Source organism: Physcomitrium patens, chromosome 3 (genome assembly GCF_059467195.1).
Source record: "Physcomitrium patens ecotype Gransden chromosome 3, ASM5946719v1, whole genome shotgun sequence".
Classification (NCBI taxonomy): Eukaryota; Viridiplantae; Streptophyta; class Bryopsida; order Funariales; family Funariaceae; genus Physcomitrium; species Physcomitrium patens.
In genome coordinates this window covers 10,689,197-10,761,285 of record NC_143412.1, presented here as the reverse complement: position 1 = coordinate 10,761,285, position 72,089 = coordinate 10,689,197, and the positions used below count along the sequence as shown (strand labels likewise).

At 33.1% G+C, this 72,089-nt stretch overlaps 3 protein-coding genes across 6 annotated transcripts; 1 reads left to right on the top strand and 2 right to left on the bottom strand.

Annotated features, from left to right (window-relative positions):
* Positions 1-48,962: 48,962 nt before the first annotated feature.
* Positions 48,963-50,443, bottom strand: LOC141045260 (voltage-dependent chloride channel 1, chloroplastic-like). Its single transcript, XM_073533078.2, has one exon. The coding sequence runs from the start codon at positions 49,321-49,323 to the stop codon at positions 48,964-48,966; it is 360 nt and encodes a 119-aa protein (XP_073389179.1). The 5' UTR covers positions 49,324-50,443; the 3' UTR covers position 48,963.
* A 975-nt stretch (positions 50,444-51,418) lies between these two features.
* LOC149989501 (uncharacterized) lies at positions 51,419-52,627 on the top strand. Its single transcript, XM_090248730.1, has 3 exons — positions 51,419-51,621; positions 51,856-51,944; positions 52,132-52,627. The coding sequence occupies exons 1-3, from the start codon at positions 51,577-51,579 to the stop codon at positions 52,280-52,282; spliced, it is 285 nt and encodes a 94-aa protein (XP_090104856.1). The 5' UTR covers positions 51,419-51,576; the 3' UTR covers positions 52,283-52,627.
* Positions 52,628-53,148: 521 nt separating this feature from the next.
* Positions 53,149-59,460, bottom strand: LOC112280139 (uncharacterized). 4 transcript variants are annotated; one of them, XM_024515245.3, is made up of 10 exons: positions 59,320-59,460; positions 58,797-59,197; positions 58,100-58,198; positions 56,534-57,731; positions 55,676-55,752; positions 55,468-55,537; positions 55,270-55,345; positions 55,092-55,161; positions 54,570-54,975; positions 53,149-53,952 (listed from the first exon to the last, which is right to left on the bottom strand). In XM_024515245.3, exons 4-10 carry the CDS (start codon positions 56,718-56,720, stop codon positions 53,531-53,533), a joined length of 1,308 nt encoding a protein of 435 aa, XP_024371013.1. In that variant the 5' UTR covers positions 56,721-57,731; positions 58,100-58,198; positions 58,797-59,197; positions 59,320-59,460; the 3' UTR covers positions 53,149-53,530. The 4 variants fall into 4 exon arrangements, with proteins under 4 accessions (XP_024371013.1, XP_090104854.1, XP_024371011.1 ...); XM_090248728.1 differs by having other exon boundaries at positions 58,100-59,197; XM_024515243.3 differs by lacking the exon at positions 58,100-58,198.
* Positions 59,461-72,089: the final 12,629 nt, after the last annotated feature.

Below are 72,089 nucleotides of genomic sequence, written 5' to 3'. Positions count from 1 at the left end.
TCCTCCTATAAATGCTCATATCCTTTAATTTCCTAATCTACTTTATTTTGCCTTATTTATGGTCCAATAAAGTAAGTATAAGTCACTTTTTTTAAAAAGTAGCATTACTTCTAAAAGTTTTATTACCTTCCTATCTTTTATTCATATTTTTTTCTAATTTATATTTTAATTTGGCTCTTCTATAATAAGATCCATATTATCTTCTTTCACCATATAGTCATATCATAACACAACATCCACCTTCCCCGAACCTATGCATCCTCTTACATGCACCAAGCTTTATATATCATTTTTATTCAGAATAGCCTTCATTTTGGTCAAATTTTTGATCTTCAACTTGTTCTTCTTCTTCCATCTCAATATCTCTTAATAAATTTTTTATTTTATTAAAAAAAAATATATTCACCTCTTTGTTTAAAGAATTTGATTTGCTTACCTGCTATAGGTATCTTCAATTTTATACCATCAAATTCTCATAACAAATATGTTCCATTGTCATACATTTGTTTCACAATATAAGGCCCACATCATCTCTTTACAAAATTTTTAGCCATACTATATTAATTATCTAAGCTACTATCATTAACTAACACCTAATCACCATCTTCAATTGCTTTAGGTCATAGTTGATGTTTTTTATCAAATCTTTCTTTATTTCTTTTCCTTTCTTCTTTCAATCTTATTATTGTTGCTTCAATATTATTAAGTCTTCTTTCTAATTGTTGAATCTATAATGCTAAAAGTTCTTTCATTCTGAGATCATCTTTTTGAGGCAATACACTCTATGTAGGTATTACCTCTTCTATTGGCATTATTGATTTTTGCCCATACATTAATTCAGAAGGCATGTAACTTTTTATTAAACTATGAATTGTACGATCTACCCATAGTACAAATGATAATAGTCTAGGTCATTCATGTATTTTTCTATTGCATACCTTTACTAATGCCTTAACAATAGATGAATGTTCATGTTTATTCTTCTTATTACCTTCTGGATTGTATGCTGTTATTAATGAAAGTTTAATTCCTATTCTACTAAAGATTTTTCGTGCTTCTTTTGCATCCAATTTATTTCTATCCGTTGTAATTCTCCCAATACAACCGTAGTAACAAATAACATCTTCCAATAAAAATTGGCATACATCTTTAATACCCTTTATTCTTAATGCTTGTCCTTCAACCATATTTAATAAATCTTCTCATGCAAGTACCAAATACTTCATTTGTCCAAGTTTTATTGGCATTGCTACCAAATCCACTATCCATTTATAATATAAAGCTAAAAGATATGTTGGATGTAATCCATCTCGATGCCAAATGTTTGAATATATTTGACAAATTTTACAAGATCCTACAAAATTTGCTATATCTTTGTGCATGCTTTTTTACCAATATTTTTCTTTCAACTTAGTAAATATTACACAAATATACCAATGCCCAGCCCATTAACTCTCATGAAATCCCTTAATGATCTTTTATTGCATCTCAATCCCATTTACAACTTGTTGTGATATGCCACCTCTTTTCTTTGGATGCTTCCATTAAAATCTATTTTGAAGAAAATATCCATATGCTTTCCTTCAAATCCTCTTAAATTCTTTGCTTATCCAACCTTGTTGCTGTATTAATGTATTTAAGTATTTTCCTATATAAAATCATTTACCATCATATAATTCTTCTGAGAATAATTTAAATGGTGTAGCCAAAGACAATCCATCCCTTCTTGCATACAAAGTTGAATAAAAGTCAGTGCCGAGATTTTCTTCATCATCAATCATATCATCTTCATCATCATATTGTGCTCGTGACAATATATCTACAATTGCATTGTCTTTTCTTGAAATGTGTTTGAATTCAAGATTCATAGACTTTATATACGCAATCCACCTTAACATTATAATATCCGGTGTTGAACAACTCGTAATCATGCCCAATAAAAGAAAACAATTTGTTTCTATAACTACTGATGCACTAATCAAATACTTCCTTTTATTTTTCATAGTTGTTACTACACCTTATAATTTTCTTTTAATTTGTACATATTCCCTTTGTTTAGTATTCAAAATCCTTGCTCCAAATCTTACTACATATTTATTGCCTTGTTCATCATCTTGTCCAATTTCCTAACCTATTCTAATTGGATTTATATCCATTATTAATACCGCTGATCTTTCGCACTCATAATTTACTTTCTTCAAAGTTGGAGGTGAAAAAAGAAGGTTTTTAAATTTTTCCATAGCTTTTCTTTGCTCTTGTTTCCATTGAAATTTTTTATTCTTTTTTAACAACTCATATAATGGATCTGCTATATGTGTAAAATGTGATATCCATATATAATAGAAAATATATGCTCCTAAAAACCTTCTAACTTCCATTGTATTTGTGCATTTTTTCATCTTTTTTATAACATCAATCCTTTCCATATTTGGCTTGCATCCATATGACCCACATATATGTCCAACCACCAAAACTTTATGAATTCCAAACATTGATTTTGCCCCTGATAAGATTAAATGAACCTCTTCTAATCTTATTAAAATCTTTTCACAATCATTAATTTGATCTATCACAAACTTTTTACATCCTTTTGAATCCAAAGTTTCATCTCTTCTTTCTTTTTTACATCCCTTAATTAGCACATCATCTAAAAAAGATATTGTTATACTTAGAATAAAATTTCTTAATACCTTATGCATTCAATTCATCATATGTGCCATAGAATTTATAGCCCCTTGTGGTAAGGTACATATTCTGACTAATCATAATGGTATCTTCATGGTTATTAAATCTTTGCTTTGTATTGCCAATTAAAATTGATTGTACTCCAAATAAAGATCTCCCATAGAATAAATTACTCTTTCTGCAAATGCTTCTGCAAACTTATCCACAATTGGACTTGAGACCATGTTTCTAATAATTATTTTATTTACTGATTGCATATCTTAAATAAATCTCAATTTCTCATTTTTCTTAGGTACTGTGAACCATCGATTAGAATATGGTGCAATAGATGGTTCTAAAATTTTGATCTTAATCTTTTCATTGAGTAATTCAACTAGCTTTGGTAAATAGGCCTTTGGAAATAGAATTGGCTTCAAATTCCATGATTCATGTGGAATTGTAAAAATAACCATAGGTGCTATAATACTTGGATCAATTCACCCTGTTTCATATGATTCAAATACAAATACCTTATCATGTTGTGAAAGTATTTTTTAAAAAATATTTCTTCTCATCTCTTGTTAAAAATTTATCACATCCAATTTTCAAACCATCTAATATCAAATAATCCTTGAATTCATGACTTATTTTCTTTGGATCTCTTAATTTTGGTTGCATAGAAGCTCCTTTAATCCTTTCTTCAAAATTTGATGGTAGTAGCAATGCAACTAGTTTAATCTTTCTTGCAATAGTCTTGTATTTCGTATTTATATTTACTTCATACTTATCTATATATTATTTTATTTCATCATAAAATTGCTTAGAATGCATATTTATTACCTTATCACCTCCTTCAAAATCTTTATTCAATAATATTTATAAATCATCCATAGTATCACCAAAATAAGATTCTTCAAATATCCTTGATATATATTCATCTTCATCAATGATACCGTATTTTTTTAACTCATGTTCTATATTTTTGATATTTTTCTTATCTATCTTTCTAAAATTATTTATATTTTTGAATATGATATATCTATCTCGTGATAATCCTATAATATCTTCATCTTTTTTACTAGGCGGGAAGCCTTCATTCTTTTTACCATTGCAATTCCACTTTACAATGGCATCTAATAAAAATCTTTTGAATCTTCAAGATCTTTAAATTCTTTGTGTATCTTTGGCAAAGGATGCTTTCTCAAACTATTCCAATTTCTTCCATGATTTGCAAAAACTGTTAAGAATTGCACTGCTTTCTTTCCATCTTGACTTCTTATCATTGCATAAGCCGATCCATCATCCATAACCTTTGTCTCCATTTGTGTGGCAATAATATATGGTTGTCCTAATATAATAGGATATATAGTCATATCTTGCACAAAGAAATTTCGTTCATGAATAACATCTCCTACCATTGTCGGGGGAAAGAGAGCTTGCCTTGAAAAAGCACTAGGCTTTTAGTTGACTGTAAATTCTCAATTAATCATAAGATAAAAAATACTCTAAGATTATTTATATTTTTTTTTATTCCTTTCCATAATATTAAACATAGTAGCAATAAACATCAAAAGCCAAGCTTCTTGTAATAGTAAAAGTTATAGTAATAAATAATAATTATCAAACCTCTAGTAATAGTAAAAGTTACAGCAATAAATAATAATTACCAGACCTCTAATAATAGTAAAAGTTATAATAATAAATAATAATTACTAGACCTCCAATAATAATAAAATTTATAATAGTAAATAATAATTATTAGACCTCTAATAATAGTAAAATTAATCAATAATTTCCAAATCGTTCACAATTTCTAAAACCCTTTTTGTAGTAGTAAAAACCTTGTAATATCAAAATTCCTTCAATACCGAATTCCTATGATACACTGATCTTTAAATTTTGATAATTCTCAATCGAATTGTTAGATTGAGCTCAAATTATCTAAGAAGTAAGGTAGTACCTTTAACTCCTTTATATCCAATTTTCAACTATTGATTCTTTACAAAACTCTAGATAACACAATTTTAATAGCACGGTCTATACATGTTGACTTACAAACACCTATATACTGATTTTGCAATTTCTTACAAACCCAACACTCAAATGACATGAAATTTTTTTTGTGAAGCTTCTCAATATTATAACTACACTTTTGGCAAGTTTGAGCTAAAATTCATTCAAAAATGCTAAAAAGAAAAATGGCTCAAAACATAACCATCAACAATTCGGTTCACTTATTACCTTAATTTGCAAGCTCTGACTTCGACCAGCCATTTCTTCCTCACTTCAGATCTGATTTTATCAAATCTTGCATAATAGTTGAAGCCCTTTAAGGCAACTTTTCAACTCCACCTTACGATTGTTGACAATTTCAATGCCTTTCTACAACTCTTTGTATGCTTGAAAGAGTGACAGTAGGTACAAATTTCACATCTAGACTTTAAACAGCCATAACTCTCTCATTGCAGACTCAAAGTTAACAACCCTTGCTTGAAAATTATATTTCTTCAAACCAGCTTTCGAACGACACCTTTTATTTTCCAGAAAACCTTCTAAAACTTTCTATATGCTTAAAAGAGTGACAGTCAATAAACAATTCATACCCTAACTTCAAACAATCTTAACTTCTTCATACAAAACTCAAATAACAAACTTTATACACCAAAATTATAGCCCAAAATACAAGCTGTCCGAATCTCCCCTCTAAATCCTCAAATGCCCTCAAAGAAGTGGCCTCCCCTTCGGTTTTCTCTCGGACAGCCCCTTGAAGCTCATTGGTCATGACCTATAGCCAATGAGAGTGAAGATCTTCTTATCCTTGCCTTATCTATCCACGTAGATGGCCTAAGGCTACAATACTATAATATCAATATCCATATCTTTCTACATCTTTCATATTAAATAACACTAATACTTCTACTTTTACTTATAAAACTTACACAAGTTATTTAAGATTTCTATAAACCATGAAATTCTATAGAAAATAACTCATTATTTTTTAAAGTCATTATTAAATAACATCAATATAATAACCATTATTTTTACACTATGAATAAATTACAACACGACATCGTCACCTTGATATTTTGACATGCTCTATACAAATCTCCTTTTGAATTATTTGTTGCTCTTATCATCTACCCATGTTCAGTATTAATAGGCCATTTTCTCTTATTAAATAATTCTTTTGATATCAAATTGATTTTAGAACCATGATTAATTAATGCTACAATTGGTTTTTCTAAATTTTCTAATTTTATCAAAGTTTCCATAGTAGTCCTTATCCAATGACTTCTAGAATAATGGTTAAAAGCTTGAATGACATCTTTTTTTTTACAAACCTTACTCGCAAGACATCTCCAAAATTTTGTATTTCATCATCTTCACCTTCATTACTTTCCATTGCTCTTGTTCCTTGTGCATTTGATCTCATAGAGTCTCCTATAGATTGTCATTTTTTCTTTATTGTATCAATAATAACTTCATGAAACTTATGCTTTGTAATTCCTAGAATTTTACCAATTGTGAATTCAAACTTTCTACTTAAAATCTGCTCCTCTAATACCTTCTTCAAATCTGTAGCAACTTCAATATCTAATTATAATTTATAAGCAAAAACATTTACTTTTTCTTTTTTAATTTCGCTTTCTTTTGTGGAAATGTTCTCTATTGTCTCTTCATGTATAGGATTCTTTTGTTGTCCTGATTTTTCTCTCCATGTAGTTCTTTTTGAAGGCTCTTCATTATTTTCATCTCTCCTTCATTTTTCCTCTATTAACACTGTCGTATTACATGCTTTCCTGCTCGAGAATGCGTCAGGCGTCTGGCTGTAGAAGGTAATATGGAGATTCGCTAATATTCAAGCAGTCTATCGGTTTTTGACTGTTGGAATATAAATGACTGTAAGAATATACCGTAAATCTATACGGATATCCTTCGACTGCTCGCCAAAATCTTTTTTGCCCCATTCGGTAGGTCTCTAGACGTTACAGAGAACCCCGAACAATCCGATCTGCTAATCTCTAATACCACTTTATACTCACGACCTTGTATCCACTGACTGTCTTGTTAGATTAATCCAATAAATTTCATTCACTCCGCATACTCAATCCTATAGACACCCTTTTAATTCTTCATGACAAACGTAACTCGATTTCACAAAACAATCAAGAGTAATCATACCCACTTCATTAAAATCCCGATTCACTAGTACAACACTGACTTCAGCAACGATTGCCTTAATCTTCTCAAAATCCTATGAAGAAAAAAAATCCAAATCTCTGTCTTTTTTCCCCGCCCCGAAGCTTGAAGCTCCCTCCTTGATCCTTCTCAAAAAATCCTATTCTCTCCCCTCATTTCTTAACCTATCCTCCCCTTTAACCCTAATTCTCCCCTCTTTCAAATCCTAGCCTCTGAATTTCTTCAATCTTCCGCCTTGGATCCAGAATTGGCTCCGCCGTTAGAGCTTCTCTCCCGTTTTTACCTTTAAGAGATCCTTTTACCGAAAGAACGTTTTCGGAATGGCACAAAGGACGAAACAACCTGAAACAGAATCAGAGCCCCCGTAATCGGGACCACATTAAGTCGCCCGACCAATTCAGGTCTCATATTGGCTAAGAGGCCTGTAATAGGACCTGGATTGGATGTCTTGAAATTGGATCCAATTGGCTCTTTGAACCAGGCTCACCCGTCGTTGAATTGGTCTTTTTCCTTTCTGCTGACTCCCATTATTGGAATCGAACGGAGCATTTCAGTATGCCCTGGCTAACTGTAACAGGGTGACTGAACCTGGCCTCTCAATATTTGTACTGGAATTGGTCGTTGCTCCCAATATTCGAGGTAACTGAATATTAATAAACGTCCCCTGTCTTTATATTTTCACGGTATACTTGTATTATATCACGACATCCACCCCCTCTGAACCTGTGCATCCTCCACTATGCACCAATTTATCCAATTGCTATTCGATTTAGAAAATATTCTCTATGTCTTTGTCCAGTTCATCTTCGTCACCTTCATTATCCAAATCACTTTCATCTTCTTGCTGCGGAATCTCTATACCTTCATGAAGGTCTTTTATATTCATCTCCGCGTATCTTCGTTTAAATATTTTTACTCGCTTCCCTACAATTGATATTTTTAATTTTGTACCATCTAACTCCCGTAATGAATAAGTCGCATTATCATGAATAGTTGTTACTACATATGGTCCAAACCAATATTTTGAAAATTTCTGCAAAGTACTATGTTGATTATCCAGACTATTGTCATAAACAAGTATCCAGTCACCTTCCTCAATTGCTTTAGGTCTCAATCGATGTTGCTTATCAAATCGCGCCTTGTTTTATAACCTTGTTCTTTTTAACCTCTCCAATGCTATCTGCACATCTTCCGATCTTTGCTCCAATTGTCGAATCCTAATAGCCAGAAGTTCTTCTCTTATCAATCTATCTTCCCATGGTAGCATACTCTAAGTAAGTACCTTTTCTTCAATCGGCATAATTGGTTTTCGACCTGTCATAAGTTCTACTAGCATATATCCTGTCACTGAACTATGTGTTGTTCGATCAGCCCATAATGCAAATGACAAAAGCCGTGGCCACTTTTTAACTTTCCCATTACAAGCTTTAGCTAATGCTTTCATAATCGATGGGTGACCACGTTCGCTTTTTGCATTCCCTTCTGGATTATAAGCAGTAGTCAGTGATAGTTTAACTCCACATCTTTCAAAGAACTTACGAGCTTCTTGTGCATTTAATTCTCCACGATCTGCAGTGATTTTTCCTAAGCATCCGTAGCGGCAAATGACATCTTCAAGCAAAAACCTACAAATCCCCTCTGTAGATTTTGTCCTCAATGCTCTTCTTTCTACTTGATTTGATAAATCTTCACGAGCTAAAATAAAATATCTCATCTACCATAATTCAACTAGCATAATAACTAAATCAACAACCCATTTAAAATGAATGGTCAGAGGATATATAGGATGAAGACCATCTCGATGTCAGATATTAGAATACGATTGACAGATTTCACATGACTCTATAAATGAGAGCACATCTCGATACATATTTTTCCACCAATATTGTTCCTTGAGTTTAGCAAAAGTAGCCCAAATTCCTCTATGCCCTGCCCATAAACTATCATGAAACTCTTTTAATAATTTTAGTTTTTCTTCTTTTTTGCCTATCACTCGTTATCGCATCCCAATTCCTTTCTTCGGTCTCTTGCATAAGAATCCATCTCGAAGCAAAAATCCATATGCTTTTTTTTTATTTGTTTGAATTTCTCTGTAGACCAATTTCCCTGATTAATCAAGGTATTCAAGTAATGACCAATATTCAATAATTCTCCTAAATAAGATTCTTCAAGAAATAGCTTGTCTTCTCTGTTGAGATTTGATATTGAATAGAATTTCAATTTGACGTCATCAATGTCTTCAACCATTTCGTCTTCCCTCTCGTAACTTGCTCGAGATAGCATGTCTGCTACTAAATTGTCCTTTCTTGTAACATGCTTAAATTCTAGATTTAGTAACTTAATATAAGCAATCCATCTCAACATTGTAATATCTGGCGTTGAACAATCAGTAATCATTCCAAGCAATGGCAAGCAATTTGTTTCAATTACTACTACTGCCCTAATCAAATAATCCTTTTCAGCTTTCATAGCTGAAACAACTCCCCAAAGTTCTCTTTTGACTTGCGAATATGCACGCTGACGAATACTTAAAACTTTAGCTCCAAATCGAACTGCAAATCTATTCCCACTTGAATCATCTTGACCCACAGCCCATCCAATGGCAATTGGACTAGCGTCTACAGTAAGAATCACTGGTCTATTGTACTTATAATCAACCTTCCTCAATATTGGAGGTGACATCAATAATTTCTTCAATCTTTGCATTGCCTGAATATGCCTTTCTTCCCATTTAAAACAGTAGCCCTTGCATAACAGTTCATATAATGGGTCCGCTATGTGAGCATAATGAGGGATCCAGATTCGATAAAATACACATAAACCTAAAAACCTGCGAACCTCTGTTAAAGAATCACAATCCTCTTTCATCCTTCCAATTATATCAACTTTAGTCGGATCTGGTTTTCTTCCGTAAGATCCACATAAATGTCCAACAATCACAACCTCTCATACTCCAAATACGGATTTTCTACCCGATAATGTAAGATGAACTTCTCCAAGCCGAGTTAAAATCTTTTCACAATCATGTATATGATCAATAACATATTTGCGACACCCCCTCTTATCTAAAGTTTCATCCTTGTCTCCTTCTCTGCACCCTTTTATAGAAACATCATCCAGAAAAAGGCATAGTCTTTTCTGGAATAAAATCTCTCAATACCTTATTCATCCCATTCATCATATGCGCAATTGAGTTGGTCGCACCTTGAGGAAGAGTACACATTCTAACCAATCCAAGTAGTGTCCTCATCGTCGTCATATCTCTACTTCCTTCGGCAAGTTGAAATTGATCATAACCTGAATATAAGTCACCCATTGAATAGATCGTCCTTCCTGTAAACGCCTCAGTAAACTCATCCATAATAGGTCCAATTCTTGCATTCCTGACAGTTACTGCATTCACTGGTTGCATATCTTGAATCAACCGTAATGACCCATTCTTCTTAGGTACCATAAACCATCGACTAGAATACGGTACAAATAAGGGTTCCAATATTTTCATCTTTATCTTTTCTTTTAATAGTTCCACCAATTTAGGTAAATGTGCCCTCGGTACTGGAATCGATCTTAGATTCTAAGGTACATGCGGTACAGTGAAGATAACTATAGGTGTTATAATATTCAGATCCACACACCCAATTTCATGAGATTTGAAGGCAAACGATCTACCTTGTTTAGCCAACATCTTTTTGAAGCAAGTAATTTCTTCTGGCAATAAAGAACCATCAGAACCAATCTTCAATTTAAAAGTCTCTTTAGTAAACTGATGTCCAATACTCATTGGATCTCTTAAACTTGCTTCTTTTGATGCTTCTCCCATTTGTTCTTTAGAATCTTCTGGTAATGGTTCGGCAACACGCTTTACCTTCTTATCTGTCATTTTATATCTCGTCTCTACAGTGACTTCTGGTGCTTGAAAAGGTTAAAGTATGGTATAAATCTTTCTTGAATGAATCTCAACAATCTTATCATTATCCCCTAACCCAATAGATGTAATCAATTCCAATAAATCTTCCAGTCCATTTTCTTCATAAACTCCTAAAATCCTCTCATCATCTTACAATGTACCTAACTTGCGTAATTCTCCTTCAATATTATATAATCTTTTTCTTTCTTTTCTTTTAAAATTATTAACTTTCTTATACATAATATTTCTATTCTCCAAAATACCAATAAAACTTGCATCAAAGGCACCTTCATCTCGCGAGAGTACCTCCTCTTTTGTACCTCTACAATCTCGCTTTATAGTGGTACCTCCCCAAAATCCTTAAATCCTTCAACAATCTTTGGCAATGGTTTCTCCCTCAACCTATCTCGATTCCGTTCATGGTTAGGAGGTACTGTTAGAAATTGTACAGCTTTCCTCCCATCTTCGCTACGTACCCTTGCATAAGCAGAACCATCGTCAAGTACTTTTGTTTCCATCCGTATTGTCATAATATAAGGTTGTCTTAAAATCAATGGATAAGACGTTGTATCTTGAACAAAGAAATGTTTCTCCATCGCAACATCTCCAATCCAAATTTTGACATCTGGACAAGCTCCATATAATTCGCCCCATGTGTTATTAGCTGCTCGTATTGCCCATCCATGTTTCATATCAATTGGCTATTTTTGCTTCTTATAAAGATCTTTAGACATGAGATTTATTTCAAAACCATGGTCGACTAAAGCAACAATTGGTTCTTCTATATCTCATACTTTCACCAATACCTCAGTAGTTGCCCTTGCCCAATGCTTTTGAGAATAATGGCTCAAGGTTTCCATTTCCTTATCACTATAATCTTCGAAACGTATTCGTTGATTATATCCATTCTTTTCATTTGTTGGTTGCTTGTAACCAATATCAACCTCTTCTTCATCTTTATATATTCTTGCATCAATAGCATGAGTCATTCCAGTTTCGCCCATTAATTGCTTCTTTCGCTTAATGCTGTCAATGATAACAACATGAAACTCCTTCTTTGCAATTCCCAAAACTTTTTTCAATGTGAATTCGACCTTAGCGTTTAATATACGTTCTTCTAACACCCCTTTCAAATTTGTTGTCGTTTCAATGTCAGAAAGTAGCTTATAAGCAATTGATTTGCCCTTATCTTTTGTCTCCCTTGTTTTTTCTTCCAATAATGTTGAGGTGTCCTTTACAGGCAATTCTTGTGAAGCTGCCTCCCGAGCCTTGTCTTCTCGAGTTTACTTCTTAAAAGAATTTTCTTCTCTCGTATCATCAAAATTTTCTCGTCTCTTTTCTTTCATCAAAGCTTCATGTTGGCTCTTAGCAATATATGCATGAACTGAAAGAGACTCAACAGGATCCTTTCAACCTGTTGCACCTCGTATTATAGGTGCAGTCCTCAATAACGCTTCTCGAGGTAATTTTCCTTCTTGCATTGTAGAAATGGCAGAAGCCCAAAACTCACTAGTTTCTGTACTTCTACCAAGGTCATCATCTACTCTAGCACCATAACTTACACTTTCTCGTGCTGCTGTTTCATGCTCTTTTAAGTAATCTTGAACCAATGCTCTCATTCTTCCCTTGCCAAAATTGGTTTGAAGAAGATCCTCCCTATCTTTTAATGCTATCTTCTCATCTTTTCAGCAAATAATTCCTTGCCGTATCATATTATTAAATTCATTGCAATCTTTTCTAGTGTGTGAAGTATCATCACACCAAATGCATCTTTGTATATATCCTTGTTTTGAAACATTCTTCAAATTGTTTGTAGAAGTATTCTCTTCAAGTCTTGCCAATTTGATTTGAAGATCTCGCATTCCTTGTATAATTTCTTCCATCCCCATATCTGCTTTCTTTGATAAGGATGTCAAAGGTTGAACTGTAGGCATTGTTGGTGGTGTTGTACGTATTGGAGCATTGGGTGCTTGTACTGTTTTCGGAATATTGCTCCTATCCTTCCTCCTTTTTCTTTTTGTAAGCAACCCCACCGCATCTTCAACGTTCTTCCACTTTGTTGTCAATCCTTCATCTTCTTCTTTGTCTTCAAGAAGGAGTTCCAATTTTTATTAGGTCGTTCAATCCATTCCAAAAACAGCTTCTTAATAATGCGATCAGCATCTTCCAAGAAATATTCGTCTTTCAATGCATGTGAAAAAACCTCCCATGAATTCTCATAACGATCCGTAATCGATGTAATATGGTCTCTTATATCCGGTATCATGGCAAGTCCAAATAATTCAACCATTTTCTTCTCAGAAACCTGATTTAATTCCATTTAACGAACATAACATCTTAAATACCTTGAAATATTCCTTCCATCAAATTGATCAATTTTATTGACCACTGCTTGCAATACTTTGGTTGCCAAAGCTTCCTTTCGATCATTGCTTTGCTGTTGCTGCATTGATAATGAGAAGGCTTGAAACATACTAGCAATAGACGGATCCATGTGCATACCTTGTCCTTTAGAAGAACCCCCATCAGAAACTCCTCCCAAAGATCCTTCAAAATTTTTATTTTTGTTCTCCATAAAAATAAAAATAAAATCAAATGAAATCCAATACCTTCTACCTCAAGCTTTCACGTCGAGTTCACCACTTGTGTCATATTACATGCTTTCTTGCTCGAGAACACGCCGGGTATTTGGTTGTAGAAGGTAATATGGAGATTCGTTAATATTCAAGCAGTCTATCGATTTTTGACTGTTGGAATATAAACGACTGCAAGTTTATACCGTAAATCTATACGGATGTCCTTCGACTGCTCACCAAAATCTTTTTTGCCCCATCCGGTAGGTCTCTAGACGTTACAGAGAACCTCGAACAATCCGATGTGCTAATCTCCGATACCGCTTTATACTCACGACCTTGTATCCACTGACTGTCTTGTTAGATTAATCCAATAAATTTCATTCACTCCGCATACTCAATTCTATAGACGCCCTTTTAATTCTTCAATCACAGACGTAACTTTGATTTCACAAAACAGTCAAGAGCAATCACACTCACTTCATTAAAAATCTCGATTTACCAGTACAACACTGACTTCAGCAACGATTGCCTTAGTCTTCCCAAAACCCTATCAAGAAAAAAACCCCAATTCTCTATCTTTTTTCCCCTCCCGAAGCATGAAGCTACCTCTCTGACCCTTCAAACCCTTCTCTCTCCCTTCATTTCTTAACCTCTGCTCCCCTTTAATCCTAATTCTCTCCTCTTTCAAACCTTAGTCTCTGAATTTCTGCAATCTTTCGTCTTGGATCTAGAGTTGGCTCCGCCATCAGAGCTTTCTCCTCCGTTTTTATCTTTAAGAGATCCTTTTACTGAAAGGACGTTCTCGAAACGGCACAAAGGACGGAACAGCTTGAAACGGAACTGGAGCCCCCATAATCGGGACCACATGGAGTCGCCCGACCAATTCAGGTCTCATATTGGCTAAGAGGCCCGTAGTAAGGCTTGGATGTTCCTGTAATTGGATCGCATTGGATTGCCCGACCAAATCAGGTCTCATATTGGGTAAGAGGCCCGTAATAGGACTTGGATTGGATGACTTGAAATTGGATCCAATTGGCTCTTCGAACTATGCTCACCCGTCATTGAATTGGTCCTTTCCCTTTCTGCTGACTCCCGTTATTGGAATCGAACGGAGCATTTCAGTATGCTCCGGCTGACTGTAACGGGGTGACTGAACCTGGCCTCTCAGTATTTACACTGGAATTGGTCGTTGCTTCCAATATTCGAGATAACTGAATATTAATAAAAGTCCCCTTTCTTTATATTTTCACAGTATACTCGTGTTATAATACGACAACGCTTCATATTGACTCCTTGCAATATGAGCATGCAGAGATAATCTATCTATTGGATCATTCCACCTAGTAATTTGTCAAATGTTATTATCAACACATTTTAAATCATGTCTAATAAATTTTCTCCTTTCAACATAACTCATTGCACTTGTCCACAAAAAATAAGATTTTCCTAAAACTGAAGATTCATACTTAAATATTTACTAGGATTTGCTTCCATTCAATATATTGATGCTTCATTGCTTGAGATTATATGTACTTTAAAAGTATCTCTGACAAACACCTTCATTCTTCCTTTATCAAAATTTGTTTTCAATTTTTCTCTACTTTTTTTTAAATTTATCATACCATCTTTAAAAAAAATAACTCTTTTACGTAGTACCTCTGTAAAATCTTTACATTCCCTCCTTGAATGATCTATGCTATTACACCACATGCATCTATGTACTATACCTTCTATTGGTCTTAGTCTTTATTTTGTTGATACTCTTGATGATTGACCTTTCTCTTCAAGTTTTGTAAATTTTATTTACAAATCTCTCATCCCACATATGATTTTATTGATGTCCATTTCTTCTTTCTTTGATATAGCCATTAAAATTTGAATCAAAGATGTTGAATGGATAGTAGACATTTTTACCTTAGATGTTTGTAATAGTCTTTGAATATCCATCCTATCTTTTCTTCTTTCTCTTTTTGCCAACAATCCTATTGCCTCCTCCACTTCTTTCCAATATATTGTCAATCCTTCATCTTCTTCTTCTTCATCTTTAAGTAAGATTTCCAACTTCTCTTGCAACTCACCATGAAGTGCTTGAAGAAAGAGCTCCACCTTACTCGGATCGAATAATTGCCTTTCTTTCTTTGATAAAAAAGAATGTTTCTTTTCAAACTTCTTTAATAATTTTGTTGCTAGAAAATCCTTCTTTGGCCTTTCAATCCATTCAAAAAAAGAATTTTTTGTAATCCTATCATTATCTTCCAAGTAAAATTCATCCTTCAATGCTTGAGAAAATTTCTCTCATGAACCTCCAAATTGTCCTATAAGAGACTTTACTTGATTTCTTATCTCTAGTGCAGAGGCTAATTCAAATAATTGAATCATCTCTTTTTTTGAAATATGCTTCAATTCCATTTCTTTTATAAAAAATCTTAAATATTTTGTAACATCTTTTCCTTCAAATTGATTGATCTTGTCCATAGCTACTTGTAATGCTTTGTTTGCCATATCTTCTTTGCAATCTTTAATTTGTTGTTCTTACATAAATAAGGCAAAAGCTTCAAACATGCTTACAAAGTTATGATCAAAATACATACCTTGTCCTCCACTAGTTCCACCACTATTAGCTCCAATTAATGCACCATCTATAGCTCCTCTTTTAATTCTCTTGCCTTTCTTTTCTATAATTCAAATAATCCAAGAAAACCAAATATCTTCCATCTTAAGCATTTTATGTTGAATTCACCAAATATGTCATTATATGTGAAGTCTTGCTTGAGAATGCTCTAGACACTTGGCTGTGGAAGGTAGAATAGAAAGTGTAGCAACAAAATCCTAGGTCTATAGAATACTAATTAAATTCTAATAGAATATTAATTAAATTCTAATTAGACCATAATAATATTAAGCAAGATTTAATCAAATTCAAAGAAACCTCAAAGGAATTACAAAGAAATAATAAAAAATATTAAAAAAATATTAAAATGATCACAAATATATCTCAAATACATCTCAATTCAATCTTAATTTAATCCTAGTTAAAATCCTATTAGACTTCATTCAAACTTTAGGCCAAAAATTAATTAAATCTTAAATCCTAAATAAATCTTAATAAAATTCTAAACCCTAAATCAAATCCTAATCAAACCTTAAATACTTATTCTAAATCAAACCCTAATCAAATCCTAAATCAAATCCTAACCAAATCTTAATCCAAACCAAAATCTAACCCTAAACCAAAATCCTAACCAAATCCTAAATCCTATACCAAATCCTATACCAAATCCTAACCAAATCCTAAATCCTAACCCTAAATCAAACCCTAACAATTCCTACAACAAATTTAAACCTCAATTACTAATGAATGAACTATTGAATTTAATTCAAAATTTTCATACTTCTTAATAATTAAGTTGAAAACAAGTGCAAAAAATTTGAAAATGATCGAAATTACCAAATAGACAATAGCCTCAAAAATGTGCTTGGATGTTGGCTGGCATCCTTCTCCGACCTTGATGCCAATCTCCCAAAGTCAATATCTCTCATTTTCACTGTTTAATTGATCTCAAAATTCTTATATACATAGGAAAACAAGTCTAATATCCTCACACATAAATTTCACTCCAATCCAACTAGTAGATTGCATGAAATCTTAAAAACCTTCATTAGATCTAAAATTCTACTTTCTGAGACCTTGACCTACTTAAACTTCAATAATCTTTAATTCAACCATTAGATTGAGCTAAGATTTACAATACATATTAAGCACAACTATGACCATTAACCTACAAAATTTCACTTATAGATATATTACAAAACTCTTGAAATCATCCAAAATGTCAATGCTATTTTATTTTATAAAATCTAAGTCATCTAAAAACAAACTTGACTTTGTAAAGTTCCTACAAAGTCATTACAAATCCAAATTATCCAAAACCAATGCTTATAGAAATCTTATCTATTTTTCTATCAAATCCCACCCTCCGATGTGCAAAAGAACCCTTAAGTTACTGTAGGTGCTCGGTTTGGTACCTTGGGATCTGATTTTGACCTAGGTTGATAATTGGTCCTCTTCAAGTACCAAATTTTTGTCTTTTTGAGTTAATTTTTGTTAAAATCAACTTCTAACTTCCTCCTATAAATGCTCATATCCTTTAATTTCCTAATCTACTTTATTTTGCCTTATTTATGGTCCAATAAAGTAAGTATAAGTCACTTTTTTTAAAAAGTAGCATTACTTCTAAAAGTTTTATTACCTTCCTATCTTTTATTCATATTTTTTTCTAATTTATATTTTAATTTGGCTCTTCTATAATAAGATCCATATTATCTTCTTTCACCATATAGTTGTGTTACAACACAATAACGTGGCAATACTCTATAGGACCTCGAACATGTATTGACTTTTCTAGCCACATGTCTTAACTTATAAGGCAAGTTATCTATGTATGTGCCACATAGTTAGCTTGTTCCACAAGCTACTAGATTGGGTTAACTTATTTCACAAGCTATGAATACATGCTTAACTTGTTGGCCAAGTTTCTAACCTACAAACACATCTAAAGTCAAAACTACATCTGTAAAGCTTCTAAGAAGCTTCTCTAGAAGACTATATTAAATTAATCTATATTTACATACTTCTACTTAATCATATAAGTAACTATTAAGATAAATGTATATGTCCGAGACATTCAATATCTTAATAATATATAAGAATACTTACATATTAATAAAAATAATATAATTACAAACTTATATGTATTTATATAAAAATCCATCAAAAATATATAAACTAAGAATATATTTAATATTAATCAATATTTAAATAATTATATTATTTAAGAAAAAAAATAAATTGGTATGTCTATATTGTAGTATAGATACTTAGATCACATAATTAAATAAGAAGTTTTGGAATTACTTCAGTTTTAAAACTTAAATAAAATAGATTATTTTAAAGTAGATTTTAATATATAATATGTATTTAAAAAATATCATATGATAAATTTTACTATTTTATTTGTTGTTCTAAATAATTCCTTGATTATATAAACTTAGATATATAGGTGTTTGTATCAATTACTTTAAAAATAAGATGTTAATTTAATATAATTGAATTTGTTCTAGAGAATCAATCAAAAATATTTATAGGTTTATTTTAATAAAGAAAAATATAATTTTTTTACTATATTTAAATAATATAATTTAAAAAACTAAAAAAAGATAATATGTGTGAAGTTGAGCATTATAAAGAATATAATAAAAAAATAAAAAAAAATAATATATATGAAATTTAGCATTATAAAGAATATAATAAAAAAATCAATTTTGTAAAGATGAATAAATTATTTATCACTTCATTACTTCAATAAAAAAAATAACTTAGGAATTATATCATTTTTTTGAATTAAAACTAAATATATTAAGAAATACTATAATAGATAAGAATTTTTAAATAGAAGCTAATAACCCTACTAGTGTTTTGATAAATATTTCTCTATCTACCACTATTGAGTGTAAAATGCTTGTGGATATATAGAATAGTAGATTTGAAAATTACTTTAAATAAGTAGCTTTTAAATATTTAAATTATGCCTATTTAAAATAATGTTTTTGAAGTTGAATCCTAAGGCTTAAAAGTTCATCTTTTTAGATTATCAAAAACATATATAAAATAATTTAAATATATAATCGAACTACAAGTCAAATTATTATGAATAGGTATGAAAGATTATATTAAATTATGATATATATATATATATATATATATATATATATATATATATATATATATATATATATATATATCTTATATTTTTAAAATAAAAGTTGATGACTTTGAATCTTTACATATTTTTAGAAGGATCTCAAAATCTAAAAAATTCAAAAAGATTAATGATTTTATTTTTTTTAAATATTGTTTCTAAGATTTTAAATATATACCTATAATTTTGGCTATCTAATTATAACAAATCTTCTTTTAGTTCTTGAATTTTTTAAATCTTTTGTATTTGAGAAGGTCATGCAAAGATAAAAGATAATGTTAGTAGATAATATTTATAAATAAAATATATTTTTTCTATAAAAAATAAATCTTGTATAAGTAGGACTATATATATATATATATATATATATATATATATATAATAGAGAGATTAAGAAAGAAGGCCAAATTAGTAGAAAAAAGATATGTTTAATAATAAAGTATAGATTTCATGTTTAGTAAAGATTACTTTTAGTTATATATTATTAGAAAAAATAAAAAAATATTATTTAGATTTCGAGTAATAAATGTCAGCACATTTTTTTTGAAAAAAAACGTTTGAGGAAGATATTTAAAGCTAAAGCTTTAAATAGTCTTAAATAAAAAATTGTTTCTAAGTTGAAGAAGTTATTTTATAGATTAGAATGAAATTTCAGGTAATCACATAAGCAATGGTACAAGTTCTTTGGTGAATGTATCATATAAAATATATATATCAAAAATATTATTGCTTTAATTTTATATTTTAAAAATTAAAAATTAAAAAATCATTTAACTATGTTATGCTTGTGAATTATATTAAAGATATTTTGGTTGCAACAAAGATGATGTCTATGTTGATAGTAGCTTGTATTCTATTAAATTGTAATATTATTGCAATAAACCGGGATTCAAGGGGACTTTTGCCAAAGGTTAAGGGGGCTTTTGTCCCCTTGGTTGGAGTGTAGAGGAAAGCCTTGTGGTATGGAAATATGAATGCCAAAATATAAAATAAGATTTAGGGTCTCTGGTTTGAAAGGCCCAATAATATATAGTCTTGGGTAGACTTGGAGCCAAGGATTAATGTATAGGGAAAATTTTGCAATATAAGAGTGAGCTTATAGGGAGCATATTGTATCCTCCATGTAGAATTAATAAAGCTAAAAAGTAGAGATTTCTTCTATAGATGAGGCCTTTAGATGAAGTGATTCAAGTACATATTGTATTTATATATATTTGATTTTTTTTGTTATTTTTTTCATTGTGAATATGTAATTTTTTTTATAATTTTTTAATATTTACTAACCAAAATTTAAAAAATATTAAAAAATAACTAAAAAACTCTTAAAAAGTTATAAAAATTTATAATTATAAAAATTACAAAGGAATTAGACTTTAGCTTTTACAAAGACAACTATTGAGTATCAAAGAAATAAATTTAGATAAAATTTTAATATAATATATTCTTATATAATTAAAAGAAAAAAATTAATAAAAAAAAATTATAATATAAAAAAGAACTAAAATAGCTATTATTAACTACAAAGAAACCAAAGAGTCTTGAATTGAGACTCAAATATAAGTATCAACAATAGAAAAGATGGCTTGAATATTAAATTTATTTTTTTAATACCAACTCCAAGAAGATCTTATAGAAGCTTCTTAAGGACCATGAGGCTTATGTTCTAAGTGTCAATTTTTAAGTTATTTTCAATGCAACTTTTAAAAAATAAGAAACTTGTAGGATAAGTTTCAATAGCCATGTAGAATATATATAGGAATCTAATTATTAAATGTGTGTCTAGCAAACTTCTTAAAACTTTCTTACAAAAAATATTATTTATCTAATATTTTCTACCTATTTCTACTTAATTCTTTTTTGTAGGTATTATTGGAATTTTTTCATTAATAAGGTATTGATGAATTTTAGGAATAAAAAGATGCAAAGATAAATAATATTAATTATTTTATTTAACATCTTATATTAAGTTATTTTTAAGAAATTATTTTAATACCAAAGATAATAGAATTTATATATGCACTATATTATATGCAAGTAACATGCATAATTTTATGTAAAATATAATATATAATACATCAAATATCTTATAACTGATTGCAAACTTATTTTAGTGCAAAATTAAATTTTATTGCATTGTTATAGCCAAAGTAATTTTTTTTTTTTTTGATTTTTTTTCTTTAATTGTTTTGATATATTCTTTTAAAATTTTTTTGATAAATTTTAATCAATTTATTAATTAAAATATTATTATTAATAATAAATTATACTTGGAATAGATAAAAAAACTAAATAGAAAAGATATATTTATAAAACTAGTATTAAATAAGAAGTTTAAGTCATGCTTGGATTTGTTAAATATAAAATGTGCTTAATAGAAAAATATTTAATTTTATGTAATAGAAATTAGATAAATTTTTAGTTTTTCAGCCTCAAAAAAATTTAAATCAAGGTAGTTTTTTTATGATTGTAATATATTTTTTTCCCATTGATATAGATATAGTACAATAATCTTGCCTATTGCTTAAATTTTCTGTACAGATATTCCAAGGTCAGATAAGAATTTGGTATGGATCTCATTTGGTTAATAATTAATGTATTCTATAGAAATTTTTTAATAAGTTTAGCAACTTTAATACATATTTTAGAAAGTATTAAAATTATACATGCAATTTATTTAATTTTGATTATTTAATCTAAGTATATATGTTTTTTTATAAAGATATGGTATTTTATATTATTTTTTGAAATTTTAAATAGATAGCTGTCTTATTTCAAATTTATTACTTAAATATTTGATTGAAAGAATAAAAAATAAAAAAACTTTAAAATTTTTATTTTTAGAAAAGAATTAAAATTGTCTTTTAAATATCATTTATGATGAATTTTATATATTTCATAAATTGTGATTGTAAAAACGTATGATTTTTTAAAAACTTATTTGATATTTTAGCAATAACTGTGTATAATACTTTTATTAAAGTAATATGTTTACTTTAATAATTATGTTTTGTAAATCAAATAAATAATATGATAAAATAACTTTCATTAATTAGTTTATAAAATTTTCTATTAAAAATATCTATTATGTAAATATTTACTTATTAATTATTTTAAAGATTATTATTAATATATTTTTAAATATATTATTTAAACTTTAATTTTCTTGAAAAAAAATATGTACATTAGTGCATATTTATGAAAAATAATTTTTAAAAAGCTTAATGAGTAATATCTATCATAAAGTTTTTTATTAAAACTATAAATAAATAATAACATAGTTATGGATTTTCTTAAATCAACTTATAAAGAAAGGATATTTCAAAAATACTAAAAAATATTATTTTTAGAACATATTTGATAAATATTTAGATTTAACAAGATAAATTAAATATTTTAAGATACGTAATATAAATTTATTTTTTATAGTATTTCTAAATATTTATAGAGATACATTTTAAAGTAACTAAAGAGCTAATTATTTTAAGATGATTTAAAGATGTTGATTTTTTTTTAATTTTTTTAATTTATTTTAATTAAATAAAATTTACTAAATCTTGAATATTAATAAATTCACATATATATTTTAGATAAATTTTTGCCATCTCAAATTGAATTTATTTTTTAAATTTATCTTGAAAAAATTTAGCTTATTAAGTTTATATATATAAATATTATTCATATGAACTAGTACCACATTATTTTATTTTATATTACTGTATTTATAATTGATTGAATAGATAGCATTCTTTGTGTATTAACTATTTTATTTATTTCTATTTTATTTCAAAAAAATTATTAATTTTATATCATTTAAAAGTAATAAGAATTATGTATAATTGTACTTATAACTTCTATGAATATTTATGATCTAAAATTTTAAACTACTAATATAATTCTATGGTTAAAGTTATATTGGATTTTGAATCTAAAGAGAAAATAATTAAATATAATATTATATTTTTATATCTATACATACATACACACAAACACACACACACATACACACACACACAGATATATATATATATATATATATATATATATATATATATATATTTTATTTATTCATCAATAATTTATCAAAAACTTCAATGGTAGTCAAAATATTAGAAACTTTAATTTTTTGAACATGTATAATATTTTATTGTAATTTACCAAAACATATATTTCATGAATATTAAATATTAAAGTATCTAATATAATGATATCTATGTAGAATATATACAAAAAAGAACTAAAATATTTAATAATTTTAGATTTTTATAATTAAAAAATAATTATTGAAATTTAATTCGAGTTAAAAATATTTTAAAAAATAATATTTAATGATTTTAAAATCATACAAGAGAATTTAAACATAAAAAAATAATATATCTTGAGTATTTTAGTGATAAAAAAATTCAATTAAAAGACATAAGAATATTTTCATTCATTTGAATTAGCAATATATAAATTTGGTAAATATCAATAAATCCATGTGATAGATATTAAGGTTGCTTAAGTAAAAAGAATTAAATAGAAGTTGGCAAAATATACTAGGTGGATAATTTCTTTTCCACGAAATCTTAATGTAGCATCTTATACAAAATTTAGATTTATGAATTATTTTAGATATGCTACATAGATGTAAGAACTCTATTTATAAATTATTACTTTTAAGAAATCACTTTGAAGCATACTACAATTTAGATGCTTGAATTATAAATCTTGTGCACTTTAGAAAGCTTTTATATAGCCTTCTTATTACATAGTGTATATAAAAATAAGACTAAGGCTATTCTCAATCTTTTTATTTTTATTTTTATTTATTTTTATTTTATTATTTTTATTTTTAAATTTTTATTTATATAAAAAACTTTTTAATTTACTCAAAATTTGTAAATATACATCTTTTTTTATCTTATTTTTTCTTTTTTAGATGTAAATAGGCATAAAATATTTTTATAAGTTTGTGAAATATTCACAATTTATATATACTTATAATTTATTTATTCTTTATAATTTTAAAAAATATATAATAAATATATTTCCAAATATTTAAGATGTTATGTGTAGAAAATGGAATTGAATCTTGTTTCTAAGAAGGAGATAATTCAATTATTTGAGCTTGCTACAATACTAAAGATAAAGGAGTATATAAGATTTATTATAGGGCAATTTGAAAGTTTATAGAAGGTATTTTTATATGCATTGAAGGATGAATATTTTTTAGAGGATATTGATGGTATTACTAAGAAATCATTCTTGGAATTGATTGAACAATCTAACAAGAATTTGCAAGCTACAAAATTATTAAAAAAATTTAAAAGTTAATTTTTTTGATTATCAAAAATAAAAAAGTTAACATTGAGATCAAACAAGGTTGAATTGTTACTTTAAGCTGCTGATGGAGAATTAAAAGAGAAGTTAGAGGTTCTTCTTGAAGACAAGGAAAAAGATAAAGGGTTGACAACAAATTAGAAGGCTGTTGAAGATGCTATTGGATTACTTGTCAAAAGAGAAATAAAAAAGGATAGGATTGGTGCTGAAAGCATGGTACAAGCACCAAAGACCTCAATGCATGCTATACAATTGATTGTGCCTATTGTCCAACCTCTACTAACTATACTAAAGAAAGAAGATATGGGACTTGAGGAGATTGTATGTAGGATGTAGGATCTTCAAATGAAACTTACAAGGCTTGAAGAAAAGACTTCTATAATAAGTTCAAAGGCTACTTTTAAACAAAGGTATGTACAAAGATGTATTTGGTGTGATGATGATTTTCAGTCTTAAAAAGATTGTGGTAAATTCAATGAGATGGTGCAAGAAGGTATTGTTTATTGAAAAAATGAAAAAGTTGCACTAAAGGATACTGATGATCTTTTCCAAACCAACTTTGATAAAAGATGTATAAAAGCATTGGTTAAAGTTTATTTAATAACACATGGGATTTCAGTAATAGAGGCTTTAAGTTATGGAACTACGGTGGATAATGATGATAAATGAAATTTTATTAGAAATATTCAACCAAGTAGAGTTTGGTCTTCTATCATGTCTACAATGCAAAAAGAGAAGATACCACAGAAAACTTTATTGAAAACTACTGCAATAATTTGTAGTGCTATAAGTTGGAATGATCCTGTAGAAGCTTTGTTAGTACATGCATATATTGCTAAAAGCCAATATAGAGCTTTAATGGAAGAAAAAAAAAGAGAAAATTTTGATGATATAAGAGAAGAAAATTCTTTACAAAAGCAAACTCAAGGAGGTAAGGCTTGTAAAGTAGCTTTACAAGAATTTCTTACAAAAGATATTTCAATAATATTGAAAGAAAAAAAAATGAGATAAAAGATAAAAGTAAATTGAAAACTTACAAATTACTCTCTAATATTGAAGTGACAATAGATTTAAAGGGAGTGCTTGAGAAATATGTACTCAATGCTAAAGTTGAATTTATATTAGAGGAGATTTTAGAAATTGTCAAAAAAGAATTCTATGATATTATTATTGATAGTATTAAACAAAAGAAGCAATTAATGAGAGAAGCTGAATTGAATCATGCTATTGATGCATACATATATGATGATGAAGAAGATAAAATTTATAGTTATTGCAAACAATCAACAAGTGAGGAAAATAGTTATAATCAAAGAGTACGATTTGATAATCAAAATAATAAGAATAAAGAGGTTTTAAGTCATTACACTTAGAAGCATTGAATTAGAGCAATTATAGAGGCATTAGTGAAGGTTGGAGATATGGATGAGCTAGTTTTTGCTTTTATTGACCATGGTTCGGAGATAAATCCTATATCTAAAGATCTTTATATAAAGCAAAGGTGGTCATTTAACATAGAGTATGGATGGGCAATACAAGCAACCAATAATATACAAGGTGAGTTATATCTTACTTATCTAGATGTAAAAATTCGAATTAGTGACATTGCAATGGAGTAGAATTTCTTTGTTCAAGTTATAATATTGTTAGAATAGAGAGCATTTGCTTCAAGAAAGTGCTAGGCTCTTAGTTGTCACTAATTGCTCAATCAAGTTTTGAGATAAGAAAGACAAAGTTTATATATATATATATATATATATATATATATATATATATATATATATATATATATATATATATATATCACTTTTAGGAGTAATTAAACTAAACATATAAGTCTTAAGTTTCCAAAAACATCCAAAATATGGATAAAAACTCTAAATCCTTATATATCTTTATGGTGTATTATTCTTGAACTTCAACAACTCATATTTCTCAATCGGAGTGTTCAAACATACTAAAATTTTATATAAAGTATTGATGTACTTCTAACAACTACTACAACAAATTTTAACTACAAATTCATTGTAGATCTTAAGATATCGCCAACATCCTAATACTAGCTTTAAATCCTAATTTTTATATACTAATGTGAAATTTTCTTCATATCACAAAAATTAAGCACTCAAATGCCACAAAATTTGTATGTATAGATTTTTAATACAATAATCTAGTTTTTTCAAAATATTTGAGCCAAAAATTTTCCTGAAAACTTAAGATATGGTTCCAATCATTACTATGAATAAAATCACTCACTTACTTCCTTTGATTTGGATGTACTAATTTCAACTCTTTATAACTTCTTTATTCAAACTTCAAATGTAACAACTTTTTTATAAAAGATATAAATCATAAAATTTTCATTTCAGCCACATATTTTGATCTCCAAAAATTGCCATAAAATTCTTTGTATGCTCAAAAGACCAACAATATATCTTAAAATGATACCTTAACTTCAAACGGCTATAACTTCTTCATCCTAATTCTAAACTCATTAATTTTTATATCCAAATTGTAGACCAAATCCTAAACCTTACAATCCTAGCTTTTGATTTTCAAATGCTCCTCTAAGGTCACAAAAAAAACTTTTTTTAGTTACAAACTACCTCCTAAAAGCCTATTGGGCTTGACCTTCAACCAATAGGGATGAAGATCTTCACCCTTTGCCTTCATCCATCTATACCTTATCTTTATCCCTCCAAACAAGCTTCTTAATAGTTTGAATCTTCAACTTTGAGCTCCAATCTTCTCTTATAACATTATTCTAAATATCTAAATCCTATATAATTTAAACTTTATAATATAAATAAGTAAACCTCAAATAATTTTTTCTACATCAATTCTCTTTGTATTAACTTAATAACTACTCTAATATATATTAAGACTTATAAGCAAGTTTTAATTGATTTTTAATTGATTTTTACATACTATAAGTAATTATAATATGACGTCTCATCCTCTTCTTTGAAAAACACCATATATTATTGAAACTTAGATGGAAACAAAGGTACTTGATAATGGTTCAGCTTATTCACAAATTTGTTGTAAAGATGGAAGGATGGCATTACAATTTTTGACTGTGCCTCCAAATCATGAGTGGAATTGAGACAAATTGAGGGAAAATCCATTGCCAAGGGTTGTTGAAGAATTCAAGGATTTTTTTGGGGGTACTACTATAAAATGAGATTATAGAGGTACAGAAGGAGAAGTACTCTTACAAGATATAGATATCTTTGATGCAAGATTTATTGATATTTTTGAAAATAGAAGTATTATATATAAGAAGATTGAAGACTTAAAAAAGAAAGAAAGAAAGGGATTGCATGCTTTTAAAAAAGAATTGTATCAATTAAAAATATTAAAAGATTTAGAAAAGATTACTAATATTTATGAAGAAAATAGACTAGACAATCTTTTGAAATTGATTGCATCTATTGGATTAGGTAACAATGATAAAGATATATAAATTCATTCAAGAAAAGTTTATGATATAATTGAATCTTTCCAAGCACTAGAGGTTATGGTTGTGGCAAAATATAAGACAATCGATAAGAAGGTGAAATCCATTGATGGACGTTTGCTATAAGATTCTAAAGTATAGATGGAGGAAGTGTCAAAAAAAAAGAGCTCAAGGGATTGAAGGAATATTAGGCACAAGTTCACTAAAGAGACTTTTGAAGAATTGAAGATTAGTTCTGATGGTTCTTAATTGCCAAAGAAAATTGTTTGCTTCAAAGAGATGTTGGCAAAATGAGGTAGATCATTTGCCTTTGAATCTCACAAAATTAGATGTATGGATTTAAATATTGTAATGCATGTAGTTATTTTCACTCTATCTCATGTATTATAGAATTTAAGAGAAGGAGTTATTTAAGCTTGGCCTTAAATTATGGAGCCCTCTTTTGCACCATATTTTAATTGATGGTTTACAGTGCTTAAAAAAATGGATTATTATAATTTATTTAAGATATGCAACTAATAAATGTAGTTGCTATTAGAAATATAGGAATTAGACCAATAATAGATGAATTTGCTGAAGCATTTGGAGGAAGGACAATCTATTCAAAGGATGATTTGTATTTGAGCTATGACTAATTTCAACTTGCTAAAGAGAGTAGAGATAAGACAATGATGAAAATACCACTTAGGCTAGTTAGAATGTGTACTCTTCCTTAAAGCACAACTAATTCAATTGCGCATATGTTGAATGAGATAAACAAAGTACCAAGGGATCTTATTCTTGAGAAGACTATACCTTTTTTAGATGATATTTCTATTAAAGGATACAAAGAAGTTAAGCATGAAACTTTAGATTAGAAGAGGTGTCACAAGTGTATTGCTAATCATATACAAGATTATAAAAAAATATTGACTCGATTTGAGGAGGTTCATCTTATATTAATAGATACAAAATCTATATTTTGAGCTCAAGAGGTTGTAATTATTGGATATTTATATGGTTTTTAGGGAAGAAAATCAGATCCAACTAAGGTTGATGTAATTGAAAGAATGAAAGGAGATTGTTGTTCTTTAATAGATATTTGTAAGTAGTTAGGTATATATATATTTTATTGTATTTAAATTCCTCACTATGCTGACATAGTAGATCTATTGTATGAACTCTTATATAAGAGCTATCAAATTAAATGGAAAAAAAAGCATATTAAAGTTGTGCAAAGATTGAAGAAATTATTGACATCACCTCTTGTGTTGAGAAAAATTAATTATAAGTACAATAGACTATTAATTTTTATAGTAGATACTACTCTGATTGCCATTACATGGGTTGTAAGTCAAGATGATTTGAATGGATATAGATTTTCATAGCAATTTGGAGCTAAGATTTTAAGTACTCAACAACGTGTATATTCACAAGTAAAAAAGAAACTATGGAGAGTTGTTTCAACTATAAAAGTTGAAAAAGATCATTTGATTGGAACAATGGTGGTAATTGAAACAAATTATTTTCTTTTACTTGGAATGATTATTATTTATATAATAATAGATATTATAATATTAAGATGGATTTCTTATATAAAATCAATAAATCCAAAATTTAGGCATGTTGTGAAGAAAGATAATCTGGTAGCAAATATGTTATCTTGAGCAATATATAATAGAGAAGATGAGATGATTGAGGATATTAATGATGTATGTATAAAATTTTATTCGGTTGCACAATTGAATAAGATAAGTCATTTCATGAAGAAAATTGTGAAGAAGAGTTATTGGATATTGGACATTATTTGAGTACATTAACTAAGTGTGTTAATTGGTCAGTTGAAAAATTCAAATAGATCACAAAAAAAACATATAGATTTGTATTACAACAAAGATTTCTATAGAAGTGGCCAAAATCAAATATTGAAATGCCACAACAAGTAGTAGGTACCAAAGAAGATCAATAAAGACTAATCAAGGAATTTCATGATAGTCTATGGGTGAGGCATAGAAAAATTTGGACTAATTTTATTAAAGTGAAAGAACAATATTAGTAGAAGAATATGTATCCAGATGTAGCTTCATTTATAGAGTCTTGTGTAATTTGATAAATATATTCAAATATATAATATTAATATGATTTATATCTAACATATCTTTTGGCTATTCATTTTAAATAGATTGTGGATTTAGTTATTATGTTGATGGGACTATGAAAAATGAGATATTTAGTTTTGGCATGTGAAAATTTATCAAACCAAATAGAAGGCATAGCACTAAAAAAAAAGTCCACAGAAGGAATTTGTGGATTTTTACTTGAGGATGTTATTTGTCACTATGGATGTATAAGAAAGATCACTGTAAATTATAAAAAATTGATTGTAGATGAAACTTGTGAATTCTTTAAGAGATGTAAGATTAAATTATCATTGACTACTACTTATAATTTAGAGAAGAATGCAAAGAGTGAATGTGGACATCTACCAATTATAAAAGCCTTGGTTAAAGCTTTCAATAGAAGAGTGAGAGAATGGCCTTGACTTTTGCCTTATGTATTATGGGCTAATCAAACAATACATAGTTCAGTGATAAGATATATGGCAGTGGAACTTATCAAAAGTTAAAAACCAATTATGCAAATTGAAGAACATGTGCCAATTTAGAATATGCTACCATAGGAGGATGAGTTGATAAGGAAAGAATTGTTAACTATTAGAATTTGGCAACTTAAACAAAGATTAGAAGATGTGGAATTAACATTAGAAAGGTTATAAAAGAAGAGATTAGATAATAAGATTTGATTTAATAAGCAACATTAGTTGAGGACTAACGCACTTGAAGAATGTAATTGGGTACTTGTTTATGATAATAGTCTGGATAATCAACATAATGCTTTGCCAAAGTTTTCAAAACGTTGGTTTAGATTATATGTAGTAGTAATGGTTCATGATAATGCCACATATTCATTAAGGAAATTAGATGGTACAAGGTTAAAGATACCTACTGCTAGGAAGCGAGTGAAGATTTTTAAAAGACAAGATAGAGAAATGAATGTGGAGGTGTCACGGACACAGAAATACAGGCTCGAGATCTAACAAGAAGTTCAAGAAGAACTGGCAAGAACTAGATTAATCAGATGAATACAAGAATAACACCAGAGAGGTGAGCTAGAGCTCCAAGAAATGTGTTGTCGAGACTGAAGAACTCTTCAGCCTCGATTCCAATATATACTCCTATTTAAGAAGCTTCTCAAGTAACTTCCACCAACTAGGAAGCTTCTAAAAGGTTCCAAAGACTTACTTCTAGAAGGTTCTAGAAACTTGTCTCTAGAAGGTTCTAAGAACTATGTTCCTAACATCTTCTACCAACTAGGAAGCTTCTCAAGTAATTTCCATCAACTAGGAAGCTTCTAGAAGGTCCAGAGACTTGCTTCTAGAAGGTTTTAGAAACTTGTCTCTAGAAGGTTCTAAAGACTATATCCCTAACATCACCCCCTCCCTTAGCTTCGAGGTCTTTGAAAAGTAATGTTGTTGTTAATCAGTACCAATGTAAGAAAATGAAGATCTATCGTATAACATCTGCTATGAACTCCAACTGTTGTTCACGAGGCAAATGGTTCATCGACCCTTGAAGCCAACAGTAGTGGCCTACGCCTTCAACTTCTGACCAAGTATGAACTTCCGTGTCCTCATTGTAAAATTGTCCTACAAACACGCCATCTAGCTGACCCTCGTAAGCAGGCTCAAACTCAAATACAATCACTAATGATCAGTTACTCGGTATCCTCGATCGTCGTCGTAGTGTAGGCAGTTCTTCATCTCGGGGTCGCCTTCGTGAGCTAATTGGTTGAGATAATCTGACTGGCATAGTATCTATCTCTTAGCTATCCAAATCAGAAGACCAAACTATGGCTACTTAAAAAATTCTACTTTATCTTGGAGAAAATAACTACATCAACTACAAATTTTGGTGGTGCTCTCCCTTTTTTTTATATTCTTGGGTAAGCAAGCTTCAAAAGGAAGCTATCATCGAACCAGCTTAGGTTTATGAGGATGTTGTTGATGAAACTCCTATACCTTTTGTCGCACATTGGCGAGATTTTCAGTTGGTTCCCACGTTCAGTCATTAATGTCGTAGCCGCACCAATGAACAAGATACTCCAACTTGCCCATCTTCGCCATGAATCCAACACCTTTTCAACCTCGTATTCCTCGTCGTTCTTGATCTCAATACTAGGTGGCGGACATTGCACTCTTCTAAAAAAAGATGACTCTCGATAAGGCTCCAACAAAGAAACATGAAAGACTGAATGTACCTTCATAGAAGCCGATAATTCTACATGGTACGCCACTGGATTGATTTGCTTGTGGATGATAAATGGTCCCAATCTTTGATAGTCCAACTTATCACATGGTCGCTTGGTCTTGATATTCTGTCAAAGAAGCCATGCTTTATCTCCAATTTTGAAAGTAATTGCTTGATTCCAAAATCTATCTGCGGACGCCTTGTAGGATTCTTGAGCGGATTGTAATTGAAGCTTCAACGTATTTTGAAGCTTTGATAGTTGCTTCGTAAATCATTCAGCTGTTGGATTGTTATTTGTTGACGGACTCAATAAATCAAGCTTCGGATGATACCCATAGTTGAAAAAGAATGGTGTGTATTGAATTGATGCATGGAGGGTGTTGTTATATGTAAACTCGGCTAGCAGTAGATATGCGGTCCAATTGTCTTGCTGATAGTTGATGCTGCATCATAAATATTGTTCCAAGACTTGGTTCACCCGTTCCGTTTGGCCGTCAGTTTGAGGATGAAAAGCTGAAGAAAGCTTGATATCCACCTTTAATATCTCAAAGAGAGATCTCCAAAACTTTGATACAAACTGGGTTCCTCGATTTAATACAATATCATCTGGTAGTCTATGATATCGATACACATTATCGAGAAAGAGCCTTGCTGTGACTTCACTAGATGATGTCTTCTTGCAAGGAACAAAGTGTGCCATCTTTATAAGCCGATCTACCACGACAAAGATGCTGTCAAATGAGTTTGATGATGGCAGGTCCGTGATGAAGTCCATGGAAACTGAAGACCATGGTTGACATGAAATCGGCAATGGTTGTAGAAGTCTATAAAGGCACTGTCGAGGATTCTTGGATCTTGAACAAATGTCACAGGAGAGGATAAAATCTTTCACATCCTTCCACATTTGGGACCACTAAAAATCTCAAAAAATAAGCTCCAAGGTCTTGTTGAATCCAAAATGTCTCGTAGCTGGAAAATCGTGGTGAGATTGAAGAACTCGGAGTCGTGCTGGTCCTTTTGGAATATACAACCGCTCCTCAAAGTATAAAAGATCTCCCTCCACCTTGAATTTGTCGTCATTGGCATGTTGCTTGATATCAATGGCTACTGAATCTTCAATGGTCATGGCACGTACTTGATTCAGGAAGTCAGCATCAATTGGTACAATAGTAGTACAAAGTCGAAATTGCTCTAGCTTCAACAACGTCATACATTGTTGATCAAACACTGCTTCTCCAACCTTTGGTACAAGATACGATCTCCTCGATAAGGCATCAGATAGTCCTTGCTGCTTTCCAGGTCGATAAGTGATAATACAATCGAACCTAGATAGCAACATACTCTACCAAGCTTGATGTCGATTTAGAACTCGAGCCAACATGAAATACTCCAAATTCTTGTGATCTGAGTATACGATCACTAGGAGTGCAGCTCCTTCAAGAAAATGATGCCATTCTTAGAAAGAATCGACTATAGCAAGAAGTTCCTTATCGTGGATCTCATAATTGATTTTAGCAAGAGAGAACTTTTGAGAATAGAATGCAACTGGATGGAGCTTCTTGTCTTTTCTCATTTGTGAAAGTACAACTCCTAAAGCAAAATCCAAAGCATCAGTTTCTAAATAAAAGACCTTTGTAAGGTGTGGATGTACCAAGATTGGAGTCGTAGTAAATGCGGTCTTCAAGTCTTGAAACGCCTTCTCCACTAGAGGTCTCCATTCCAGCTTATCCTTGCATATCAATCGAGTGAGAGGAGCAGCAACTTGAGAGTAATTCTTCATGAAGATCCGATAGAAGTTAGCAAAGTCAAGAAAGCATTATACGTCTCTCACCGTCTTCGAAACCTCCCAGGACACGATTGCTTCCACCTTCTTGGAGTCCATCTTCAAGCCTTCCGTAGTCGCAACAAATCCCAAAAACTCCATCTCTATTTGGTGAAATAAACACTTCTCCAACTTGGCATATAGTCCTCGCTTGCATAGTTTCTCCAAGAACAAACAAACATGTTTTTCATGCTCTTCCTCGTTTTTGGAGAATATCAAAATATCATCTAAGTAGATGACAACAAAATCGTCAAGGTGCTCTCGAAAAATATCATTCATCATATGTTGAAAGATCGCTGGAGCATTAGTAAGACCAAAAGGCATGACATTATACTCAAAATGGCCATACCTTGTACGAAAAGCTGTCTTCCACTTATCTCTTTTCTTGATTCATACAAGGTTGTAAGCTCCCCTTAGATCAATTTTTGTAAAGATCCTTACACATCCAAGTTGTTCTAAGAGACCAAAAATCAAGGATAACGGGTAACGATTCTTCTTTGTTACCTTGTTGAGGCCTCGATAGTCCACGCACATCCACAACGAGCCATCTTTCTTCTTCACAAATAACATGGGTGCTCCAGCTCACGATTTTGAATGATGGATGAAGTTCTTGGCTAGATTCTCATCGATGTACTTCCGCAACTCCGCCAACTCCATCTGTGATAGATTGTAGATTGGGCCAAAAGGCGGTTGTGCTCCTTCCTGCAAGTCTATGGCGCAATCATATGGTTGGTGTTCCGGTAGCATGTCGGCATTCTTCTTTTGAAACACATCTTTAAAATCCTTATATTGCTCAGGTATACTTGTTGTTGAAATCTTCTCCCCGGTAGTTGGAGCCGCATAAATGACAAATGGTGTGTCTTCCTTGGACGATCTTATAAATACTCTTGCTATAATGAATATGGATTTCTCTATTCGGGATTTTCTACTAGGCTTGCTCTTGGGTGGTTTTGTAGGAAAGGTCATCTTTCGCAACCTCCAATCTATGGATGGGTTATGCTTTTCCAACCAGGAAAGACCAAGAATAATAGGATTTAATGGGGTTCTAATAATATTGAAGATAATATGACTACTATGGCCCTTAAACGTCACTTCTATAGGTTCTGATTCATGGATGACACTACCAAACAATGAAGGTCGCCCATCTATGATCTCAATGTGAACAGGTTTGGATTTTTGTACTAAAGAGATCTTATGATGCTTCGTAAATTCTTCGTCCAAGAAACAAGCAGATGCTCCTGAATCTAATAATGCTAAGATTCTCAGTTTTTGAGGGCCAATAAAGAAAGGGATTGTAAAGCAAAGGACAGGTTGAGAAGAAAGAAAGGAACCTGGTTGTTGTTGCAATAATTCACTGTTCAGCCACACGGTTCTTGTTATGGCTGGGCATCCTCGTTTTCCTGAATAAATACACCCCTGGTCTTGACAGTGCATCAATTTTGCTTCTTGGGGCAGTTTCCAACTTTGTGGCCTTCTTCACCACAATACAAGCATAGACCTTCCTCCATACGCCACTTTTTTTCTTCTAGAGTAAGAGATTTGACAGGTACCGCATCAATTTGCATATCTTCTACCTCTGAATGTGAATTCATGCTGCTTGCTGATATAATTGGGGCATGGAAAATCATATGTTGTCTTGAATGTTGGTCTGGGCAACCTTGAAATAGGCGGTTATCACACTTCACAGCTTGGCTAATAGCTTCATTGAGCATTTGCGGATCAAAAAGAGTTAACAGCAAATCCTTCACATCGTCCCTTAAATCCCAATAGAATTGACTCATCAATGCTTCTTCGTCCCAATTGATGTTGCATGCTAATTGCCTAAAATCCAAAGCATAGACTGATGTAGAGTGCATCCCTTGTCATAGTAACTAGATCTTTGTTGTAGCCCATCAAACCTTGTCGTGTTCACCAAATGCTTTCACAAACGCCTCTAAAAAGGTTTCAAAGTTGTTTAGTATGGACAATCGTTTCTCAAACAAAGGAGCAAACCATGATAGAACTTGCCCTGTAAGTAAGGTTCCAATAAGCCCAACACGTGACTCCTCCGTTGGATAGCATTCGGGCTGTAAAACTGTTATCAACCTGATTTGGTTGACAAATCCTTGAAACTTGGAACGAGTACCATCGAACTTGTCCGGAAGGCTAACTCAAGGCTCTTTATGTTATAGAACCAGCGGTGCTTGTCGAACCTAAGGCAAAGTTGCTTCTCCAAGTGTAGAAGTTTGAGGTTGGTGAAACCTAGATTGTGCCATCCCAGATGCTCCATCATTATGAAGCTTTGTCATGACTCCTTCAATCTTTGCAGTTCTTTGCGATAACGTAGCAAGGGCATTCATGATAGCATCCAACTTGGACTCCGAACTTTCCGTCATACTAATGTCTTAGCCCCCGTACATTCTAAGAGAAGGACAGAAATGATTCTACAAGAAGACAATATTGGTTTAAAAGAGTGTACTCCACAACCTCTAAAATGCCTTAAGAGCTTCAAAAAAAAAGGGGTAATCTACTCTCTCCAAGAAGAATAAGACTCCAATATTGTAACAAAAGAAGTATCAGTTTAGAGGAGGGTAATCCGCAACCTCTAAAATGCTAATACACTTCCAAGTAGAGGGGTAATCCACACTCTAACAAAGAAGAAACTAGCTCTGATATCTAAGGTGAGTGAAGTCTCGACAAACTGTCATGGACACAGAAATATAGGCTCGAGATCTAATAAGAAGTTCAAAAAGAACTGACAAGAACTAGATTAATCAGATGAATACAAGAACAATACCAGAGAGATGAGCTAGAGCTCCAAGAGATGTGTTGTCAAGACTAAAGAACTCTTCAACCTCGATTGCAATATATACTCCTATTTAGGAAGCTTCTCAAGCAACTTCTACCAACTAGTAAGCTTCTAGAAGATTCTAGAGACTTATTTCTAGAAGGTTCTAGAAACTTGTCTCTACAAGCTTCTAAAGACTACGTCCCTAACATCTTCTACCAACTAGGAAGCTTCTCAAGCAATTTCCATCAACTAGGAAGCTTCTAGAAGGTTCCAGAGACTTGCTTCTAGAAGGTTCTAGAAACTTGTCTCTAGAAGATTCTAAGGACTATGTCCCTAACAGGAGGATCATGCTTAAGATATCAACATTTTTGAAGAAGATAATTGTTTTGAAGTGGATGGTAAAAATAATAATGAACGATTTGATGCAAAAAATGAAAAGATGGTGTGATGCCAATTATGACATATGGTTCACTTGACATGCATCGGAAGATGTACAAGTTAAGAGAGTGTGAGCTCTCAATTTTACTCTAAAATTTAAATTTTTATTATTTTCTTATTTTATAATAATTAAACATGTTAGATTAGGATTTATATAAGTAGAATTTAGTTTTATAGAATTTTTAGGATTACAAACCTTGATGGTATAAATCATAGCCTAATTCCTTGAATTAGGTTAATTAGGACTAAAGTGACAAGAATTAAAAAATTAGAATAGCAACTTAGTTAGTTTAATAATTTAGAGGTTGTTAGTCATTACTATAAGGATTGACTAAAAGCCTATGAATGCATCTATAATCATTCACATGATTTAGGAGTTGGAATTATAATCCTCTAAAAGATTTAGGGAAGTTAGCAATGGTAATTTTGGATTTTCCTCCAAATTTGACAAATTTAAGCAGCATGGTGGTTCTTCTACTTAATGGGAGTCTTTTTAATGGAATGGTGGCACTGGATTTACCTCGTGGAGTGAAGAAAACAAGATCAGCAATCTTTCCTTCAAAATACAAGAGAAGCAATGAAATTCTCATTTTGAAGAATTTCACAAAAATTGCCAAGATCTTTGTAAGTAAAAACTTCCAGGAAAATTATAATTGAGCATGGATTGAGGCATGTGAGTCGATCTTAGCTTTAAAAGGTGTTTTGAACACAATAGTGAAGTTAGATTTATAAAAAAATGCTTTCTTGACCACTTACAAGAGCCATCAGCCTTGGTAACGAGATTGGCTCTTGGATGAATGAAGGCCGTAGATCTAGATTAGGGATCTTAAAAATAAAGGGTGGAGATGTGGCCACCCTTCTACGAGCCTCCACTCAATTGTATAAGAGAGGCTTGGTTTTCCAAGCCCTCTCTCTCTCCTCTTTTGGATGAAGGGCGGAGCCATGCCAAAATTTGACCGAAACCATAATCTTGATTTTATTTAGATTTTAATTCTCACTGTGAACCTTTTGACTGTGTATGTATGGATTTTTCATTGTGAAGGATGGTCATTAAGTTTTATAATATGTTTCATTGAGGTAGATATCTCCTCGGCCTTTCAAATACCCCAAGGGTTTCAAGGGCCTCGGATTTTCTTCATTTAGTCACTCAATTTCTATTGTTTTAATATGAGATTTTGAAAATTTGTAGCTTTTATTGTTAGCTTTTTAACAAGATAAGACTTGCTTGATTTGGAGTAAGAAGGAGTTTTTGGTGAATTTCTGAATTTGAGGGAGTCGATTGCCTTTGCAATTTGAGTCAATCAAGTTTGGAAAGGCATTTCTCAGTGCCTGGTGATTAGATTTATTTGAAATTTTGGAAGAATCAATATTTATAAGCTAAACTCTGAAAGGAATAAGTTTTTTTGAATTTGAAGACAATCTGAATTTTTAGTGAATTTCTAAGTGAAGAGGGTTGGTCACCATGGCAGTTTGGATCACTCAAATTCAAAGGAAGAATTCTCACGATTGGATCATTAGATTGCAACGAAGGTTGTTGGATCAAAAGCGTCTTCAAGTCAGCCTTGCAACAAGCTAAGAATCATTCAAATTGAAGCCGATTACAAATTTTGGCAAATTTTGGAGTAGAAGGGGATCACTACCCTCAATCCTTACTTGTTGTCAAGGTACCTTTGCTTTCACCTCTCTCACTTTATTTTTACTATCGTCTTTACAGTGACTTGTAAGCTCCACATTTCACTTTTTGGCTAATAAATTTTAAGTTTAACTTTTAACCTTTAATATTTTCACTTTAACTTTTAACTTTTAACTTTAACTTTTAAATTAAACTTTTAATTTTAACTTTTTACTTAACCTTGAATCTTAACTTTTTATTTAATTTTTTTTACTTAACCTTTTAATTCTAACTTTTAACTTGACCTTTTAATTTTAACTTTTAACTTAACCTTTTAATCTTAATTTTTAACTTTAATTTTTTTTTTAACTTAACTTTTAACTTAGCTTTTAATTCAAACTTAAGTTTTTATTCTTATGGTCAATTAATAGTAATAACTTAGTTAATTATTTTTATTATGTTGCATAGTAAATTTCAATTAATATGTTAATTTAATATTAGTAACCATTACTTGAAAGGCCTAAAATTAATTAAATTTTTAATATAAATATTTAAATTAATCTAACAATTACACAATTGGAAGCTCTCCAATTCCACCTCTTAGACTTGTTGTGTGGCATAGGTTTCATCAAGTGGTGAAATTTGGCCTCACAAAGAACATGGATGTTGTGATGTTATATGACTATATGATAAAAATATAATAAAAAATAAACTTCTAATTAATATCTAATTATCTTGGTTTAATTATAATTCAAGATATTTTAATATGGCTTTTATTAAAGCCTCTTAATTTATTTTTTTATCTTAATAATTAGTAAGTTAAAGGTTGATTAGTGATTTTACCTTCTAGGCTGTAGAGATTCTTTTATTGCCTTAGAAAGACCATAAATTGATAAAATCAAGTTAGAAGAGATAAATAATTAGTGTGGTTGATACTAGGATTAAATTAAAGATAGAATTGGACTTAAAAATCCCTAGTATAGGTTAAATTGATACCCAAGGATTGACCATTTGTGAAATAGGGATGAAATTAGACCTCTAGCTACTAAAACAATGACTTAGAGCAATATATAAGAGCATTTGAAGATCAACAATTAGAATTGGAGGGCTAGCTTAGAGCTTCTTCTAAAGACATAAGGCTTGTTTTTGTAGGATATTTTTGGACTTAGTAATTATTATTCAAAATTAGAGTTTGTATTGGTAATTTGAGATTTATGCAATACAATTAGGTCTAGCACTCTTGGCTAGTTTGTAAAATTGGTGTCACATCTATAGTTTAAAATTTGACAATGCTTAGTTAATTAGGTGTGCTAAGTAAAAATTTATAAAAATCTAATGATGTGGTTGAGAGATATTTGGATTTTGGTATGAGAAGATATTGGAAGTTGGGAGTTTGGAGTTGCATAGGATTTCTATGATATGTAAAGATCTACTAGTTGGATCAAGGTAAAATTTGGCATAGTATTAAAAGATTTGAAGATCAAGCTATATATTATGTGAACATAATTAAAAGCTCTAATGGTTAGTTACGATTACTTTCGTAATTTTTTATATATTTTTATTAATTTTAATGCTAAAATGATTAATTAATAGATTCAAATTAGTTATTCAGTTAATTATAAATTTTATCATATTTTTAAGTTATTACTTAAATGGATATTTTTAATTATTAGATTGATTGATTGATTAATTATTAAATTCTAAAAATAGTAAATTTAGAACTATGATTTCTTTCTTGATTTGGTTTAAATTCTCTTTTAGTGCCAAAACTAAAATTTTAGTAGAATTTTTCTTCTAATTCTTAGAAATTATATCTTGAATTAATCTACAATCTTAATTTTTAATTCCAAGGCTAATTTCTAATTTGACTATGGTTAGAAAACTCTTTACATCTAATTGTTCTATCTTCTTAATTAATTTCAAGACTTTGAAGCTTAAATTCCGTTTTGTAATTCAAATGGATTAAAATTTATAAAATCTAATTGTTGAATTAATGATGATCTTTAGAAGATGGAAATAAGCTATTTTTTATAGTGGATTTTCTTTTTATAGTGATTTTTTTATCACTATTTGGAGTTGAAGAATGGAGAAAAAATAAAAAAATCAAAAATCAAAAGCATATTAACTCAAGGCCAAATTGAAATTAGGGGTTTTGATTTGCAAAGAGTTTGTATCTAAGAGAGTTCAAATTGACAAATGGTGATATAAAGGCTTTGATGGCAAGAATCCTTGCTACTCTCTTAATTAAGATACTTAGAATTAGAATTATAGTTGAAATTTACAACTAGATTAGTAAATTAATTGGCTTTAATGATTCAAAACTCGGATTTGAGATTGTGAATAGCCAATCTTGGAATAAAAATGTATTTGGGATATATTGGTGGTATTACTTTTGCCAAAAAGACATTAGATCTTAAGTTATGGCATTTCCAGCCTTAAAATCGGATTTAGGCCTAAGATTACTGTAAGCCATAGATCTAGATTAGGGATCTTAGAAATCAAGGGTAGAGATGTGGAAACCCTCCTACAAGCCTCCACTCAATTGTATAAAAAAGGCTTGGTTTTCCAATCCTTCTCTCTCTCCTTTTATTTATGGCGAAGCTAGGCTAATTTTTTTCTTTTTTTTCTAATTTAATAAAAACTCCCTCCATTTGTAGTTGATTAAACTTCCGCCTCTTAGTTTCTTTAGTTATATTTTTTTCTTTCAATATTTTGTGATCACCTCCTTCTAGTGACTAGCTTTCTAAGGACATCAAGCACGCATAATTTGGAGCTTTAATGAATTATTGGCAGAATTTCAAGTAAAGAAGGGTATACTGCCATGTCATCGAAAAACTACCAACTTCAAAAAATCATTGCTCAATGATCTCTAACTTTCTTCTCAAATGGTTCTTAATATTTATTTCATTTTAAAGTCTAGTTTTTAGAAAAAAATTGATTAGAATGTTTGAAGCTTTTGTGAATTTTCAGTGAATTCTTAAGTAAGAAGAGATCTGCTGTTGGCTGCTACAAGGGTACTGCATTAGAGTTAGATTTGGAATTTCATAGCACAGTGCTTGTTGAAGATTGTTTTGTAAAAATTATTGCAACAAAGGCGCCTTAAATTCTAGTTCCAAGGAAAATTTATTTTGGAAATTTTAAAGCTTTTATGAATCTTTAGTGAATTTTTAAGTGCAAGGAGGTCTGCTGCCCTAGCAGTTCGGGAGGCCAACTTTAAAAAATCACATCTCATCTATCGCATACTAGAACATTGCAAACATTTCAGGATAGGAGCTCATCTAAGTGAAGGTTCAGTACAAAAAAATTCACATATGCAGGGGCTAAAGAAGATTTTTGACGGATTTCCATTTGGTCAGGGTTTGCTACCTTAATTTGGCATGATGAGGGTAACCTTTCTTCTCTAATCACGTCCTAATTACACTTGTTAGTACATGGATTGCTGGATTGACTCTTCACTTATCTTATCACCTCTAATTAATACTACTTTAGTGAACCTTTACCTCATCTTGGTAATTAATTGTTAATTTTTAACTTCCAATTACCATCCAATCTTCAATTTTTAACCTTATGTTATTTCAATCTTTACTATATTTTTAACTTTAAATTTATTTTTTCATCTTCAACTTTTAACCTTTAGATTATTTTATTTTAACTTAACTTTTAATCTTAATTATAAATTTTATTTTTTATCTCCAACTTTTAACTTTTTTATTTTTTTTATTTTTTATCTTTTAACTTTTATCTTTTACATATAAAAAATTAATTCCATATTAATACTGAATTTTAATATTTGAAGCTAATTATTAAAGAATTTCCAATTTTAGATGAAGTTTTTTGCCATCATAACTTCATCCATGGATAATTTCTTGGATGTAGCTCTAATTTGTATGGTTGATACGATTTTGGAAAGCCCTAGACTAGCACTCCAGTGTGGTACCAATTCTTTTATTTTTATACTAACTCATAAATTTCAGAATTTAAGCTTCAACGGATTAGTCTTAAAAGGTATTTACCTAAATGAATTGCAATTGCTAAAAAACAAATCATAAAAATATGTAATTGACTTGATTGTATTTTCTTGGATAAATTGTGATTATTATATCATTTTTTATTTATTTATCTTATCTTATCTATGGTTTTCATCTCTACATTAGTTAATATTGGACTCCAATCCAAGTTACAATTTAATTAAATTAGACTTAAGTGAGGAGAGAACAAATCACTCACACATTGATTTTGAGGTGAAATTAATGGTTAGAGAAAGAGAAATCACTCCTCAAATATTTGCATCAACTTTCAAGTTGGCAACCAAGTAATATTAGTGTGGTTTTTGGGCGTTTTCTTACAATCTGTAAATTGGATTGAGGTGAATTCTTTTTGAATACATAAAAGACTTATAGTAGTATTTATATGAAAAATTTTGCTCTAAGTGGACGATTAGATTAGGAGCTACAACTTGCTAAAGCTTGTTGATTAGGATTAGAGCTTGCAAAGAAAATTTAAAATTACCTAATAATGAAAGTAACAATGCAATTGGAATTTATATACAGTTGAGATTACTAAGAAAAGTATTTTTGAGCACTTTGTAATAGATTTAAGTACTTTGGAATTAAAATTCAAATTACATTCTTCTTATAAAGATGAAATATATTAAGATTTTTAGATACTTGTGAAATAAAATTTCACCTTCCACAGTTAGATGCCTCAAATAAGACGACACATAATACAATAGTGTCAATTTCCATTGACATTTGTTATTGTACCATAGTATTTGATAGTAGCATAGGATTTTTTCTTATAAGTTATGTAATATGATTTCTAAAATCTATAGCATTGATCCTCTCTCTACTCCTAACTACCTCCTCAAATATTTATTGATCTCTTAATTCCACCTCTTGCTAAACTACAAATTTCAATCCTCATATAAATTGATCCATCATCTCTGTCTTTAGAATGTTGCCAATTTGGAGATATAGTAACTTCAATCGAGAAACATAAACTTACAGTAAACCTAGATTGTATAAGTTTAATCAATTGATTGTATGCTAACTTCTCCATATTGATGGACTAATATTGATTCCTAAGTTTTGTCTCAAATTCCTTCTAATTACAAAATCCACCTTAAGCTCTATAGTTTTGAGCTTGATGTTGCTACCAAATGGCTTCTGCATCTCCAAAATAGCTAGCTGCATACATATTTTCTTCACTAATGCTTGCTCTAAATATTTAGAGGTATTATTGCACATTAAAGAGCTATTGGCATACATCTTCTTACCTTAAAGTTCCAAAATATGTTTTAAACTTACTTAATTTCAGTCTAATAGATATCAACTCTCTTGTCCTAAAAGCTTCCATTTATCCTTGTAAAGTAGGTATCTAATTTGGAAGGTGTTGCACCTGAGCCTCTATTTGAGATGGCTCAGCCATATCTTCTATATTGTAATTTCCTTGCCAAACTTTGCTTTTATAGTGCTTTCTACCCATTCAATTGACTTCTTAAAAATAGCTTATGATAGCATCAAAACAATAATCAATGTCACCACAACAATTAATCTCTAACTAGATAGTGGCTATTAACACACTACCAAAGTATACACTAACATTTGCTCTAATAGCAATGAAATGGAATTGAATTCTCTTAAAGATCTAAAACCCTTTTAGTCTATAGCAACATAAATTCAATCACAAAGTAGGATAAAACAGACTAAAATAAAACTGAATAAAACTAAATAAAATAGAATATAAAAGACAAAACAAAGTAATATGAAATAAAATACAACAGAACAAAAAATACAAACCAAACTTTACTAAGAAAAAGAGACCAAAGCCATAGTTGATTGGATGTTCCAAATGGCCTCGGTCACTTCTATTTATACTTTATTCAACCATCCTAAAACTTTTTAGAATGTTCTTAATATTGGACCTCATTAAAATAATTGTCCTTCTAGAAGATTTTAGAGATAGATCCTATCTTGATAATTGCCCTTAGTCCTTCTAGGATGTTCTATGGTGGGCTCCATATAGACCACCAACTTGGCCCCAATTCTAAAAACTTCTAAAAACTTCCCAAAAATGGCCTCAATTACCTATCTCTATGCATCAATAATACAATTAACTTATCCATGCCGCATTATATCTTCACAATTTAATTTTTAGAGAATATGTCCATTGATTTTATTACAAATCTTGTAAAATAATTTACAAAAATAATCTATATCATCTTGTAAATCCTAAATCCTAAATCCTAAATCCTACAATTAACTAGCAATTCCACAATTTTAAGATTGGCATAAGATCTTAACTTAGAATTTAGTTGCAATACATGCATACATATAAAAATATGTTTTAACTATTAGATAATATCACTATTTTAAAATTAATACAAGATCTTATCTTATTATATAAATAAATTATATATTTCATAATAATGTAATATATATATATATATATATATATATATATATATATATATATTTACTTATATATTTATATATATTATTTTATAAAATAAAAATTACAAATATTATATTTTTTTATATAAACCATCTAATAGATTTTTTTTCTTTAAGTGATTAATTTAAAAATTGAATATTTAGTTATATGTCATTTAGATTTAAGTCTAAAGTAGCTTATTGTTGTTCTCATTGTGTTCAAGCTTCAATATACCAAAGCAATTGAACTAATAGAGGTGGGTTTGAACACGGGGAAAGACTGGTTATATGAATTGGGTCTGTTAGTGTCACAATTGACTATACTCAAGTTATCTAAAATCAATTATCAAACTACAAAACACCAAGGCTTACTACTTCCATCTTAATTCAACACATAATTCATTCTACGACTATCAATTCAACAATACTTCCATATTTTTATCAGTTCATCTCCCACTTATTCTCTTTGCGGTTTATATATATTCAATTATTGATTTCTAGCTTACTTATTATATTCAGTTTCTCAATTAATGACACAGAATTCAATATCTTCACTTAACATAATATAATTCGATAATCTCAATTCTCAAGGTCACAGATTTTCTCCAAATCGATCAGTCCAAAGTCATATTCCACAATATTCTTATCACAATTGCAACAATACTTCTCTCAATCATAATTCTTCATAAGCAAATAATAAAAGCAAAGAAAACAAAGAAGTAGCACTAAGCTTATCCCGGCTTATGACTCTCACAGTCTGGCCCCGATCTCCCTTTTTTCAACCTCTTTATTCTACCAAAAGATGGACCGTCGGCCAGCAGATTCCAAAGGTTATGATCCTTTGAATTCTTAACCATTTGCTCCACTAACAACCTATTGTTATCAACTAAACTGCCTAACTATAAGTCTAATTCTCAAGGTTGTCAATAACCAACCAGTAACTTACCACAAAAATTATTTATCTATTCTACACTTATCTTATTATTGATCATATTTTATATTCTAGACTCATTTAAAAAATCAAAGTAGAATTAATAAACATACTTTCAAAAAACTATTTTTTAGAAGAAGTTTGTTATAATATATCATAAGTTTTTGATAAAATGTAGCATTATAGAAGCCATCTTTTGAAACTTCTAATAAAGCCTACATCTTTTCCAACTCTAAAGACTATTGTATCCAATGGAGGTAATCAAAATCTTCCAATAAACATCAAAATTGATGCATTGATATTGCTTAAGAAACTACTTATTATTATATTTTTGAAATTACAAGAGATATTATTTTTTCTTTATATCCTAATATTTAGTAGGTTTTTTAATAAAAATACAACTTACATTAGGCAGTTTGTAGAAGTGTTAATCACTACTTTAGTGACCAATCATAAATATTATTTTATATATTTTGCTACAACTTTAATGAATTCTGCACATTCATGATGTAGATTCCATATAGAAGTATTATTTACTACATGAAAACAAATCCTAGCAATCTTTCTTTATCTAAGCTTAATATTAGAATTTTTTATTTCAAATATTTATTGTGGCTTATAAAATATATAAAATATCACATTTTAATTATTTTTATATTTAAAAATATAAATATAGATTAGTATTTATTTTAGATTTTAGATTTTTATTTAATAATATAATATAATATAATTAATTAATTAATTAATTTAAAATTTAAAATCCTTAATAATTATATTATATTATTTTTAAATTTTTAAAATTAAAAGTAATAGAAATTTTAGATATCTTATAATAAAAAGAATCATAAGATTTTAAAAGAAGAAATATTAAAAAATGATAATATATTCCAGTAATAAAATAAAACAAAGAAAGACTCTAAGAGAGGTCATGTTTGACATTTTTTAAGCTTCTTTTTTAAGAATTTTTAATTTAAGATGGATAATTATAAATATTTAAAAAAAAATCAATTAAGTATTTAGATTTAAATTTTAATCTTCAATATTAATCTTCTAAATCTTAATTTATAATTTATATTTTTTAATTTAAATCTTAGCTATGAATACAATGAATAAAAAAAATAAAAATATACATATAAATATTTTTATTTAGGACTTGGAAAATAATAAACTATCTAAGATTTTGATAGATGGATGGGTGGATATTTTTTGATAAAATCTATTTTATAGACTATTTTTTGCAAGAACATTACATGTAATGTTATATTAAGTTGCCATAAAGGAAAGAGTATGATTCTTTTAGAACTAAGAGCAAGAAGAATTTAGTTGTTTTAGTATTAATTTGAATTATCCACAATAAACTACTTATATTTAGACTTCAATCAAAAGATTTGTATATTAAATAATATTAAAAAATTCATTTTTTAAAATATATTCTTTTATCTTAAATAATAATATTTTTTCTTAAATTTTCTCTAATTTTTTTAATACTTTTGAATAAAATATTCTTCCTTATATAATGTGGTTTTTTTAGATGGTAATTCCAAAAAAAAAATACCATTTCTACTTATTCAATTCCAAGTTAGTAGTAAAGTTCTATGACATTCAAGGTGAATTACATTTCAACATTGAAACAATTCAGAATTTTGAGATTGTTAACAAGAATTAACTAATTCCAAAGAACATGGCATTAGAATAACATCAGATTTCAACCTTCTCCGTATCAAACAATAAAACCTGGACCACTCGTCCTTGAGGGACTTTTTCCCATAGATTTTTCAACAAGCCCAAATTACATACTGCCTCTCATTTGCCAGAAGTTCTTTTCCAACAATGTACGCTCATTGATTTGTGTAGCACAGTTTTACTTGCCGTCTTCAATGTCAAGTTAAAGGCCGTTGATCTGTTCAGAAATGCGAACCCTCTCCTGTAAACATTTGCAGGAGTCTAGATTCAACTTCCGGGCCTTTAAGCCCAGATTCAACTTCGCAGCTCAAACTATAGAGAAAGTCGAAACTTCGAAACACAATACATGCATGTGACCAACACCGATACACAATAGCTGACGATTACAAGCCGAGATCCTGTCATGCAGGGAATCTAGCTAAACTGTACAAAAATGTCTGATGTTTACAAATCCTACAAGTGTGGTAGTAGATCCTTCATCGGCTTGAAGATGTAAAACTGCGATGAACTCGGAGGATCTACGGATTCAGTACAGCAAACGCTCTCATTGTGTTCGTGATATTATGTCAGAGTGAGGCAAGTTTCTTCTACGCAATGGAATTGACTCTCGTGAGCATCACATCAATCTGATCCTGATTCTCAGAGAACCAGTCTGTCTTGGACCTCTCGATTGCTATCTTCACCACATGGTTAGTCATGGGTTGGTGGAGACTCCACAACAGGTGGGACGTCTTGTGAGCGGCAGAGAGTCCCTCGATCGCCGACACGATGCCGGTGCATATCGACCCGAGCGGCAAGATCCAGAACGGCTCTTCGATCACGACCCTCACCTCTTCGATGTAGAACAGTGCCATCCCTGTGAAGAACGTCGCAGGAATGGTGAGCCAGCCTCAGTCGTGCCAAAGCGCCAACAGGAGCGCCTTGTGCCAGAGGATCAGAAACCTGGACGTGACCAGCGTGTACGCGATAGGGATGGGGGTCTTGAGAATGAGCTCGGACAGAACCTGCAGAATGTAGTTGGTGCGGTGCTGGGAGCTCAGGGTGCTCTGCTGCTCGTGGGGCTCGGAAATGCCGACGAGGTCTTCGCGGAGGGTCTGATTCTCCGTTAGATGGTCCTTAGGCAGAAGAAGTACGCCTTGATGTGGCGCAGGAGGGAGAGTAACTTAAAGGAGTCCCCTGGCTGACGTATCCATGTCAGCGACTGGCGCACCAGATCTCTGGTCCTGTTTACGTTCGATCCCCAGAACTTGCGAGCTTCGTCGAATCGATTGTAGGACGAGTTGGTTCGTAAGACGAGGAGGAGAGATAACACTGAGAACGTTGCGAAGAGGGTGCAGACGAGAACTGGAGGAAACACGGTGAAGATGACTCCTAAAGAGAAGATGCTGAAGATGTGGCGGCCATGCCTCCAGGACGACTTGTGTCTTGCCCATTCCAGGTGACCGTAAACCTTGTTCCGATGCATGATCTTCAGGTGCTACAAAAGCAAGCCTCCGAAAAGGATTTCGTTCAAGTGGAGACACCGAGTGCTGAACCGATCGGAGATTTCAGACTTGACTCAGAAGGTGGTATTGTGCGCTGACCTTACCACCGTAACCGAAGAAACAAAATTCCAACTGCTTGGACTACGGACACCGAAGTGTACAAAACCGTCCTTGTGCGGGAGGACCAAACAGTAAAATACCGCCGCTGCAATCCAATCCTGGAACTCTACTTGAGTAAGAAACGTGAGACTGAATATTCTGCATTCGCAAATAGAAATGAAACACCGAGGATCCAAAATTATGGCGCAAATGTAAACGCCACAAACCGATTAACATCCGTCCACCTTAAAGCTGCAAAGCTTTGAAATGCCTGCTTTCGAACCTATAACCTACTTCCAAGGCATGCTTGCTCATGAGGTTGTATCAAGAGAAAACTCCCAAGAAGCCAAATGCATGAAATCCAGGTCCTTCATTTTAAAGCCTGTGGCTTACTGCATGTGTTCCTGAGGCATCTGTACTTCATCCACGGACAGAGCTTGCGTAACAGTCCTGGTGCCATTAAGTCAGTGGCCGAAGTAATCTCCATAGTTGCTGTACTTCGAAGTTCATGAAGTAGAGATAGTTTGAACTCCCAGGCTTTGAGAATGTGTGGACAAGAACGGGTCAGTATCCAAAGAGGACTGTTTTTTTTGTGGTTTTTCTTTGACACAACCTGGGCATACCCAATGTATTGATTAGTGTTACAACTTCTAATATTATGTTGTAGTATTAAAAGTTGTAACCTGGGCATACCCAATGTATTGATGGCTTATTTTGAAATTATTCAAATATTTTTTTGGTTCTTCATTATTTAAAAAAAATTAATTAATTAAAGTAGAGAATAAGGTAAAAAATATAAACATTTAATAATAATTATTATGTTGATAATTTCTTTCTTTGATTTTGACATATTGACTATTTTATGAGGTATAATGATAAAAATTAAGATATATCAAAATTTATTTGTTTCTGTAAAAAATTATCATATTTATGCAATTATATTTATTTACATTTAGTTATAAAATTGAATTATTGGAAAATTTTTGAATGTTGTTCTAATATCTAATTTACAATTATTTGTAATTTTTTATTGAATCTGAAATTTTTTTATTGAAAAAAAAAAAAAAAAAAAAAAAAAAAACTAACTAACTAACTAACTAAAAACAAACAGAAGCAATGATGTTAAATAGTATGAAAATGTTAATCATGTTATGTGATTTCAAATTTCCTGATACAATAATATGATTCTCCCCTCCCCAGAAGAAAGAAGATTAATCTGCACTCGTTTTTTTATTTTCATGTTTAGAGAAAATTAAAGTGTATATGTACTTTATATATATATATATACTCCCACATAATAAATTCCCCATCACTGATAATCATTAATATCAATACAAATTGAATTGAAGTTAAGCAAGCCTCAAAAGATAGAATCCTAATTATAAATAAATAAATAAATAATAAAAAAAACCAAATAATAGAACATCCACGCTTCAAAAATATAAATAATAAAAAACCAAAAAATAAAAATAAAACAAAACAAATAGAAAAACCCACGATAGTAAACAGCCGAACACGAAATCTCATCCCAAACTGTTAAAAAAAATAGTGAGTTGGCAGTGACGCCACCAAGCATTCATTCATCCAGCTAGCCAGCTATTCATCCATCCATACACACACGTGGAACAATGTCTCTACGTCAGACATGGACATGGGGTGAGCGGCGGTAAGAGTCGGTGGCGGTGTGAACGGGGGGACGAGGTCCGAGGGGGGCTAACTCCTACTCCGCAGCATCACCTACTAATCTGACTCGGACTAGAGAGAGGAAACCCGAGGTGGGGCTCTCCATTTGTCGATTTCAGCCCCCAACCCGGTGCTCAAGTTTGTCCTTATTCTCTTCCTTTCCTTTCCCTGCCCTGTGCCCTTGCAGCATCAGCATGGAGCTTGAATAGAGCGCAGCCAGAGCCATTCATAGCACAGTCATCTCATGAATTCCTCCCATTTAGAATCTCACTCCATGTATATATATATATATATATATCTTCTCCACAACACCCAGTTCACTTTCTAGATAGACCTTCCTTAATCGACCCCCAATTGCCATAACATCAAGCTCGTTTGAACCTGGAGAAAGTGTTATTCGTGCTGCTGCTGCTGCTGTTGTTGCTTCAGGTCGGATTTGCAGACAGATCGACATGGCGGCAAAGATCCCTTCCTACAAGCAATGGATCAAGCCTGAGGTAACGTTGTTCTTTTCTCGGGTCGAGTGCTGTGTGTTGGGGGACTTCTTCGGGTTGATTTTTTCCTCGTTCGAGTTGGATGAACTTATTCAGGCTTCGAACTTGCTTTTTTGTGTTGCGACGTGTGGAGTTTTGGCGTAGATGGCTCTGGATGAAAGGTTTGAGTCTGGGGCACGTCTGCTGTGAATTTCACGAGGAGTGTCTGGATGAATTGGTTTGTTCTTTGGGATGCAGATCTATCCACTGTTTCTAGCCGTCGCAACGGCTTTGTCCATGGGTGGATTTGTCATGGCCCGTAGTATTGCCGTCAATCCTGATGTCAGGTATGCAACTGGATTGAGTTTTTTTCAATTTTTTTCTTTTGTTTGAAAAAAAAGAAAAAAGAAAACTCTGTAGACTATTCTCTCGTTTATTTCCTGATCAGTTCAGTTTGTGCTTTGATGGTACGCTCTTGTGTCTGAACCTGGGAGCTTGCCGTGAACATGGACTGAAGTGCATGGTTTTCTACAGAATTTCAAAGCAGGATCGTGAAGCAGGAGTGTTGGAGAATTATAAAGAGGGAGAAGTATACAAGAATCACAGACTTCGACATTATGCTTTAAAGCATGGACCACAGATCATGCCGTCCCTCAACAACTATTTCTCAAGCTATAGTCACTAAGCCCTCTGTTCATGGTTGGATTTATTATCTTAAACCAACTGATGCTGAATTATCTTTGCCCAGGGACCTTGAGTTGGCTACAAATGCTTAGAATGTGCCTTTGAAGCCTCGATAGGCAACAGTGGCTGATATCGAACGAGCCACTCAGACGTCATGTTTGTGTCAACTTTACTAGTATATGTAAAAATGTTCACATAATATTTGAAGCTTAGATCAGCTTATCCAGAAGCAGCAACTTTCTTCTGTCTGCAAAGTAGTCAGAGAGGGGATAAGTAAGCCTGCCCCGAATGGTTGTATCCTTTGAAAAATCAATGAATACAACGATGTGAATGGTTTTTATTTTAATCGGTCTAAGGGAACATGTTGGTCAGTGTTTTAGTCAACCAGTCTACTGGTGATTAACCGTTTTCAACTATCTGGAGGATTCTAATATTATTCCTCAATAGGATTGACGCGTGTTGTGTATTTCAGTCGGAATTACATGAGCAGACCCCTCTTTCTTGAAATAGTTCAAAGTCGTCTGTGTTTCCAAAAACTGCTGGGAGTTTAAGGAAATATAATAATCGAATTACACTGATTATTTGCTTCCAACTGGAGGTAATAAATTGTGCATGAAAATGTACATAATTGACAGTAATAGAAAGACGTAGGAAAAGAGCGGCAGTTTCTGAGGACGTTTGATACGAATCCCCCTTTCGAATAACACTGCAAATAGGATACAACGAAGAATCTTGGCTCGTTTGGCAAATTTATGCTCCAAAAACACAAGTTACTCCATCAAGACCTGTACATTTGCGACATTCAGGATAGCTACCCCATGTTGGGGTCAATTTTCAAGCTTTTTGATTTCTAGTCTCGGAGGAAGATGGCTGAAACGAGGAAGCATCAATCGAGAAAATCATGCATCATTTATCCAGAGCAACCTGGTGGGTCCAATTCCCTTCATACGTCGATCATCTAGAAGTAGGCTAAAATCTAACACTAGGACATAATGCCACGATATTTAGACGAAACGACGATATAGCAATTGCATCCTTAAAAACTCCATTCATCCTAAACAAACAGTGCACAATCCTAAAGCTACAAGGAAAGTACTTAGAAGTACAGCCCCTCAAGACTTCACGACCACAAGAATGGAACACATGAATGGATTTGTGAATATATGTGGAACGAATAAGCATCAGAAACCTGAGGATTCTTCTTCAACAATTTCGAGTACAGCAATTGAGATGGGAAACAGGACGAAACTTAGCGTTCCCAGCCCACGGCGTTGAGATCCAAGTCACCGTCACGCTCGGGCTGAATACTGTTCCCGTTTGAGTTGGAACTATTTGTGTGGGAGTGATGGTGGTCGCCATGGTTCAAGTCGAGGGCGCCTTCAGCATTCACAGTTGAGGACATGCGCTGTTGCAGCGGGAAGGATGCAGCGATAACGTTGCTATGGAATCTGTTGTCGTTGTTATTCTTCTGGGAGTCAGTGAACCGGATAGGGATGGCGCCACGACGAGGAGTTGGCCGCTCGGGGGGGACACCTGGCCCTGCTGATGCTCCGAACTCTGTCGCGCTAATCGCAAGTCGAGGACCATGATCGTCGTCGACCTCGTCGTTGTTACTGCTGCTGTTGCCGCCAGCCGAGAGTTGCATTTGGTTGCCAGTGTTGCTATTGCCACCTGTTTACCACCCACATCCCCCAACATAATCATCCATGTAATTAGTCTTTCGTCTTGTGACTTGTCTCGTCATCTGACTTGTGTCTCGTGAGACGGGCCCTTGCAACTTGCACGACTTATTGCAATTACTTGAATTGCTGTAGCGACCGCTACTACACTGCTGCCGTTAGACAACATAAAGTGGACCTTGCGAGAAATGACATTCAATGCAAAGTGCACAAACGCCCCCATATTTGGTCACCAAATCTATCCACACAACGGTCGGTCCCTAGCCGCGCATCGGACTCTCACAGCTCAGTCGTTACATGGGTGAGGGTCATGCATGATTGTATACATTTTTTGAGCCTGGGGGTGAGAGATTCATGTCTCATCACCAAGTCAGAAACATCCTTCATGTTCGACCTTCTCCTGAATCAAAATTCAGCGATCCTTAAAACAAGTTGGAGTGGGGACTTTGTTACGATGTTCTTCTTATACCCACAAAGTCCAGGAATCAATATAGTCCACGGCCCTGTGCCATGCCAAGTACACTACAAGAGATGACTTTGAAGGGCATAGAGAAGGCTTTCTCACGACCAGATGCTTAAAGGTACTCGAAGGTGAGCAGCCTTTGTTACCTGGCACAGTTGGTTGCTCGCCCCCGCCAGAGACACCCCCACTGTCTTCCTGAAAGGTAGTGAGCTGAGATTTCGGGGACGAGGTGTCTGACGTGCGGCCGGATTGCAGCCCTGGCAACGAGGGCGAGGTGACGTCCTGTACTCGGTTGCTGACAACTTGCATCGAGTCTGATGCATGATTGGATAGCTGAGGAGGGTTCAAACCAGCCAGATGTTGAGGTAGAGTGACCTCAAAGGTGCCGGGATCACTGATAACCTTGGATGCCAATTCCGTTAGCTCATCGTGTGCGGCTTTCACGTGCGGAGATGTCGACGTATGGCCAGCTAACGTTTCTTTCGCCTTTTCCAAGATGGTCTGCAGGTATTTTCCTTGCGCCTCTATTCGCAACTGAAGTTCCCTTTGAACCTGCTTTTACAAACCACTATGAGAATCATGCGTTGCAATTGGGACGCATGTTGATATGTTGCCAATTCAGTGAAAGGGCTAATCTAGTGAGATGTTAAAAGTGCCATGGCCATCACCTCAAGCTGTTCATGGAGTCGACATTGGATTTCCATTTGCAAGCGCATAGCTTCAGGAATCTGAATATTGCTGCATACATCAGTCATATTTCTGTTAGGTCATGCGCAGAAATCCTTTGTCTTTCTAAACTTCAGAAGAATATTCTAGAACCAAATTAATGTGCGAAAGAAGACATACTCTTGCGGATTCTGCGATGTTGGAGTCAGGGTACCATCAGATGTACCATTACTCGTTCCCTGCATGTCTGAAGACTCTGCACAGTGCATACGAAAGACAACCATCATTCCATGGCGCGGAAATCATAGAAAAATTGCTATGGAGAACATCGAGAGTTTCGCCAATCAACACAAAGAATGTAGACATTTTTCTCTTTACCATGACTGCCGTCCTTGTTAGCTTCATGAACACGGGAGTCTCTATGAAGCTGTTTACCAAGCCTGTATTTCTGCAAGCCCTAAGTCGAAATTAATGTTTACTTTAACGAATGCCATAGAATGAACACAATGTGATCGAAAGAGAAGAGGAAAACGTAATATTAATAATTTACTGCTGATGAAATGCGCAGTAAGTGCGAGCAGCCTACCTGAAGATGGCTCTTCAAATGGTAAAGAGTAAGACCCTTCACTCCCATGACTCTCATTACAGATTTCGGTGTAGCCTCTGTCCATTGTGAACAACAATGACAGACGAGTTAGTTTTGATGACCTAATACTAATCCCACGAAGACATACATTTTACTACCAACTTAGTCAGCAACATCAAAGGCGAATGATTATGTCATCATATAATGGTAATCGGCGAAATCGTGTTCCTAGATTTTGTGTACTCGCTTTCTTCGAGTCGTTAACACGTGGTTCACGGTGTCATACCATAACCAGAGATAACATCGTGAACCACGTGTGTAAGGTATCGAGTGTACCACTGACAACATCCGCATTGAAGTAAACGTTGTACTCTGTCACATAGGCTCTACTCAAATCCTGGTACATGGAGTGACCGTGATAACAAACGAGAAAATTGACCATTATTCATCAAGGTCTTTTGGAAGGAGCAAATGCCTTGAGCTTGTCGTCGAGATAACTCCACTTCCTGTCGTTGCCTTTCAGGATTGAAGGAGAATATGGACATGACAGAATCTTGAACTAAGGTTTCGATTAGACAACATTACTTGTGAGAAAAATCATCTGAAAGCAATCTGAGACACCAGCATCAATTTAAAAACGTTAAACTCTCGTTGTGAAGGTTGTTTTTAAAAAGAACGATGATGAGCTAAGCCACACATGCACATACGACGAGGCACGTGGGTTGCCATGTAGAGACCATGCGTTGCTAGAGCGTTAAAACAAATGCAAATCTCCAGATTTTTCTTTTAGGCCTGGCAATGTGAGAACGTTGAGATGTAAGGGCACAGAAATGGGTGTGAAGGAGGATATGAACTTACTGTCAGCGCCACCGAGCTCAGTGACAGCGTCCACAAAGCGCTCGTGCAGCTCGGAAGTCCATCGCAGTCGAGGTTTGGGGTCTGTGGGGCTCATTTCCTCACAGGACACAGCGGAGGCATATGGAGACACTTGGTGCTGCCGATGTGGAACCAACCCAACGCTCGAATACTTCTTCATCTGGTACATCGCCACTGCTGATACTTACGACTGTTATTTTTCTCGTTCTATGCCGGCCACTTGTGGAATTGGAGTGTCCAATTGGCTCACTTGAATGTCCTTGTTATATACTTCAGCTCTGGAATCTCTTGGTGTGCTGTGAATCTCGATTGCCTCGAAGTTGCCAATATTCCAGAGATGATTCGTCAATTGGATAATTTAACTTTAAAGATAGAGGTCGAAAGTGAAACGGAAACGGATGGTCCCACACGAACAAAAGTTTCCTTGGATTGGGTTTTCTAAGCTGAGTACCGGAAAGGGTAGAGCATGGCCAATTCAACTTGATGTCCCAGTCAAAGGCCCAGGAATCAGGCCTAGAGTGCAATGACGTTACGAAATTAAAGTCTAAGAGATCACCTCCCCAAAATGCAAGAACACATAGTTTTTGCCGAACTTGAAAACAGGTTGGCTACTGGGATCTATTATGATGTCTTTGGAAGGGCTCTTAGAACACTGAAGTAGAAAGTATTGCTCAAGTAATCTCTGGAATAGGGACGCAAAGAGCAGAGTAACATAAAGACCATGACAGCGCCTGTAATGTACCATATGCCGCCACGAGGGGTACCAGGGCAACAAACGGCTTGAATGCTCCCCAAGTTGAGCTCCACAATTCTAACCCTTTCGGTGTGTTGCGGTACCAGTTTTGGGAATGGCAGAATTCGAGATAAGAAACTTCACGCCGAATAATACTAAAGTTACTGCAATATGTCGAAACGGTGTTGCGCAAGATTGTCACAGTCCTAGGAAACCATGACGAAATAAAGAAAACGTCGCAATCCGATCTCTGATATTGCTATTCTACGGTACTACCTCGAAACAGATTATCGACAACTGATTCGCGGGGTGGCGTGCAAGTCATCTGATGTCAAGGGCAGGGGCCAGGGTACTTGCGTAACACCAATCCAAGTTTCCACATCTGAATAGCACGGACGAAAGCTTTTTCCTTGTGCTGACCTCGACCAGCGTCAGACTGTACTTTTCCTGCAAAATTCGCCACCAAAGCATCACAGTTTCAAAAACCAATTGGAATGTGTGCTAACCTTTAATTCAGACGTGCGACACAAGTTTCCAGGTTTATGTCAAGGACCGTACCCTAAAACTCAGTTTAGTGAACACTAAGTGCAGCATTAAAACCTCAAAGCAAGGGGTATGAAATTTGAAGTCTAAAATATCCGCACACTCCATGTGAATCTGTTGCATGAGTGCTGCCCCACTTCTACTTCTCCGAATGTAGCGCTTTCACTCCAAGCGTATTAACAACTACATCTTTCTCGGGCTACCAACACGAAGAGACCATCTTCAGAAAGGTCTGAACGGACTTGCAAATTGCATCCATCTGTGCTTCTTACCAGAAGATTTGAAATAGAGGTAGAAATATGTTGGGTCCAGGTGCTGATGCATTATCTTGCTGCTCGATTATCTTAATTTCACATCGCTTTGCAATCAAACTGTGAAGAGTTCAAATAGTTATCAAAACGCTCACAAGCTCGCAGAACTCCCCCACCACCACTGCAAATCTACTCAGCATCTAGAGTTGTTCCGTTTCCAGCCATTGAATCAACTGCTAAGGCCTAAACAAATGGTTACTCCATCTTCTACTACTCGACCTTTCTCTCAGTATTTTGAGGATCCTCCCGGAGTACTGAAAGCCTGCAGAGGAGTACTCGAGCTCTCGAAGCGCAAACATAAGTACCATAACCTGAGCACTACCATAGAACGAAAGAACGGAGCCGACCAGTCAAAGTGATTCGAGGGACCTATTGAACAGTTCCGAAGTATCGGTTCTATCGAAGGAGTGCCAGGAAAGCAACTAAGAAGGGAGACGCGCGCGCGCGCTTACGTCTAACTCCGGACCTCCCACTTGCCGACACACTTTGCACATGTACTTGAAAATTAGATTTGCGGAATATCAAACGCATTAAGGTCCGAATTAACTTTGACTTCATCTTAATCCTCAAAACCCAACCACCACTTCATGCACATGAACTTCAGAGCGCAGACAAACACACATTCATAAGCTTACACATGCACCTCTAGAATCATTACCTGGGAAAGGCACTGGTGATGCACAATGCACTTGCAAGGTGCTGAGACTACCTAGGATACAACAGCAAGTCCGTAGCGGGTGCGAAATTTTATATGAATCAGCAAAGCTAAAAAGTTTCAAGTTGTGCGCCAACGACGTGCGGCAAACACTCGCCCGCACATTCCAGCAACGAGAACACCACAGCAACAACGGTATGCAACCTCGAGCTCGATCACCAAGGAAAGAAAACTTTTGCAGTCGAAAAGGGCAACAAAGGCCTTGCACCCATAATCCACGAGCTTTTGCTGACCTCGCTAGGCAAACCAACCTTCGATGCAATTTCAAACGCACGTAGACCGCCGAGTTTCAAACGACCAAATCCCGAAAAATTCGCAAACCTGAGACTTCCACCTGCGGGATCCTACAACGGAAGTCAGCCAATTGGAATCAACAACCCAGCAGCAAGCAGACGCCCTTGTGGCACATTCTAAAACCAGCTTTCAACAGCTTCGTGACCGATCAATCGATCAGCTTGGAACTTACACGAGATTGTCCGCAGCCGATCAGACAAAGGCGATCGCACTCGCGCTATCGAGAGATGGAGTGAGTGAGAGCGAGTGAGAGCAGCACAGGTTAGCGTTGAGCAGCGAGTGGAGGCGGTAAAGGTACGGCGTGGCAGTGACGAAGTGGTCATATGAGGAGGAGGGGAAGAGGGTGGATAGAGAGATTTAGCGACAAGACGAATCTCGGGTGGATGGCGAGGACCTGGAATATGCCAGCGGTGGTCTCGCCTTGTTGCTCACGCCCCTGTCGTTTTGCTACGCATGTTTCCAGCTACTCACAACGTTATACTCCGTGGCAGGTCATCCCCTCACCCTTCGTTACTCGTTGTGTCACACACCGGCGACGACCACATTCCTCCCACGTCCACCTATTCTAATGTTTGCCCAGGTTTCGTGTGTGCCTCTCATCCACCTCGATACCCCTCCCCCCCCCCCCTAGTTCCTCGCGGTGCGATGGATGGCCCTACTTCCCCGCTACACATCAAATTCCTACTCCAATTAAACTAATATATATATATATATATATATATATATATATGTAAATATAAAACCAGCGGCGGAGCTGCGAGCCTGAATCCCTCGAAGTCATATCATAGCTTATAGAATTGGGAGTGGTGCATTGCAGGTCGAATTCGGAGCGCTGTGCGCCACTACCTTCGTCGCGCATCCGAATTTTTCCCGACTTTCCAGGGGAGGGTGGATGGATGGCGACCAGGAAACTACCTTTCGTGGCGATTGACGATGGATTTTGATTCCGCACCTCGCAGACTCGGAGTGATGCTCCTCGTCCTCGTCCTCGTCCTCGATTGATTGCATGCATATTATCGTCGAAGCCCCCCTTTCATAATGTGCGACAGACGGACAGAGACATTGCGGGGCCTGCATGCCTGCCTGCCTGCCTTCCTGCCTGCTTTATTCCCCCTCCCTCCCTCCCTCGCAGCCTTTACTGCTGCCCCTGGCAGTGCCCGAGTCTCCCTATCTCCAATCTCTCCCTGTTCTCGGGCAGCCCGATAAATAAAATAAACAAATAATTAATAATAAAAAGTGGTTACCTTGGAACCCCGTCCCACGTGTGCGTGTGAGGATGGTGACGTGGACGCTACTTTTTTGGGTCTCTCTCTCTCCATGCATGGGGTTCACATGTCGTTGATTGAGTATTTGTGGCATTTGAATTCTTGTGTGTAAAATTAACGATTCACATATATATATATATATATATATATATATGTTTGAGTATATGCACAATTGATCTAAGTGTTGGAAAAATGTTGGAAATATTATTTCTAATTTGAATAAACAAATGTGAAAATTCTACAAGTTTAAGATAAAATGTGTTCTAAAGAAATCTTCTTTTTTTATTGTAAACATGTGACGAAGATATATATTTATATATATGTGCACACAGGTAAAGAATAAGTATGACAAATCATGATGCCACCCAACTTTCACAATTTCTATTTTTAATAAGTAACAAATAAATTAATTCATTTTTTAAAAAAATAATTTAAATTGAAAGATGAATTTGATTTTTTCATGAGTAGATAAAAATAAAAATTATTTTAATAATGAGTAAAAATTAGTTTATTTTTTGAAAAAATTATTGATACAATTTTATAATTAAAATTTTAATGTATTTTTATTTATATTTGAAAATACATATTTGTACCAATAATGTTTTAAATATATATATATATATATATAATTTTATTAATATATATATATATAATTTTATTAATATATATATATATAATTTTATTAATATATATATGTATATATATATATATATATATATATATATATATATATATATATTTTGTAATTTAAGACATATTAAGCAAACAATGTATTAGCTTGTATTTTTGTAATTTCAAATACTATCACTAGATTGTATTGGAAAATTTATTTTACAATTCAAATGACATAATATTTAAAGTCTTGTATTTGATAATTTATAAATTATGATTTATTTTTAATATCATATATAAATTTTATATATATATATATATATATATATAATCTATTCATTAACATATATATATATATATATATATAATTATATATAATCTATTCATTAATATATATATATATATAATCTATTCATTAACATTCATTCAAATTATGAGCTTGAATAAGTCTAGAATTTGTCAATGTGCCTCTTTTAATTTGGTAGTGTATAAGCCAAAGATGATAAATATTTTTTTAAAGAAATAATAGCTAATTTTAAAATACATATCCTTAAAAATATTATTATTATTTGATACATCAAATCTATTATTATTATTATTATTATTATTTAAGTATGATACTTAAAAATCTAATTTGACATGATTATATTAAGCAGCTTCTCACCTTGCATATCTACCTTTACCATTTACCAAAGCTTCTTTTTCTAATAAACTCTCTTTTGAAAATTTGTTGCATACATTTGTCTAAGCAGCAAGTAAAGGCCAAAACCTTCTATCTGGACTAAATATGTTGTAGTTGATGATTTATTGGATTGTATTCATCTTGGAGTTGAAATTTACAGTGGTTCTACAATATCTGGCTAATTTGTACTTAATTTTATAAAATATTATCAAGATGGTTGAAAATTCAAATCCCAATAGTGAAATTTCAAAAATACTTGATGGATCATTAAGAATTAATTTCTAAATATAGCATTGGAATGATGATTTATTAAAACTGATATTTATCTAAAGAAAGAATTTAGATAAGCTAAAAAAATCATTTTACTCACTTAATTAATTTGATTACTATTAATTTAAGAGTGATAATCATAGATAAAATAAAGGTTATCCAAAAAAAATACAATATTTTAAAACAATATAACTTAACTTGGTAGAGTAATAATGGACCATCTTCAAAAAGTCATCACCACCCAATTTAGAACCAACCATCTCTTTGACATGGAGAACCACATCTACTATATACTTTTTTTGTTTATAATCGGAAGAATCCAGGGTGTGAGATGGGACGGCGTGGCCGCCCTGGGAAAAGTCGTCTCGGCGAGAGACTTGTGGATTTGAGGAGGGGGAGAGTGGCTTCTGGACTAGGTCCTCCCTCATTCAATGCAGTGGTGTCGTTCTCCAGGAAGGGAAATGGCGTCGTCCTGTTTTTTCGTTGAAGGTGTGTTGGTGGGCAGAGTGGGGATCCTTGATTTGAGTGACCATCCCGGTGCTGTCTGCATCTAGAGGCTTTGAGAGCGGCCACAGAGAAAGTATGAAAAATTTCGGGGGCCAATGCGTAAATGGATTTTTGAGTTCCTACAGTTTAGGGGTATGTGACGTTTCGGTTCTCCAGCCATTTTCAGCGAATTCTGATTTGAGAGAGTCCCTTCCTCATCGTCATCTGGCAGCCATGTGAAGACATCTTTTAGCTTCAGGGATCCCTTCAGCTATTGCCCTGTGATTTGCTCGTTTGAAAATGATGGGTGGTGTCAGAGGATGGATTGCATGATCACTGTTTGTGCTCGGGCGAAATTGGCCTGCGCAGAAACGACTCTTCTAGAAAGAAAACTCAATCCAAGTGTCGTTCCTGTATTCGGCTCAACCTAATTCTTTTGCACAGAGTGTTGCTCTTTCCATTAGATATTACAGTTCAACTTGTCAGCTTTTTATAAAAAGAATGGTGGGAAAGAAGACCAATCCGGAAGCGACAGCGAGTCGTCACATCGAAGAGGAAAGAATAGCAAAACAAATTTAATGTTCCGAATGTAAAGCTTGCATGAATTATTACTGCGAGGTAGTAGAAACTCGAAGGAGAGGTGAAGAGCCACCTTTCATTGATTCTCAGAACATTCGGATCAATGACCTGAACTTTCACAACTGAAGCGTTTGCAGAATCATCCCCTACGAACAGAAAAACACAAAAATAAAAATAAAAAACCCAACCACCCACACCCACACACACACACATAGCACTAGAAACTCTCAAGTTGTGTACCGATAGAAAGTCCATCTACGCACATAAATTCATGTCGAATCTCCCACCCTTCACCGCGGAGGCACAAGTACACGCTCGAGGTCGGCGTCCATTCAGCGCTTGCATTTGAGATCAAGGCCAGCAGTAGTGTGGCAGTTCACGTGCAAGACTAGCACTCACGCGTGGTGACCTTCACGTAGCAAAGGAACTTATTTGAATACAAAATTACACAAAAAATAAAAATAAAAATAAATAAACGGCTTGAAGAGACGCGGAGCGACAGGAGGAGGGAGGGAAGTGGGGGAGGTATGAACAGGTCGAGGTGGGTGCTGTCCAGGGAAGACCTCCTTTGCAAGCGAGGCCGGCAAACGAGGGACGCGATCCTCCCACCCTCCTCCCCGTCCTCCGTCTGCCTGTTGCTCCTGCTAGTGCTCACGCTCTCCTTCTTCGCCTTGAGTTTTCCGGCTGTCTAATTTCGGTAGTGCCATGAAATCGGGGGCTGCGCGTTCCTTTCCGGAATCAATCCCGACCTTTGCAAGACTGTGTTGCTTCTTGACTCCTCTGGATGCTGCCTCGCCCACCCCCTTCCTTGTAATTTTAGTGACACCACCAGAGCTTGCGGAGCGATTTCAGACGCGATGCTCCTGCTCAGCTTCTTCTTCTTCTTCTTCATGTGTTCTGGTTGTACTGTTTTTGCCACATCGGCCGTGACAGCTTCGTGTTTTTTTCTCGGTGAAGTCCATCCTTGGGGAGCTTGGACTTTGCAGCTTCGGCGTTACAAATGTGCACCACAGTCGGAGTTTGTTTGCTTCCGTCCATGTTGCGATCTCCTCAACAAGAATAATATCTGCATGTACTTGCACAACACATTTGAAACAATGATTGAAGAAAAAGATGTAGTTCTTGAATAATTATTTATGAAAATTTCCGGCTGTCTAATAATTATTTATTATTTCATAAAGGGTAATCTATAGATGTTTGTTAAGCATTAATGTATCTATATGTTTGCTAATATTTTAATAGAAGAAAAAATAAGAATATATGAGCTTCTAATTTATATTTTATTTAGATTTATTACTAATTTTAATACAACTTCTTTTACATACAAGTTTTCTTCTACTTATAAGATTCTATTTTTTTTCCAAATCCTAAATTTGATTGCCATATATGTTTAATTTTAAGATTAATAAACTATTGTACATATTTTTTAATAAAACAATTTTATTCTTTGGTATGATTTTTTTCATTATAATATTTATATCTTTTACTTTATATAATATAAGATTTAAATTAAAAAATTGGTAGATAAATACCTTATTATTATTATGTGGACATCTTTCTTTTACTTTGTGGACATCCTTCTATGCCACATCAACAATACATTGATTTTACCAGTTTTCAATGAGCTAGATATTTATGAGATTGAAAGGTATAAAAACTACAACATCAAATAATAAAAACTTATAACATAAGAATATTAATAATAAAGAAGCTAAAAATAAATAAATATATATATAAATAAAAGAGTTTGTTTAGTAACTTTTTTAGGTGGATATACTTCCTCTCTTTTATAATTTGTTTTGTTTGATTTGATTAATTTTTTTAATATTAATGTTCTTATGATGTGGGATTTTATTTTTTTGTTGTTGTTTTTATATCTTTCAACTACACTAATGTCCAACTTGTTAAAAAACTTGTATTATTGGTGTATTTTTGGTGTGGCATAAAAGGTGTCTATGCAATAAATAGAGATTTCTTTATAATAAAAAGAAGGACTCTATCTAGTATTTTTAATTTTTTTTAATAATAGTTAAGACATTAGAACATCTTTAATTTAATATAATTAATCTCTTTAGACATTAATACAATTCTATATATATATATATATGTATATGCTTTGTATGAGGTTCAATTATCATCTTTAAATTTTATCTTTGATAATAATATTAAAAAAATCTTTATTTTTTTATTTTAAATATGTAACTTGGTTTTGGTATCAATTAAAGTAGAAGAAAATAAATTAGAAGAAAATAATAAAGAACTACAAACCTGAATATAAAGCTTCATAATATATAAAAGATTTTTTTTTTATTTTATTTTATTATAATTTTGTTCAAAAGAATCTAAGTAAGAATTGATATTAACAATGTTAAAGATATGAATCTATGCAAAAGTTAAAAGAAAATATATTTGTAAATCATCAAAGAAGAATGAAAGTAAGAAAAAAATCTATAGATATTAAATAGAAAGAATTTAGGATTTCTATCGCTAAGTATAAAGAAGTTAGAGAGACTTAAGTTAAAACTAAAATAAAGAAAATGTTTTAATAAGACTCAAGATGACATTACTCTTGTCTCTACATATACTAGCTACTTAGGAGGTCTTATAGAAGCTTTCTAAAAACCAAAAGATTTTTGGATTGATTGTGAAGTTGTCAATTTCTAATAAGAGAATTTTTTAAAACTAAGAAACTTATGATGTAAGTTTTAATAGTCATGTGGCATATATATAAGAATCTAAAGACCTAAATTATAGCTATTTTTTGAATATTTCTAAAAATATCTATCTAATATTTTCTACCTATTTCTATTGACTTTTATTTTTTTCTATTTACTTAAATAATAAAAATATATATTATATTATCTCTTTTTCCATCATTTTTTTTCTTTTAAAGAATAAGTTCTATAATAAGTGGTAAAGTTATTTTATAAATTAATGAAGTTGAAGATCTATTGAATAATATTAGCACTAAACTCTAATATTTGTTCTCAACAAAGGTGGTTAATGCAACTTTTCATTCATAATAATATTCCATACAAGGACACAAAGACCATTCAATTTTTTTATATTATTGTTGAAGCCTTTATAACTATCTTTTAAAAAAAAAATTATATACTATTAGTATAGTATTTACCTCCAATAATATTACTAAATATTGGTTGTCTCTTCTAAGATTGTGATATCATATATATTATATATAACCATCTTTTTGACAAAAATGAATCATTTTTAAGGATCTAAAATTTAATTCTAATATTGTATCATAGATATACATATTTATTCTAATATTTTTTTTATATGTTTAAGTAGAAGTAAGTGAAAGTAGATTTATTTCAAAATAATTTTTAGAGAAGCTACTTAAAAGCTTCACAGACGTTGCATTGACTTTACATGTATTTGTAGTTGATTAGTAGGTGTCAAGGACAAAGACTCGATGAGGGAAAATATACACAAAAAGGCTATCTCGATATAATAAGTCAAGATATAAACAAGTATGTATATTAAAAGGAAACTGGAATGGCTATTGCCAAAAGACAAGAAAACTAGAGACCCTTGAAACTAGACTAGAAGCAAGAAAGGAGTTGACAAGAGTGAAGAAGCCTTCACTCTTGTCTCTATATATACTATCTAACTAGGGGCTACGTGGCCACGTTCTATAGGACCTCCAATATGTGTTGACTTTGTAGGACACATGCCTTGACTTACAAGGCAAGTTTTTCTATGTGTGGGCCACATAGTTAGCTTGATCTTCAAGCTAACAACATGTGTGGCATATGGCCAACTTGTTGACCACGTTTCTAATCCAAAAAGTCAATTAAAGACACCTATGAAGTCAAAGCAGCATGTAAGAAGCTTCTATATTAAATATTATAGAATTAACTTATTTTTATCTATTTTTACTTACTTCTACCTATTTCTATATGTAATTATTAGCTTACATGATTATGGCCGTGACATTACCCCCCCTTCTAGAGACGAGTTCCACGAGGAGCGGTCATCATATGTTGAGGAAATCTATGATGCGACGAATTGTATTTGCCACATACTCTGATCTCTGTTCTCTTCGAAGATGATTGATAGGGCCTCTCAACCATCGGTAGTGTCCCATACCAGGGCGGGAAGACCACCCAGTTATTTGATCATTGTTGAGGCCTTCGTAACTTCCTTCGAATAGAATATTTGGAACACCATCAGAAGTTGTTCCTACCTCTAGCAAAATCATCAAACATCGAGAGTCCCTTCCCAAATCGTGATACCAAATGCGTTGTATCTCACCATCTGTTCGAGGAAGAACATGTTGTTCTTGAAGATCTTCATCTCGATTGGGTCGTCTTGAAGGTTGTGACAATCGTAATGTCTCGTCTGGCAGGTCAGCAAATGAAGGTTCTTGAGTTGAATCCACTGGTTGTTGGCTCTCCATCTAATTAGCGTTACAAATGTAAAGAAGTTACAAACAAGGCTAGGAAATTGAATGTTATCTTGCCTCAATCTTGTCTCTTTTATAAGAGAGATTTTCATCTTGGTTTTGATGGATGTCGTTGATGAAAAACTTTGACTTTAGCTGATGCATTTGCTAGATTCCTGGATGGCTCCCATGTGCGTTCACTAATATCATATCCGCGCCAATGAACAAGATATTCCAGCTTATTTCGGCGCCGCCTTGAGTCTAATATCTCTTCCACCTCAAATTCTTCATTATTATCTACTTCTATAGGAGGCGATGGCATTTGTCTTCTTCCTTGTATATCCACTGTCTTATATGGTTCAAGAAGAGACACGTGGAATAAAGGATGGATCTTCATTGACTCCGGTAGATGTAACCGATATGCAATTGGGTTGATCTGTTCAGAAACAGAAAAGGGGCCAAGCCTACGATAGTCCAACTTGTCACAAGGTCGAGTAGTCTTGATATTGCGACGAAGTAGCCATACCTTATCACCCACATTGATTTGTGGTTGCTCCTTACGATATAGATCTGCGTTTATCTTTTGTCGTTCTTGAGCTTCCTTCAATTGCGTCTTCATTATTGCATGTAACTCTGACAACCGATTTGCCATATCTTCTACTGCAGGATTATCAACTTTTGAAAAATCAAAAGTATCAAGTCGTGGATGATAGCCATAATTGGCAAAGAAAGGTGTTTGTTGCGTGGAAGAATGTACCGTATTATTATAAGTAAACTTTGCCAATGGCAGAAGGGTTGTCCAATCATCTTGTTGGTAGTTGATAGTACATCTTAAATATTGCTCCAAGACTTGGTTTACGCGCTCTGTTTTTCCATCAGTTTGAGGATGGAAAGCCGAAGATAGCTTTATGTCCACTTTTAAAATCTTGAAAAGGGTCCTCCAAAATCTTGACACAAATTGAGTGTCAGGGACAAGAACTCGATGAAAGCTAAAGAGTAAGTGAGACTTTTCTCAAAAAGAAATAGGACAAAATAGGAATATGTATATTAAGAAAGAAACTGGAATGGCTATTGCCAAAATACAAGAAAACTAGAGACCCTTGAAACTAGACTAGAAGCAAGAAAGGAGTTGACAAGAGTGAAGAGGGCTTCACTCTTGCCTCTATATATACTATCTAACTAGAAGCCACGTGGCGATGTTCTATAAGACCTCCAATATATGTTGACTTTCTAGGCCACATGCCTTTGCTTGCAAGGCAAGTTTTCTATGGATGGACCACGTAGTTAGCTTGTTCTTTAAGCTTCTAACATGCGTGGCACATGGCTAACTTGTTGACCAAGTTTCTAACCTAAAAGTCAACTATACACTCCTATAAAGTCAAAGCAGTGTCTATGAAGCTTCTAAAAAGCTTCTCTAGAAGATATTACACAATTAACCTACTTTTACATACTTTTATCTATTCATATAGGTAATTATATGTATGTCCGTGACATTACCCCCCCTTCTAGGGACGAGTTCCACGAGGAGCGGTGATTATATATTGAGAAAATCTAATATGCGGCGAATTGTATTTGCTACATACTCTGATCTTTGTTCTCTTCGAAGATAGTTGATGGGTCCTCTTAGCCATCGATAGTGTCCCATTCCAGGGCGAGAAGACCACCCTATTATTTGATCACTGTTGAGGCCTTCATAACTTCCTTCAAATAATACATTTGAAACACCATCAGGAGTCGTTCCTATCTCCAATAATATCACCAAACATCGAGAATCTCTTCCAAGGTCGTGATACCAAACGCGTTGTATCTCACCATCTATTCGAGGAAGAACATGTTGTTCTTGAGGGTCTTCATTTCGGTTGCGTCGTCTTGAAGGTTGTGACAATCACAATGTCTCATCCGGTAAGTCAGCAAACGAAGGTTCTTGAGTTGAATCCGCTGGTTGTTGGCTCTCCATCTAATTAGCGTCACAAAATGCAAAGAAGTTACAAACAAGGATAGGAAATTGAATGTTATCTTGCCTCAATCTTGTCTCTTTTGTAAGAGAGGTTTTCATCTTGGTTTTGATGGATGTCGTTGATGAAAAACTTTGACTTTAGCTGATGCATTTGCTAGATTCCTGGATGGCTCCCATGTGCGCTCACTAATATCATATCCGCACCAATGAACAAGATATTCCAGCTTATTTCGGCGCCGCCTTGAGTCTAATATCTCTTCCACCTCAAATTCTTCATTATTATCTACTTCTATAGGAGGCGGTGGCATTTGTCTTCTTCCTTGTATATCCACTGTCTTATATGGTTCAAGAAGAGACACGTGGAATACAGGATGGATCTTCATTGACTCCGGTAGATGTAACCGATATGCAACTGGGTTGATCTGTTCAGAAACAGAAAAGGGGCCAAGCCTACGATAGTCCAATTTGTCACAAGGTCGCGTGGTCTTGATATTGCGACGAAGTAGCCATATCTTATCACCCACGTTGAGTTGTGGTTGCTCTTTACGATATACATCTGCATTTATCTTTTGTCGTTCTTGAGCTTTCTTCAACTGCGCCTTCATTATTGCATGTAACTCTGACAACCGATTTGCCATATCTTCTGCTGCAGGATTATCAACTTTTGAAAAATCAAAAGTATCAAGTCGTGGATGATAGCCATAATTGGCAAAGAAAGGTGTTTGTTGCGTGGAGGAATGTACCGTATTATTATAAGCAAACTCTGCCAATGGCAGAAGGTTTGTCCAATCATCTTGTTGGTAGTTGATGGTACACCTTAAATACTGTTCCAAGACTTGGTTTACGCGCTCTGTTTGTCCATCAGTTTGAGGATGGAAAGCTGAGGATAGCTTTATGTCCACTTTTAAAATCTTGAAAAGAGTCCTCCAGAATCTCGACACAAATTGAGTTCCCCTATCCGATATGATATCTTTAGGTAATCCATGATAGCGATAGATATTATCAATGAAAAGCTTAGCTGTTTCTTCACCTGTGATAGATTTTGTACATGGCATAAAATGTGCCATCTTGGTGAAACGATCTACTATCACAAATATAGAATCATAAGATCTTGAGTTTGGAAGATCTGTGATGAAATCCATAGAAACAGAAGACCATGGTTGTTCTGGTATAGGTAATGGCTGAAGAAGTCCGTAAGGTCGATGTCGAGGAATTTTTGATCTTGAACAAATATCACATGATTGTACAAAGCCTTTGACTGACTTCCACATTTGTGGCCACCAAAAATCTCTTGATATGAGTTCCAGAGTCTTATTATATCCAAAGTGCCCTGCTGCTGGAAAGTCATGACGTGCTTGAAGAACACGCAAACGTGCTTTTCCTTCTGGAACATATAGGCGTCCTTCAAAATATAATAGATTATTCTTGAACTCGAACTTAGAAGAATCATGAGACTTGGAAGAATTATTCTCGATATCATGAACAAGAGGGTCTGAGGACATACTGGACTGGATTTGCTTGAGAAAAGTTGAATCAACAGTCAATGTTGATTTCACTGCTCGGAGATGAAATTGCTCCGGTTTCAAGAGGACCGTTCTTTGTTGCTCAAAAGCTGCATCTCCTTCTTTTGGTGCAAAATAAGAACGTCTAGACAGGGCATCGGACAAACCTTGTTGTTTTCCTGGCCGATAAGTGATAATGAAGTCGAATCTTGACAAAGACATACTCCAACGAGCTTGACGACGATTCAACACGCGTGCTGACATGAAATACTCGAGGTTCTTGTGATCTGTATACACAGTGACTGGACTAGAAGCACCTTCTAGATAATGACGCCATTCTTGAAAGGAATCCACGATTGCAAGAAGTTCTTTATCGTGGATCTCATAATTGATCTCGGCTGGTGAGAATTTTCTTGAATGAAAAGCTATCTGATGAAGTTTGTCATCTGTTCCCATTTGTGATAAAACTGCACCCAAGGCAAAATCCGATGCGTCTGTTTCCATAAAAAATGCCTTGGAAAAATCAACACGATATAAGACTGGTGCAGAGACAAACGATGTCTTCAAGGCTTCAAATGCTGCTTCCGCTTCTTGATTCCATTGGAATTTATCTTTACTAGTCAAGCGTGTAAGTGGAGCTGCAACTCGTGAGAAGTCTTTGATGAAGATCCGATAGTAATTGGCAAATCCCAAGAAACATTGGACATCTCTCACAGTCTTTGGAATCTTCCAATCCATGATTGTTTGGACTTTCTTAGAATCCATCATAAGACCATCATTTGAAATGATGTATCCTAAAAAGTCAACTTGAATAGTGTGAAATACACACTTTTCCATCTTGGCGTACAATCCTGCATCTCTGAGTTTTTGTAATACTTGACGAACATGTATTTCATGTTCTTCAACATTCTTAGAATAAATCAGGATATCGTCTAGGTAGCAGACGACAAAATTGTCTAAGAATTCACGAAATGCATCATTCATGAGATGTTGAAAAGCAGCTGGTGCATTCGTGAGTCCAAAAGGCATGACATTATATTCAAAATGCCCGTACCTGGTTCGAAACGCAGTCTTCCATTCATCTCCTTCTTTGATCCGTACTAGATTATATGCTCCTCTTAGATCTATTTTTGTATAGATCTTAGCTTGATTTAACTGGTCAAGGAGTCCTGATATCAAAGGTA

Excerpts from the sequence above, each read along its gene's own strand:
- LOC141045260 (XM_073533078.2), bottom strand. The coding sequence starts at position 49,323 with ATGCATCGGAACAAGGTTTACGGTCACCTGGAATGGGCAAGACACAAG.
- LOC149989501 (XM_090248730.1), top strand. The coding sequence starts at position 51,577 with ATGGCGGCAAAGATCCCTTCCTACAAGCAATGGATCAAGCCTGAG. Across the intron at positions 51,622-51,855 it reads AGCAATGGATCAAGCCTGAG|ATCTATCCACTGTTTCTAGC; the intron begins GTAACGTTGTTC and ends TTTGGGATGCAG. Across the intron at positions 51,945-52,131 it reads GCCGTCAATCCTGATGTCAG|AATTTCAAAGCAGGATCGTG; the intron begins GTATGCAACTGG and ends GGTTTTCTACAG.
- LOC112280139 (XM_090248728.1), bottom strand. The coding sequence starts at position 56,720 with ATGTACCAGATGAAGAAGTATTCGAGCGTTGGGTTGGTTCCACATCGG. Across the intron at positions 55,538-55,675 it reads ATTTGAAGAGCCATCTTCAG|AAATACAGGCTTGGTAAACA; the intron begins GTAGGCTGCTCG and ends TAGGGCTTGCAG. Across the intron at positions 54,976-55,091 it reads GACTCCATGAACAGCTTGAG|GTTCAAAGGGAACTTCAGTT; the intron begins GTGATGGCCATG and ends TTGTAAAAGCAG.